The sequence below is a fragment of the Delphinus delphis genome, chromosome 14 (genome assembly GCF_949987515.2).
Source record: "Delphinus delphis chromosome 14, mDelDel1.2, whole genome shotgun sequence".
Taxonomy (NCBI): Eukaryota; Metazoa; Chordata; class Mammalia; order Artiodactyla; family Delphinidae; genus Delphinus; species Delphinus delphis.
In genome coordinates this window covers 73,949,280-74,013,138 of record NC_082696.1, presented here as the reverse complement: position 1 = coordinate 74,013,138, position 63,859 = coordinate 73,949,280, and the positions used below count along the sequence as shown (strand labels likewise).

The 63,859-nt window shown below is 37.7% G+C and overlaps 1 protein-coding gene across 1 annotated transcript; it reads left to right on the top strand.

The window, feature by feature from the left end:
• Positions 1-20,212: 20,212 nt before the first annotated feature.
• TTK (TTK protein kinase) lies at positions 20,213-61,454 on the top strand. The gene is made up of 22 exons (XM_060030631.1): positions 20,213-20,284; positions 21,412-21,552; positions 23,893-24,115; positions 24,486-24,592; positions 26,793-26,936; positions 27,609-27,720; positions 27,884-27,956; positions 28,047-28,141; positions 30,026-30,113; positions 31,187-31,307; positions 35,441-35,589; positions 42,450-42,583; positions 43,944-44,070; positions 47,536-47,628; positions 51,103-51,260; positions 51,392-51,543; positions 52,913-53,037; positions 54,608-54,688; positions 57,723-57,899; positions 58,407-58,491; positions 58,794-58,891; positions 60,593-61,454. The coding sequence occupies exons 2-22, from the start codon at positions 21,414-21,416 to the stop codon at positions 60,677-60,679; spliced, it is 2,568 nt and encodes an 855-aa protein (XP_059886614.1). The 5' UTR covers positions 20,213-20,284; positions 21,412-21,413; the 3' UTR covers positions 60,680-61,454.
• The last annotated feature ends 2,405 nt before the right edge of the window (positions 61,455-63,859 follow it).

Below are 63,859 nucleotides of genomic sequence, written 5' to 3'. Positions count from 1 at the left end.
CTGTGCTTCCTGGACTTGGGTGGGTATTTCCTTTCCCATATTAGGAAAGTTTTAGACTATTATCTCTTCAATCATTTTCTCGGGTCATTTCTCTCTCTCTTCTCTCCTTATGGGACCCTACAATGCGAATGTTTGTGCATTTAATGTTGTCCCAGAGGTCTCTTAAGCTGTCTTCATTTCTTTTCATTCTTTTTTCTTTATTCTGTCCTGCGACAGTGATTTCTACCATTCTGTCTTCCAGGTCACTTATCTGTTCTTCTGCCTCAGTTATTCTGCTATTGATTTCCTCTAGTGTATCTTTCATTTCAGTTATTGTATTGCATCTCTGTTTGTACTTTAATTCTTCTAGGTCTTTGTTGAACATTTGTTGTGTCTTCTCGATATTTGCCAACATTCTTTTTCTGAGGTCCTTTATCAACTTTACTATCATTAGTCTGAATGCTTTATCTGGAAGGTTCCTATCTCCACTTCATTTCATTGTTTTTCTGGGGTTTTATCTTGTTCCTTCATCTGGTACATAGACCTCTGCCTTTTCATCTTGTCTTTCTGTGAATGTGGTTTTTGTTCCACAGGCTGCAGGATTGTAGGTCTTGCTTCTGCCGTCTGCCCTCTGGTGGATGAGGCTAAGAGGCTTGTGCAAGTTTCCTGATGGGAGGGACTGGTGGTGGGTAGAGCTGGGTGTTGCTCTGGTGGGCAGAGCTCAGTAAAACTTTAATCTGCTTGTCTGATGCTGTGTGGGGCTGAGTTCCCTCCCTGTTGGTTGTTTGGCCTGAGATGACCCAACACTGGAGCCTACCCAGGCTCTTTGATGGGGCTAATGGTGGAATCTGGGAGGGCTCACGCCAAGGAGTACATCCCAGTACTTCTGCTGCCAGTGTCCTTGTCCCTGTGGTGAGCCACAGCCACCCCCCGCCTCTGCAGGAGACCCTCCAACACTAGCAGTAGGTCTGGTTCAGTCTCCTATGGGGTCACTGCTCCTTCCCCTGGGTCCTGATGCACACACTACTTTGTGTGTGCCCTCCAAGAGTAGAGCCTCTGTTTCCCCCAGTCCTGTCGAAGTCCTGCAATCAAATCCTACTAGCCTTCAAAGTCTGATTCTCTGGGAATTCCTCCTCCCTTTGCTGGACCCCCAGGTTGGGAAGCCTGACGTGGGGCTCAGAACCTTCATGCCCGTGGGTGGTCTTTTGTGGTATAATTGTTCTCCAGTTTGTGAGTCACCCACCCAGCAGTTACGGGATTTGATTTTATTGTGATTGTGCCCCTCCTACCATCTCACTATGGCTTCCCCTTTATCTTTGGATGTGGGGTATCCTTTTTGGTGAGTTCCAGTATCTTCCTGTTGATGATTGTTCAGCAGTTAGTTGTGATTCCTGTGCTCTCGCAAGAGGGAGTGAGCGCACATCCTTCTATTCTGCCATCTTGCAAATGTCTTACAGCCCATACAGAGTTAACAACATAAATCAAGCTATCAATTTTTTTCCTAGTGTTTCAACCTTTCCATGTTGTCAATATCATCAGCTACCTGTGCTTTCAAGGTGAACCTAGGAATCTGTTGAATCAGAAGTGAAAGGGAGGGCTTCCCTGGTGGCACAGTGATTAAGAATCTGCCTGCCAATGCAGGGGACACAGTTTCGAGACCTAGTCCAGGAAGATCCCGCATGCCGCGGAGAAGCTAAACCTGTGCGGCACAGCTACTGAGCCTGTGCCCTAGAGCCCATGAGCCACAACTACTGAGCCCGCGTGCTACAACTACTGAAGCCCACGCACCTAGAGCCTGTGCTCAGCAGCAAGAGAAGCCACCACTATGAGAAGCCTGCGCACTACAACGAAGAGTAGCCCCCATTTGCCACAAGTAGAGAAGGCTTGTGCACAGCAACGAAGACCCAATGCAGCCAAAAATAAATATTTATGTATTTATTAAAAAAAATAGGTACAAGGAAGTAGTCTGATAAAGAAGAGCTATAGAGAGACCTTAAATCTTACAGAAGTAAATTTTGCCAAGTGGATAATACTTACAGAAAATGCAGAAAATCAATGGTAATAGTAATTGCTGTCTATTAGTTCCAGTCTTCTGTTTAATTCCACTCACCATTTTGCCCTTACTCCAAAAAGGTTATAAAATATGTAGTACCCATGACATAATACAGGTTCTTAACTAGTTTGGAAGTACAATCTTTGCCTTAATGCATATTTCATTTAAAAATTTTAAGATATTTACTTTTTTGTTATCTCATATACAATTATTTTTATTATATTAAGTGGATATAGATTCTCCTGATAATTCATGAGTATTGAAAAAGTAACAAATAATACAGTGAAGTGAAAATCCCCCATAACCTCATCTCACTTAATTTTTCCAGATTTTTATATGCCAATATAAGCTCTCTTTGCTTTACACAAATGTTTATTTATTTTAATGTTATTCTATAATCTCCTTTCTAAAAACTTAACAATACATCAGGAGCACTTTTCTATGTAAAAATACTGATTACTTAATATTCCATTATATGGATATTCCATAATTTATTTAGCCACTACAATTTAGCTTGTTTCCAATTTAAGCTATTATATCAATTTAACTATTAGTGCCCCGGTATACACAATTTTGTGAATTTGTCTAATTAAATTCTTAGCATAAATTTCTACAAGGGAAATTTCTGGGTCAGGAAGCTTTAACTTAAAATTTTTGGTACATGATTGGTTACATCATCCAGAAATACATCAATTCACAATTCCAACAAAATCTATGAAAGTGTGCTCATTTCTTTACACCCCATTCTTCTTATTGAATTTAATTATGCTTTATAATCATTACGGATCAGATAGGCAGATAACGATATTTATTTTTGCTTAACAGTTTATCATGTTTTTTGGCATTTTAGCTTCTTTCTTTTGAGAATTGCCTGCCTGTATTCGTTGCACACATTCTATTAGTTGTATCTATTTTTCTTACAGATTCATAAGGGATTTTACATAATAAAGTTATTAACAGTTTGCTATATATGTTATAAATGTATTTTTCCAGTTTATTTGTGTTTTACTGGATTTATGATAATAATTTTTAACTGGGCATATTGGAGGCTGGGGTTAGGTTAGCCTCACTCATCACCATCTCTGCCAGAATTATGTGTCAGAATGGTCTTTTTCAAACTCTGTAACCTCTGGCAGTTCTGATCTACACTTCTAGGAGCATATGCTATCCATTCCCAAGAATCTCAACTACAAATATCTTGCACTGGGTATTCATTATTTTGAGGTCCCCAGTATGTACACCCAGTCTAGACTCTTTCTGTTTTATAGATCCATGCCATTGGTCCAACCTCTCTTCACATAGCCATACTTCAAGGCCAAGTTGTGCATTCAATGGCGTAGCGATGAGTGCCAAACCATGGTATCACTCCCAGTTCTTCCTGGCTTGGTTACACGCAAAAAAGTTCTATCACGCTCAGTTGAGTATTTCTGGGTTTCCAGTTCCTTCATGTACTACATCCTATAATATCTCCATCTTCACCAGTGATATCAACCTTGACCAAGAAATCTGATAATAAATGGAAAGTGTTAAGGAGAACAACTCTTCACCCTGCTCTTATCCTCCCGTTACTGAAGGTCACTCTAATTTCATGTCATTGTCATCATAGAAGACAAAAGGGACCCCTGAGAGAAAACTAATTCACGTGACAAAGAAAGAAACTGGCTGTATTTCAAGGACTTAGTAAAAAGCCTGACTCTTGGTTCCAGGCCAGCATTTAGCTGACTCCAAGAGCCGTCTTTCACCAGCCATCCTGATATTCTGGGGATGCCTTCAGGGAAATGGCCATTTGTAATTAAATTTAAAGAAAGTTGCTAGTAATGAACTGCAGTGTTTGGGGCCCAGCAGCTGTGAGTGGGACACTCACGTGAGATGAACAACTACACAAAAATGAATGACCTCCCTCAGATCTTGGAGAAACAGCCTTGACCCTGAAGAATCCATGGATGAAACTAAAAGGAAATAACTTAAGCGAAGTCTTGGCTTCTATACCATCATTTATATCTGGTCCCCTTTCTCATTCTTCTTCGCCAGCTCCTCTTATTTCTGACCCTTGAATGTCAGAATTCTTTCTGGTTGCTTTCTAGTCTTTTTCTTATATTATACGTCTTGCTTGAATTATGTGATCCATCCTCATGCCATTGGTTGCCATCTATTTGTAACTCCCAAGTGTGTATCTCCAGCTTACATCCTTCTTTCAAGCTCGTATATCTCACAGCTTGTGTGGTATTTTGTCTTTGATGGGCCTCAGGCATCTGAATCTGAGATCTTAGAACATATTCTCCCCACAATTGTTCTTCCTTCATATTCTTCCATTACTACATGTGCCCCAAGCCATCACTGACACTTTATCCTCCCTTACCACCCACATCCAATCCATGACCAACTCCTATCAATTCTCCTGCAAAACATATCTTGGGGGTTTCCCTGGTAGCACAGTGGTTAAGAATCTGCCTACCAATGCAGGAGACATGGGTTCAAGCCCTGGTCCAGGAAGATCCCACGTGCTGGGGAGGAAGTAAGCCCGTGTGCCACAACTACTGAGCCTGCGCTCTAGAGCCTGTGAACCACAACTACTGAGCCCACGAGCCACAACTACTGAAGTCCACATGCCTAGAGGTCGAAACAAGAGAAGCGACCGTAGTGAGAGGCCCGTGCACCGCAACGAAGAGTAGCCCCCGCTCGCCGCAACTAGAGAAAGCCCGCAGGCAGCAATGAAGACCCAACGCAGCCAAAAATAAATAAATAAATACATAAATAAATTTATTTTAAAAAATATATCTTGACGCCTTCCACTTCTCTCAGCTCCACTGCATACACTTTAACTTAAGCCTGCATCACCTTCTCACCGTAATCACCTCAACCACCCCTTAACTGGTCTCTCTGCACCCATTTCTTTCCTCCACACACAGCTTAAGTACTCTTTTAAAATTGCCCATCAGGTCATGGCAAATGATATATCTGATAAGGAGTTGGTAACCAAAATATACAAAGAACTCAGTATCAAAAAAAAAAACAAACACCAACCTGACTAAGAAATGAGCAGAGGACCTGAATAGACATTTTTTCCAAAGAAGACATACCAATGGCTAACAAACACATGAAAAGATGCTCAACATACTATCATCAGGGAAATGCAAATGAAAACCACAATGAGATATCACCTTACACCTGTGAGAATGGCTATTATAAAAAAGACAAGAAATAACAAGTGTTGGTGAGGATGTGAAGAAAAGGGAACATTTGTGCACTGTTGATGGGAATGTAAATTGGTGCGACCACTGTGGAAAACAGAATGGAGGTTCTTCAAAAAATTCAAAATAGAACTGCCATGTGACCCAGCAGTCCCACTTCTGGGTATTTTTCTGAAGAAAATAAAACACTAGTTTTATTGCAGCATTATTTACAATAGCCAAGATATTGAAGCAACCTAAATACCATCAATAGATGAATGGATAAAGAAGATGTGGTGTATATATATGTGTGTATATATATATATATACATATATATATGGATTTATTACTCAGCCATAAAAAAGAATGAAATCTTGATATTTGTGACAACATGGATGGACCTAGAGTGTATTATGCTAAGTGAAATAAGTCAGATGGAGAAAGACAAATTCCATATGATTTCACTTATATGTGGAATATAAAAAACAAAACAAATGAACAAACATAATAAAACAGAAACAAAGTCATACATACAGAGAACAAACAGGTGGTTGCCAGAAGGGAGAGGCATGGGGGGATGAGTGAAACAGGTGAGGGAGATAAATTTCTGGTTACAAAAAAAATGAGTCACAGGATGAAATATACAGCATAGGGAATACAGTCATTAATATTGTAACAGCTTCGTATGGTGACAGATGGTAACTAGACATCCTGGTGATCATTTTGTAATGTATAGATGTATTGAATCACTATGTTGTGCAGCATAATTGTAGGTCAATTATACTTCAATTTTTTAAAAAGACCTAGAATAGTTAACACAATACTGAAAAAGAACTAAATTGGGGAACTTACACTGCTTGATTTCAGGACTTGCTGTAAAGCTACAGTAATCACGACAGTGTGATGTTGCGGAAAGGATGAACACACAGCAAAATAGAAAAATTATAGAGCCCAGAAATAGACCCACACATATATAGTCAACTGATCTTTGACAAAGGTACACAGGCAATTCAATGGAAAAGGGGTAGTCTTTTCAACAAATTGTTCTGGAAAAAATTGTATGTCCATATACAAAACAAAACAAAAACCTAGACAGAGACCATGTATCTTTCACCATGATTAACTCAAATTGGATCACAGGCCTAAATGTAAAATGCAAAATAATAGAACTTCTAGATGAAAACATAGGATAAAATCTAGGTGATCTTGGTTTTGGTGATGAGTTCTTAGATACAACACCAAAGTCACGATTCATGAAAAAAGAATTGGTAAGTCATTAAAATTAAAAACTTCTGCTCTGTTAAAGACTGTTTAGAAAATAAAAAAACAAGCCACAGACTTAGAGAAAATATTTGCAAAACATTTTTCTGATAAAGACTTGTATCTAAAATATACAAAGAAGTCTTAGGATTCAACAATGATAAAAAAAAAAACTCAGTTTAAAAATAAACAAGAGATCTGGACACCTCACCAAAGAAAATATACAGATGGCAAATAAACAGAAACAGACTCACAGACTTAAAGAATGAACTTATGGTTACACAGGGGTGGGGGAAAGGTGAGGGAAAGGGGTAGTTAGGGAGTTTGGGATTGATATCTACACATTGCTATATGTAAAACGGATAACCAACAAGGACCTACTGTATAGCACAGGAAACTCTGATCAATATTATGTACCAACCTAAATGGGAAAATAATATGAAAAAGAATAGATACATGTATATGTATAAATGAATCACTTTGCTGTACACCTGAAGCTATCACAACACTGTTGATCAACTATACTCCAATATAAAATAAAAAGTTAAAAAAAATAAAAAATAAACATGCAAGAGGTTCAATGTCATGTATCATTAGAGAACAACAAATTAAAACAACAAGATACCACTACATGCCTATTAGAATGGCTAAATTAAAAATAAAAACAAATTTTAAAAACCTTGACAATACCAGTTGCTGGTGAAGTTACAGGTCAGCAGGAACTCTCATTTACTGATAGCAGAAATGCAAAATGGTACAGCCACTTTGGAAAGCAGTTCAGCAGTTTCTTACAATGCTAAACATAGCCTTACCATACAACCCAGAAATTGTACTCATGGATATTTGCTCAACAAATCTGAAAACTTATGTCTACACAAAAAGCTGCACATGGATATGTATAGCAGCTTTTTCATAATCACCAAACATTGAAAGCAACCAATCTGCTCTTCAATAGATGAATGGATACAGAAATTGTGGTGATCCATACAATGGAATATTATTCAGCAATACAAAGAAATAAGCTAGCAAGCCATGAAAGACATGAATGAAACTGAAATGTATATTGCTAAGTGAAAGAAACTAGTGTGAAAGGCTACATACTATATGATTCCAATTATTTGATATTTCTGAAAAGGTAAAGCTATAGAGATAGTAAAAAGATCTGTGGTTTCCAGGGGCTTAGGGAGATGGGAAGAGGTTGCATATGTCTAGTACGGGAAATTTTGCAGGGTGATGTAACTATTCTGTATGACAGTTGTAATAGTAGATAAACAGCACTAAGCATTTTTCACAATCCATAGACCTTTTCTGCAGAGTGAGCCTTAACATATGAAATTTTTTTATCCATTTAGGAGGTTGGGGAATACCAGGATGGAATACACACTGTGACAAAAGAATCCAATTGTATTATAAAATGTATTTAAGAAGGTCAGGGTGAAATTTGCTGACCTAGTAGATTTGGAAATGAGTAGAGTCTGTAAGACTAAAGGCAAAAGGGACCGCACATGGGCAATGTACTCTAGTTTATAAGGTTGTTTCCCACAGGTGTACAAGTCAACAATTCTGATATTGTTCTATGAATCTGCTGGAACTGAACAATTAAGTAACTGGATGGTTGGCAAATGGTATGAGCCAGGTTTCTCACTGTTGAAGTGAAAGTTTATAGGTAAGCAACAAAAGGAGGCTAGAGTAATCCATGTGGCAATAGATCAGAGTTGGAGACACAAGTATAATGTCATGTTTAGGTTAATTTAGATACAGATGGTTCCGTATAGATATGTGTATATACACAGGTTAGTATATGCACACATATGTCTTCGATCTGTCAGCTGAGAGGGTTTAGAAGCATAGACACCCTACTGGCAACAAGCACACTTAGTACCCAGATTTTGGTTTCTAACACTATTCTCCAACCAAAGTAAACAAGGGATCCTTGGAAAAATGACTGATTCTAGGACTGGGGCAGGAAAGTATAAGAGGATCCCAGAACATCTTTTAGTACCAAGAAGTAAAAAAGTGCTCAAAGAAAAAACCTGCAAATTGGTGTAGGTTATGGAGAAGGGACACAGGAAACAACTGGAAAAGCTCCAGTGCCCAGAGCTGGAACACTTTGAGCAAAAAAATAAAGTGGTATCGAACTGTAACCCGAAGTGTAAAATAATACCCATGAGTCCATATGGATAGAAATAAGTGATTGAATGAATGAATACATGGGGAAGAAGAGATAAGTATCTCTTGCAGAAGAATTCTAAATAATTAGGTAGCTACTCCATGCTCAAGGGGGTGGGGCATAACAGCCTGCTCCCTAAGTAAGGGCTGCATGTAGTGACTTCTTTCCAAAGAGTACAATGTGGAATGGGAAGGAAAACAGTAACTTTAGGGTGGATAAATCTGACAAACACTACCTCAGCCAGGTGATCAAGGTCAACAGCAATGGTGATAAGAAATATTGATAATATGTACCCTTGCTCTGATGTGATAAAGGTGGCATTTTACCTCCGTGGTCTTTCTCCCCCAAACCCATAACCCCAGCCTAATCATGTGAAAAACATTAGATGGTTTCCAATTGAGGAATATTCTACAAAATATCTAAGTAGTTCTCCGCAAAACTAAGTTCATCAAAAGCAAGGAAAGTCTGATAAACTGTCATAACCAAGAGGAGCCTGAAGACACATGAAAACTGAAAGTAATGTAGTATCCTGGATGGGGTCCTGGAATGGAAAAAAACACTAGGTAAAAACTAAGGAAGTCTGAATAAACTGCTGACTCAATATTGGTTTAATAATTATGACAAATGTGCCATATGAATGTAAGATATTCATAATAAGGGAAAATGTGTGGAATACATGGGAACCCTGTATTTTGCAATTTTCATTTAAATTCAAACTGTTCTAAAGAATAAAGATTATTTTTAAAATCATAAATAAATAAAATGTGAAAAATAATTATAGACTTTTGCAATAATTTCAATCATATGGTATATCTTTTTTTTTTTTTTTTTTTCAGTATGCGGACCTCTCACTGTTGTGGCGTCTCCCGTTGCGGAGCACAGGCTCCGGACATGCACGCTCAGCGACCATGGCTCACGGGCCCAGCCGCTCCATGGCATGTGGGATCTTTCCAGACCGGGGCACGAACCCGTGTCCCCTGCATCGGCAGGTGGACTCTCAACCACTGCGCCACCCAGGGAAGCCCCATATGGTATATCTTAAAGAAATAACTACCAAATGTATCTTATGGTAAAATAGGTTGAATAGTACCTAAGCATAAGCATGTTGTGAAATTTAAATGAGGTCAACCATGTAAAGTAGTATGACTACTCAGTGAATGTTGTTTGCTACTGTTCTTGTTATTACGGAAGCTGACTCTGACTCAGGTTCAATCCTCAAAGAATCAGCAGTGCAGTAGAGAGACAAGTAAGAAGATGAGTGTAATAAAGGGTAATAAGTGATGACAAATGAGTCTTCCTTTACTAACTATGTGACCTTGTAATCTGAGTTAATCTCCCTTACTAACTATGTGACCTTGTAATCTGAGTTAATCTCCCTTACTAACTATGTGACCTTGTAATCTGAGTTAATCTCAGTGCCTCAGCCTCTGGCACCCAATAAATATAGCAATAATAATGATACTAATCTCAACAATACCATTGATGACAAATTACAACAGAAGTATGATGGGGTGCCATGGAAACAGTAGTATCTCCTAACCTAGACTGGGGATGTCAGTGGCTTACTAGAAAAGGTAATAGCTAAGATATATGTCATGAATACATGTTAACTAATTCATGTATTCATTCAACAAACATTCAATGAGTTTCTACTTTGTTTATCAGGCACTCCCCCATCATTTTTTGAGAAACACATCAAGAGTGATTTCCCCATCACATTTCAGCCTTCTAATAATTTTTATTTTTCTTTTAAATAATTGACATTAGTCAATTTCATATCTGGAGCTAACAGGCATTCTTTAAAGAAAAATGTCTTTGTAAATTGGACACTGTTGTCCAGAACATATATAGAATTAAATTGCAGGGGGTTGGCAGTAAATAGGGCCTAAACGGTCATAAAAGTAACCCAAGTTTTAAAGTCAAGCTAGAAAGTGAAAGGAATATTATGCTCTCATGCCCTACTGAGAAGATCATTTTACCAAGAAACTAAATCAAGTCTGTAAGTAATAAGGTCTATCTGGTAGAGCTGGTCTACAAACTCACAAATTTTAATTGTCAAAGATGAATTAGATTCAGCAACATTTTTTAAAAATAGATTCAGCAACATTTTTTAAAAATTTTATTTATTTATTTTTGTCTGCACTGGGTCTTTGTTGCTGCTCACAGGCTTTCTCTAATTGTGGCAAGTGGGAGCTACTCTTCGTTGTGGTGCAGGGTCTTCTCATTGCGGTGGCTTCTCTTGTTGTGGAGCTTGGGCTCTAGGTGCACAGGCTTAGTAGTTGTGGCGCACGGACTTAGTTGTTCCGCAGCACATGGGATCTTCCTGGACCAGGATCGAACCCGTGTTCCCTGCATTGCCAGGCAGATTCCTAACCATTGTGCCAGCAGGGAAGCCCTCGGCAACGTTTCTTATATCACTAGTAAGATTTTGGTCCAGAATCATACAAAAGATGTCCAAACAAAGGATGATATATGAATTAGTGCTGGCACAAAATCCTCAAGACTGTGAAATAACTGGTTTCTTGGTAAATCTGTGGTGGTATGCATTCATTTGTTCTTTTTTGATCTAGAATAAGTAAGAATAAGACCAAAGGAAAACAACATAGTTTGAGCACATTTTATTAGATCCTAACTAGTAGGTTGCTTATTTTACTGATAGAATTTTCCTTTGGCACTTTGTCTGCAACAGATCATAGATTTTTTTTAAAATTTAATTTAATTTAATTTTATTTATTTATTTATTTTTTTGCGGTACGCGGGCTTCTCACTGTTGAGGCCTCTCCCGTTGCGGAGCACAGGCTCCGGACGTGCAGGCTCAGCGGCCATGGCTCACGGGCCCAGCCGCTCCGCGGCATGTGGCATCTTCCTGGACTGGGGCATGAACCCGTGTCCCCTACATCAGCAGGCGGACTCTCAACCACTGTGCCACCAGGCAAGCCCCAGATCATAGATTTTAAGAGCAACTAAGGAGATAAATACTATGTTATAATGGAAAACATCCTGGTCCAGGAATCAGGAGACCTCAGTTCTATTTTTATTTCTGGCCCTCACATGTGTGGGCATGGGCAAATCACTGGTCTCTTTAAGGTTCTCCTTACCTGATAAATGAAGATAATGCATTCCCTATCTTCTTCATATAATTGTCGTGTGGGTCAAATGAGATAATGACTATTAAAGTATAGTTAAAGCATGGCATTTTTATTTTTTGGCCAGTGAAAATAGTATAACACCATAATGATGGATATATGCCATTATGCATGTCTAAACCCATAGAATGTATAATACCAAGAATGAACCCTAAGGTGTCTATGGACTTTGGGTGATTATGATGTGTTAACATGGGTTCATCAGTTGTAACAAGCATACCACTCTAGTGGGAGAAGTTGATAATAGAGAAATCTATACATATGTGGGCCCAGGGGGTATATGGGAAATCTCTTTAACCCAAAACTGTTCTAAAACAAAATGAAGTCTTAAAAAAGGGAAAAAAAAAAAAAAAAAAAGGAAGGAGGGAGGGAGGGAAGGAAGGAAGAGAAGGAGGGAGGAAAATTTGTACTTAATTCCAAAGTCCAGGAGGATGGAGTCAGTATTAGATTTAACTTTATTTAGAAAAATATTTTTACATGCCCAAATGTTATGTAATAATTCATGTTGATTATATGTTTTTGCCACTGAAAGAAGAGTAAAACTGAGTGTCTTGTCTTGGCCAAAAAACAAAAAGCATGGCATTTTAACCACTGAGGTTGTTACCCATAATTTTACTGTAAAGAGAGTAAGTTCTTTAGTGGATATTGAAAAGATTTTTTAAAAACTTTGTGGGGCTTTCCTGGTGACGCAGTGGTTAAGAATCCTCCTGCCAATGCAGGGGACATGGGTTCGAGCCCTGGTCTGGGAAGATCCCACATGCCGCAGACCAACTAAGGCCGTGAGCCACAGCTACTGAGCCTGCGCTCTAGAGCCCGCGTGCCACAACTACTGAAGCCCGCACGCCTAGAGCCCATGCTCTGCAACAAGAGAAGCCACCTCAACGAGAAGCCCGTGCACCACAATGAAGAGTAGCCCCTGCTCGCCGCAACTAGAGAAAGCCCACATGCAGCAACGAAGACCCAACACTGCCAAAAATAAATAAGTACATAAAATTTATTTTAAAAAAAGCTATTGTGATATATCTTTTCATTAATAATTGAATTAAGTAACCATATATAATGTTCTGAATTTTACTTTGTAAGTACAAAAAGGAAATAACCATCGCTATTTCTTCCCATGGGGAAAAATATGGATATTCTATAGTGTATTCTCATGTTGAAAAAACCACCCCCAATACCAAGGTAATTTAAAAGAATTATATAGATTTGGCCACCACAAGTGTAATTTAGATAACTTAGCATTGTTAATTGTTTTTATTGTTCTTAAAAAGAATAACATGAACTATATTCTCTAATCTTTGATTAGATATTTGTTAACATTTTCTCTCTCACAGAGGGCTATACTGGGAAAAGACAATATAAGTTTTCTTTAGAATTTTTATCTGTCCCCCCACAACAAATCCTTTTCTCCCGAACCTCTATGAGAAAAGGAAGTTTTACAGTGGAAAACTGACAGATAGCACCTTAACAAAATGATCATGTTACTATGACCAGTAATGGGACAGACTGATGCCATATGCCTTCTGAAGTGAGGCACTGAAAAGGCCACTGCATATGTAATACTACATGGCAATGTGTCTCTAGAAGGGCAAGTGGTTCCATGGCTCCTTTTCACTAGGCTCTCAGGGGAACTATTAGGTTGAGTCATAAAATGAAGTGTGGGTGAAAGTTTTAGGAGTGGGTATGAGCAAAATGTACTGACAGCAAGTATTTCTGGGAGACTGTGTGTCCCCTCAGAAAACCAGCATTCATATAGAAACAGTTCTCAGCTGCTGGAGAAGCGGTAGTATGCTACACCGACATTTTTGCACAGGGCGCATAGCAAAATGTCCATGGGGCTCTGGAGCCAATTCAAATATTTCTGTCTCAGGATGGCCCAGAGCCAGGGCCCTGCCCCAAGTGATCATGCTTCTCATCTCCCAACAAAAGCTCACTGATGAGGTCCGTCCTGGTGGTTTTGAACAAGACACCACTTAATCAAGAAATGTATCCCAGGCCAGTGCCTCTCAAACTTTAAGGCATACATAGGCCCCTGGGGATCTTGTTAAATTGCAGATTCCAATTCAGTATGTTGGGCGTCGCACCCAAGATTTTGCATTTCTAAGGAGTTCCTAGGTAATGCTGATGTTGGTCTGCAGACCACACTTTTGAGGGTCCTACACATCCCATTTCTGTCCCCACAAACGAAGTGATGACCAGTGATTACTGGTAAAACAGGCCTAATTTAGCCAACTTTTATCAATTGGCATGAAATTAAAATTGTTGTGGCTGAAAAACTTGCATTCAAGTTTTCTTGAATAACATTTTAACTATAAATTAAACTGATTTTATGCTTATCACTAATGAATATATATAAAACTCTGTAACAGTCTGCTGTATGGCAGATCTTTTCTCCAAATTAGATTGAGGATTTCATTCTGAAAATGGCAGATGGTGGAAAACATTAACATTCTAAATTCTCTTAAGACCTATCTGGACCACATAGCATGGAGCAAAAATTGGGCTTGTTGGGGCTTCCCTGGTGGCGCAGTGGTTGAGAGTCCGCCTGCCGATGCAGGGGACACGGGTTCGTGCCCCGGTCCGGGGAAATACCACATGCCGCGGAGCGGCTGGGCCCGTGAGCCATGGCCACTGAGCCTGCGCGTTGCTCCGCAACGGGAGAGGCCACAACAGTGAGAGGCCCGCGTACCGCAAAAAAAAAAAAAAAAAAAAAAAGGGCTTGTTATGCTAAAATATTAATTTTATCATTTACTTTTAGTTTGAGCAGGGTTTGCAAACTGATAACTCTTGGGCCCAAGTCGATCTATAGATGTGTTTTTTGTGGCATATGTAGTTCTTGTTTGTTGTTGTTGTTTATTTGTCATAGTATTTTACAGTTGGAACCTCATCCATAAAAATACTTTAGAAATATTAACCTTCTTTTGATCTGTTGACATGCTAAACTTTCTTTACTAAAGAAAAAATTTAAAAACACGAAAACATTTGACTCTCCATATAATTGTTATGACTATATTGTTAATTGATTACATTCAATGAAATCCAGAGCAGAATAATGTGAGAAAAGAAATAGCAATGCTGTTTAAAAAAAAAAATCTATGAATTCAATGAAACACAAAATGATATTGATAATAAAACGAAATAGTTAAAGGAGATAATTAAATTCAAATACTAAATATGGAAAATGAAATCCATGCACTGAGGTTGATATCTTTAATTGACAAAATATGCTCCCACTTTAATAATTAAGAAAATTATACATTACAATTTTCAATGATCTTGTGGTGATTGCCACATTAATGCCCCATGAATCATTCTTCCCAGTACCTGTGCCCTTGTGGATCCCCTTCCGAATCGACTCTGGATTTGGCCATGTGTCCGCATTGGCCCATGGGGACATCAGCAGACATGATACAAACAGATGCTTGGTAAGTGTTTGTATGTTGAGGCTTTAGATCACCAAATAGTACAATTTACTTGAAATGTCACAGATATCTCTAACTGCCAAGTCAGAATCATAATAATAATCACTAAGAGACTCTGCATCTAGATATTTGGCTACTTAAGGAAAATTAGAAGGTTAGCAAAACCTAATGGATTATGTTCATTCCTAGTCACCGTGGTAGGCCAACCATACCCAGGCATTCATGCTCTTAGACCTGGGCTTGCCACTCAGCATTCTTAGAATGATACTATGGTCACATGAAAGGGCCCATTTAGCTTCTTTTAAGATGAAAGACTGCATGTAAAGAGAAGCTAGTCATCTCGGCCTCCAAGTGAGCCCTGCCACAAGCCTGTGGACTTGCAGACTATAGCTGCATGTATAAATGCAGAGACCAAAAGATTTCTTCTGCCTCCTTCTCTCTCACTTGTAGGTTAATTAAGTTACTTACGTGGAACAAACCTGTAAATTAAAATATTCTTAATAAACTTATACAAACCTGTAAATTAAAATATTTGTAATAAACAAAACGTTGCTGTATTCTGTATTCTAAAATATGAACATAATTATATGTATTAAAATTGTTTGAATGCCCAGGGAGTGTGGAGAGTGAGGATAAATAAATGAGTAAAGTTAAAGCCAAAGTGTAGTCTATCACATCCAAGATTTTTTTTAAAAGGGGCTAAAAAATGATGACTCATGATAAAAGCAATTTTTATTTTTTGTTATTTTTTGAGTTATTTATTTATTTATTTATTGTATCTTTATTGGAGTATAATTGCCTTACAATGTTGTGTTAGTTTCTGTTGTACAACAAAGTGAATCAGCCATAAGTATACATATATCCCCATATCCCCTCCCTCTTCAGCCTCCCTCCCACCCTCCCTATCCCACCCGTCTAGGTCATCACAAAGCACTGAGCTGGTCTCCCTGTGCTATGCAGCAGCTTCCCACTAGCCATCCATTTTACATTTGGTAGTGTATATATGTCAATGCTACTCTCTCACTTCGTCCCAGCTTCTCTTTCCCCTCCTGTGTCCTCAAGTCCATTTTCTACATCTGCGTCTTTATTCCTGCCATGCCACTAGGTTCATCAGTACCGTTTTTTTAGATTCCGTATATATGTGTTAGCATACGGTATTTGTTCTTCTCTTTCTGACTTACTTCACTCTGTATGACAGACTCTAGGTCCATCCACTTCACTACAAATAACTCAATTTCGTTCCTTTTTATGGCTGAGTAATATTCTGTTGTATATATGTGCCACATCTTCTTTATCCATTCATCTGTCGATGGACACTTAGGTTGCTTCCACGTCCTGGCAATTGTAAATAGTGCTGCAACGAACATTGTGGTACACATATCCTTTTTTTTTTTTTTAACATCTTTATTGGAGTATATTTGCTTTACAATGGTGTGTTAGTTTCTGCTTTATAACAAAGTGAATCAGTTATACATATACATATGTTCCCATATCTCTTCCCTCTTGCGTTTCCCTCCCTCCCACCCTCCCTATCCCACCCCTCTAGGTGGTCACAAAGCACCGAGCTGATCTCCCTGTGCTATGTGGCTGCTTCCCACTAGCTATCTATTTTACGTTTGGTAGTGTATATATGTCCATGCCATTCTCTTACTTTGTCCCAGCTTACCCTTCCCCCTCCCCATATCCTCAAGTCCATTCTCTAGTAGGTCTGTGTCTTTATTCCCGTCTTACCCCTAGGTTCTTCATGACCTTTTTTTTTCTTCTTAGATTCCATATATATGTGTTAGCATACGGTATTTGTTTTTCTCTTTCTGACTTACTTCACTGTGTATGACAGTCTCTAGGTCCATCCACCTCACTACAAATAACTCAATTTCGTTTCTTTTTATAGCTGAGTAATATTCCATTGTATATATGTATCACCAGTTTTGAGCAATTTAATTATGTGCCTACATGTAATTTTTGTAAAGTTTCTTGTGCTTGGGGTTCATTAAGATTCTTCAATCTGTTGGCTTATAGCTTTTACCATATTTGGACAATTTTTGGCCATATTTCCTTCAAATACATTCTTTAGTTCTCCTACCTTTCCTTTGAAAATTCCAAATTTTAAGAAATTTTTTATTTTGGAGTAATTTTTAATTACACAAGTGCTGCAAAAGTGCAGGGAGTTGATGTGCACTCTTCTCTCAACTTCCCTATTATTAAGATCATATGTACTGTGGTACCTTTGTCAAAATTGAGAAACTAACGCTGGTACATCACTATTAACTAAACCTCTATTACTTGGATTTCATCAGTTTTTCCATTAACGTTCACTTTTTGTTCCAGGATCCAATCCATGATACTACCTTGCTTTTATTTGTCAAGTCGTAGTCTCTTCTGGTCTGTGACTGGGGATATTAATTTTAATAATATATTTTAACACAATATATTATATGATAATAATATATCAAAACATCATTTAAAACTGATCAATATTTTAAAAATTATCAATAATGTATTTTACATTATTTTTCATACTAAATCTTCAAAATCTAGTGTGTATACTTACAACACAAATTAAACTCAAACACTTTCATTGGAAGTACTTCATCTGCATTTAGAGCTCACAAAATTTACAGTTGAAAAAGTAGATTCACATTCTCCAGTTGTTCCAATATACTTAAAATTCTTCCAATAATTGCACTATCAGTTTTTAAATTTAAATTAACTAATTAAGAAATTCAGTTCTTCAGTTGCAGTAGCCACAGTTCAAGTGCACGATTGCCCTATGTGGCTAACAGCTACCATATTAAACAGTGCAGTTCTAGACCACTGTAAGGACTTTTGCTTTTATTCTGAGCTCTGAAGGGTTTTGAGCAAAGGAATGACATGATCTCATTGAAGATTACTCAGCTGTGCTGGAGAACAAATTGAGGTGAGGGCAGAAGCAAAGAGACCAGCCAGGAGGCTACTGCAATAACCCAGGTGAGTGAGGCAGGTGCTCGGTACTAGGGCAGTAGCAGTAGAGGTGGAGAAAGGTGGTAGGATTCCAGGACTACCTTGTTGGACCTGACACAATCTGCTTACAGATTAGATGTGGGGTCAGGAATGACACCAAGATTTGGGGCTTAAAAATGGAACAAGGAATGTCTTTTACAGAGAAGACTTTGTAGGAAGTATGTTGGGAGTGGGGAGATCAGGGGCTGTTTTGAACATTTTGAGCTTAAAATACCTATGAGACAGTTAAGTGGAGACGTTAAGTAGACAGTGGATATTTGAGTCTGGGGTTCAGGAGAGAGAGTTCTGCTGGGGTTATACATTTGGGAATCATTAACACATAGATAGTATTTTATTTTATAAAATATTTATTTATTTTTGGCTGCGTCAGGTGTTGGTCTTGGTTGCGGCACGTGGGACCTTTCGTTGGGGTCCCCCAGCTCTCCAGCTGTAGCGCACTTGTGGCACACAGGCTTAGTTGCCCCGCAGCCTGTGGGATCTTAGTTCTTGACCAGGGATTGAACCCACATCCCCTGCATTGGAAGGCAGATTCTTAACCTCTGGACCACCAGGGAAGTCTCCAACGGTGGTATTTTAAAAGGTAAGATTTGAGGACTTCCCTGGTGGTCTAGTGGTTAAGACTCCCCTGCTTCCAATGCAGGGGGCACAGGTTCGATCTCTGGTGAGGGAAGTTCCGCATGCCACAGAGTGCGGCCCCCCCAAAAAAAAGAATAAAGTAAGATTGGAGGAGCTTACCAAAGGAGTGAGGGTACAGAAAGAAGAGTTAGTAGCAGAATTTTCAGGAAAATGCAATTTTCAAAATGCATTTCAAAATGCAAGTTTTGAGATCAGGCCCCAAAGAGATCAACAAGAATTGGTGGAATAGTATATTCCTCCAATTAAAAGCAGTGTTAGGCTCAATGATGCAAAGGTAGTGATTAGCCAACCAGGTATAGCAAATCATTTTGCTGTGCTGAAGCAAAAATACAGAGCCAGAAGATATGGAAAGATGTATTCGGTGAGGAAGGGCTTTCAGGCTGGCTGGGTGGCTAGTCAGAGCTGGGAATGCGAGGGTTCTAAGGACAGCTTTGGAGTTAACAAGTGACAGCTGCAGTTAGTTTCCTACACGTACACAAAACTAACCAACCTGTCCTGCCACAGAGCATATGTCATAATGCCGGTACAACAGGCATCTCGTTTCGCAAATGAAGAGAAGCACTGCCTTGGACCACAAAGCCACTTAGCCGCAGAGCCTCGCCCTCGCGTAATTACCAGGGAGGTGCCCTTCCCCCGAGGGCACTTGACCTCTAAAGTGGGACAGGCCCGGAGGGAGGGGGGCTAACAAGGCGAGTTCAGAAATAGCAACAGTGATGGGCATGTGAGTTTTGCGCAGAATTCTGACAAACGGGAGGGCCTTGGCTTAAAGACGAGGCATACAGTCATTTAAGTATAGTGGAAGAACTAAGGCTAGTGGAAGCTCAAGGACAAAAAGCACTGAGATTCTTGAGTTGGCGCTGTGAACGATCCTTCCTGGCCGCATCCTCCCTAAGTCGGGCAGTGAGGAGCCTGAAGAACCGAGGAGTGAGGGGGCGGTGGCGGGCAAGGGCCGACTGACACGGCCCCTTTTAGGTCCTGATGCTGGGAGCAGCGTCCGCACTCCTATTTTCCTTTCACCGGGTCACTCTGCCCGGGAGTGGCTACCTCTCGGGCAAAACTATGGCCTGGTTAAACGGGAAGGTGCAGGAAAGCCAGTCTACCGGCGCCCCGGGGACACCCCCCGACGGCCAGCATCCCTTTGACTCCCGGCGCCGAGGGGTCAGAGTCAGACCGGAAGACCCCGCGGGGCTGGGCTCCTGGGCCGCAGTAGAAGGGGCGGTGCCAGGGCACACGAACCAATCACGGCAGACGTGTTTACGTAGCTAGCACTGACCAATAGGCGGCCGCGGCGGCCGCGGCGGGGAAATTCAAACGTGTTTGCGGAGCGGGGCTGGGATTCCATCTTTTGTTCTCAACTCAGCTTTCCGGCGGAGAGTCCGACCTTGCCGGCGCACGGAGGGACGGCGGCGGCCGGTGTGTGGGCTCTTTAGCCGCGCCGCGCGGGCCGGTGAGCGGTGGGGGCGAGGCGGGGAGGGCTCACAGCCTGGCAGAAGACGTAGGGTGCGGCTCAACGGGCTGGAGGGGGAGGGGCGGGCTCTCTGCCCCTCCAATCCTCCCGGTAGTGCCGGAGATTTTTTTTTGTTGAGAACCCGGGAAACGAGAGGTAGATGTGGACTTGGCTGGAGAGAGGGCCTGGCAGGGCATCTGGGGAGACTCCCTCTCTTGTCTGGTGTTTTAGAACAGGGAGAGGAGATGGTGGCCGTGATTCTGACAGTTACCTTTGGAACCTGGCTTCAAGGGGTGATACCTAGCTGCCCGCTTTATCCCCCTTTTTCATTGTTACGCTCGAGGTCTGGGGCGCCATTGATATCAGTGGCCCTGGGTTACTGGATTGATGGATTTGAGAATCACAAAGATGAGATTGACAGGAAGAAAGACTGCGGACGCTTTGCGGACTAAACATCAACACCATGCAGATGAGCAAGTGCTCAGTACTGTACTAATACAGTAGATTCTTGGTATTAGAATGATTAAGATAGCACATCATGTTTCTGCCAGATATGCACAAGAACAAGCTGCTGATACCCCATTTATCAGTAAAGGACAGTGATGTTGTATGTATCATGCTTTGAAAGCACTTGCAATGTGCAGGTTTACTGACATAAAGCAGATAAATAAATGAATGGTTATTCTCACTACCAAAAGGGTTTTTTTATGCCTATATGTCACTACCAGAATCCAAGCAAACATACCATCACATTTTTTTAAACGACTGAATTTGCAGATGGCCCAGAGAAAATAATTCTGGAAAAAGAGTGAAAGGAAGGCAGAGAAGAAAAATGGAAAGTTTGAAAGGGGGCAGCAACTTCTGTCTTGTGCAATGGCTTCATTGATGTTCTGGTGGAAAGAAGAGGTGGACTTACGTGTTGGAATCCTTGCTGGGTAGATTACAAAGACATGCTGTTGTTTTTGTGCACATAGCTTCATAAATACTACCTTGATAATATCTGTGTTGAGATATTCATATTTATAATGCTTTAGTCTCCTGGGTTCTAAACGGCTAGTTGCAACATTTTTTTCTTTAATGCTAGTAAAAATAGGAATTCTGAATAGTTCGATTTTTTTTTTCCTTAGAAATGGAGGCTGAGGATTTAAGTGGCAGAGAATTGACAATTGATTCCATAATGAACAAAGTAAGAGATATTAAAAATAAATTTAAAAACGAAGACCTTACTGATGAGCTAAGCTTGAATAAAGCCTCTGCTGATACTACAGGTGAGTTCCCTTGTTTTGAATACCTCTGCGGTAAAGGAAGGAAATGTTAACCACTGGGTGTTCACATGGTGTACTTTTCTCAGTAATTGACGCTCACCAGTTAGAGCACAAACATTTTATGTTTTAACCCTTTTGTGTGGAAATATTCCCACAATTTTCCACTTTCTTAAGAAAGGATACTTAACATCACATATTACAGTGTGCTCAGAGGTAATTTTCATAACTCTTCCATTATTGGCAGCTCTCATTTCTGCTGATATGCTTGCCATCAATAGGTATGCCATTTTTTTTCCATTCCTTTTTTTGCTGCAAACTGAGAAAACCTCACCAATCTCAATAAAAGGATGTACAGGTTTAAGGTTAAACACTCAGTATTTGATTTGAAGAATCTTCCTCTTACTTTCCTGGCTTTTCCTATTCTCCCTTGCTCACAGCAGCTTCCTTGCTATGCCTCCTGTGTGCTGGACCAGCTCCTATCCCAGTGCCTTCGTCCTTGCTCTCTGCCTGGAACACCGCTCCCCAGCTACCTGCCCACTCTTACCTCCTTCAAGTCTTTGTTCAAATGTCATCTCATCGAGGCCTCCCCTAACCCACCTATTTAAAATAGCAACCTGTGGGGTTGGGTGTGTGTCCCCTGTTTCCTTTCCCTGTATTATTTTTCTCTATAGCACTAATCACTTTATATCTCATTTACTCATGTGTTTATTGTCTCTCTCCTCCACTAGAAAGTGAGCTGTCTGAGGGTGTGGCTTTTATCTGTTGTGTTGTGTCTGCAGAACTAAGAATGGTGCCTAGCAAGTAGTAGGTACTTAAATGTTTATTGAATAATGAATGAGTGAAAGTGCCCAAAGTTTAATGCCCTAGTTTTATGAAAAGTATTAGTTCAGAAGCCGAATTTTTTACTATATTTTAGATTGTTGAGATTTTTGAAAAGTGACCTTTGGATAAGTTTGTTGTATCTGTACTAACCATTAAGTGGATGAGGGATTGAAAGCAAATGGAAGAACCTGTAACTAGTCATGATGGCAGGTCATATTCACTTGAAACCACTTAGAAACTGATCATTTTGGTGTTAAGCAAATTCTTAATATGGTGATATTCTATCACCACACTTTGTGTATTTAAACAGTGGTAACAAAGCTTGTACGCCAAGGTAGATAAGTCCTTATTTAAAATCTTTAGTTGCTCAAAACTGTGAATACTTAACATATATTGATAATTGGGATGTAAGACATGATACTGAGGAAGATTAAAACCGTGGTTTCTAGATGAGAAGAATTTAGTATCTACTATGCTGCATTGTAACATATGTTTGACATCGAATGAATACTAACACAATAAGACAGGATGCTTTAAGGTTTTAACAGAGGGAGAATGGGGTATGAGAAATACATCTTCAAAGACCTTTTTTTAGACACCTTGAAGGCTAACTTGTTAGGAAGGCGATGGGAGGTAAAACTGAAAATGAAGTTAAGATCAGACCAGATTAAATTTAAGGGTAAAAACAAAGTTATGAATCTGTTTTTTTGGTTTTTGGTTTTTTTTTTTTTAGTAAAAAGCAGAAACAGTAATTTTGTTTGTAAAAGCAAATATTTAACCCTTGTTGAAGGTAACTGAAACTAATAGAAGGAACGATAGTTTCTCTGAGAAATCTAAATTTAATAATGTTTAATAATGACTAAAATATCCTGAACAGGACAACTAGTAACACTAAAGAAGGTTAAAAATAGATTAACAACATGAAAATTTTGGAGAAATGTGGGTAAACTGGAGGGAGAGGAAAATGACCATACTAGCTGCTTATCTTTTGTAAATTGGTTTTGTTTGATCGGTTTAAAACTAAGTTTGAGGAATATGGATATAATGTTGGATCAATAAGGTTGTAAAGGTTATGTTAGGACTAGGGCAGTAAGTTTCTAAATTTTGAATGAATAAGCATGAAGAATTTTCCAAGAAAGTTGGTACTGGTGGTGGTGAGAGAGGCTCAGGTTTTCTTTGCATCGTTAGGACGCTAAGATAGAATTATGCTGCTGCAGCATACAATATTCTTAGACTGCATATGGTTTTCTAAAGCTCCTCATAAACATTTATTTCCAAGTTTTTTTTCCTTCAAAATATATAGCTTTTTGTAGTACAGTATACCATCATAAAAATATATATACAGTAAATAAGTTTGCTTATATTTACATGAGTTGTTAAAGTTTTAAAAAAGTATTTTAGGGAGTTTGTGTATGTTCATACTGAGAGTATCAGTGATTAACTGTAATTTGAAAGAAAAGTGCAATTTGGCATTTGTTTTATGTCTTTCCTCTGTTGTGGTATGTTTTGTCCCCTGTTCAGATAACTCGGGAACTGTTAACCAAATTATGATGATGGCAAACAACCCAGAGGACTGGTTGAACTTGTTGCTCAAACTAGAGAAAAACAGTGTCCCTTTAAATGACGCCCTTTTAAATAAATTGATTGGTCGTTACAATCAAGCAATTGAAGCACTTCCTCCAGATAAATACGGCCAAAATGAGAGTTTTGCTAGAATTCAAGTGAGATTTGCTGAATTAAAAGCGTAAGTATTACCATTTTAACTGCATTTAGCTAACTACATTACATAACACATAACTACATCACCAAAAGGTAAAATGAAAACATGTTGTCAGAATTACTTGTAAGAAATTTAATATTTTTTGACGAAATCCTTTTGTTTATAATTAACAAGTGAGTAATGTAAACCTTCTTTATCTTTACTATGTACATATTTCCACAAAGTTACATACTCTAGACTCTGCCGAAAAAGATTGTAAAAATTAACTTATTTAATTTTACATACAGAAAAAAGAACAATATCCTGTGTCTTCTGGAAAATAGAATGAGGCGTTATCAAACTTAGGCCAATGTGTCTTTTTTCTTAAAGCTTGACTCTGAAATCTTTATTTCAGTATTCAAGAGCCAGATGACGCACGCGACTACTTTCAGATGGCCAGAGCAAACTGCAAGAAATTTGCTTTCGTGCACATATCTTTTGCACAATTTGAACTATCACAAGGTAATCTGAAAATGTCAAGTCCGAATTTTAAGTAGAAGATAACTTCCTACTGTAACGTACATTCGAATATTAAATCATGTGTATGAAACAGAAGTATGAGGCAAAACGTCAGGTGAGAATATGGGGGAAGAATGCTACCTAAGTGTACATGTGGAGAATATTTGTCATACTGGCCCTTCCACTTGTGAGGAGTAACCCGGGAAGATAAGCATGAACATCACGTGTGTGCTATTAGATTCAGGAAACATCTAAAGGAAAGTGGCTTCTTTACTGAGTATTTCTGGGATGAGGATATAAGATATTTAAACCAGAGCTTAGATAAGTTTATCTTGTGCGATGGTGTCATAGCACCAAAATATATATCAGAATATAATTGTAGCATTAATTGGTAGTTCAATTAAAAAAAAGTAAACTGCTGTAGAAGCTTTTATTTCTTGCTCACTTGGTTCTCCCTAGTCTGGACATTTTAGATAGAACAAGGGCAGTCTCTTCCTCAGACACTTTTAGCCTGGCCATTAGCCTTTACTCCTTTCATTTTCTGGGGCCTTTGGATCTATCCTGCTGGCCCTCTGGCCATGTTTTCCTGTTTTTCCATTTGCCTTGTTGCTGCTCCAACCTTGATCCCATTTCCCACCAGTAATACACATATTATTACCATTTTTTCTTTTTGGCTCAGCCGGAATCCTTGTAGTCGTGTCCAAAGCAGGGCTAACTCCTTAGAGAGTGTTCGCCAAGACCGAGGTTGGAGAAAAGCACTGTATAAACTCAAATCCTGAACTTCTACTTATGCAGATGATTTCTGAGTCCTAGTTATCTGAATCATCTTCTCTGGTCTATCCTGTGCACTATCAGGTGACTTAAAAAAAAAAAAAAAAAATCATCCCTTTCCTGCCTAGGAGAACTGACTCACTGCTCGTTAGAGTATGGCCAGGCCTTTAAGATCATCTATCTCTCCTTCATTCTACTTTTTAAAATTTTTGAGGTGTTATGGCCTATCCACAGCAGCTATAAACTTGTATCTTTAGAATACAAATTTTGAAAATCTCAAATTATATTATCTGTAAATAAGAAATAAACCTCATTGTTACCACTGGGATGTAGTAGTAACCTCAAGGTCCAAATTGTGATTATTTTGAACAAGGTTGATGAATAGGGTTTCAGGAAAAATGCAAAATCCCCAAAGTCCTATGTGCTTTTGGTGTGTATGTGTATTTTTGTAGGAGTGGAGGACATTCCATAGTTTTTATCAGATTCTCAAAGGGGTCTATGACCTTAGTAAGCTCCCTAATTACTAGTTCCTGTCCAAGCCTTTCTTTCTTCTTTTGCTATCCTGAAATGCTCAATATATGAAATCTCAGTACTCTGAATAAATGTAGTCTTAGTCTCTATCAAATATGTTTATGTTCTTAAAATTTGTAAACTGAGAAACTAGAGGCTGACTCTTAACCATTTTTACACCCAAGTGCCAAGTGCATAGCATAGCCTAGTGGCTCCCAAAAATGCTAACACATTTCATAACATACATGAAGTATACATTTAATATTTATAAATGAAATTCTAAACTAAATGTATTGGGTAAGTTTGCAGTTGAAAGAAAATTTGTTTGGTAATTTATCTGTAGTCAAAAGGTGATTTTGGTAGTTTCTCAGTTATTTTGCATTTTGGGGGTGGTGTAGCTAAGTCTGGTTGCTGAAGATTAATCTTTATTGTTACATTTTTTCACATGAATCCTTTTGATGGGAATTCCCTTTAGCAAAAGGTGTCAACCTTAATGACTAAATGTTATTATAAATGATAATTATTATGCTGTGTTGTAACAGATTGATGCTCTTGAGACTGTTGCAACATCTAAGGCTTAGTTTTCCCTTTTACTAAATTCTCTCAAGTTTCTGTTTGAGTTGACCTTTGCTGCCCCCATTTTGTAACTGCTTTGCTAACATTTCTTTTACTTGTGAAAATGGACCGTGGCAATAAACCAATACATAATCACATCAGTTACATCTTACACAAGTAAACTGTTTGACATGACTTGTTATCAGAAGTGAGAAATTGCTTATTTTTTTTATGAATAACGTGCGTGAGCCTTGGAGTAAACATTTTTGCCTAAGACTTTTCAATTTTTTTCCTAGGTCCTGATGAATACGCCTCTGGGGAGTAAAGGTTGCTGCATTAAAATGACGATTATTTTTTACTTTGTTAGGTAATTTCAAAAAAAGTAAGCAACTTCTTCATAAAGCTGTGGAATGTGGAGCAGTACCCCTGGAAATGCTGGAAATTGCCATTCGGAATTTAAACCTTCAAAAAAAGCAGCTGCTTTCAGAGGAAGAAAAGAAGAGTTTATCAGGTAAATACGTTAGTGTGTGCTAATACTTTTCTGTGGTGTTTTGTCCTGCAAAAAAGGATTCAGGATAATATTTTATAGAAAAATATCATTTATTTAGAATGATCAAAATCTAAGATTACGTTTTAGATGTAAAGGAGGTAAGACTTTTAGAAGTAACAAAGTCATTACTTTCTTGTTGGAATTTTTTTTTCCCTAATCAAACTCTAATTGGTAACACATTAAAAACAGCTTGATCTAAAACAATAAGGTCCCACTGTATAGTACAGGGAACTGTATTCAATATCCTGTAATAAACAATAATGGAAAGGAATATGAAAAAGAATATATATATATAAATTACTTTGCTGTACACCAGAAACTATTACAGCATTGTAAATCAACTATACTTCAGTTAAAAACAAACAAACAAAAACTTGATCTAGGCGAGAGAATGACTTTTTGCTATTAGAAATAAGGAATGTGTCTACTCTTGAGAAAACAGTTATATAATTATGGAATAGTTTTGAAGTATAGGTAGAGAATTATCTTCATAACATCTTCATGTCTGCATATCTTATTTGGGGACAAATATTTACTATGAATTGACTTTTAAAACACTCTTATTTATGAGATTACTTTTTTGTGTATTTCTTATGTCCTTATAAATTTAATTACAATTTCAAATGTTTACAGCATCTACAGTATCAAATGTGCAAGAACCGTTCCCCAGTACACTTGGACATTTACCGAATAGGAACATCAGTTGTGATTCCAGAGCACAGACTAAAGCCAGGTTTTTGTATGGGTAAGGAAACTGAATCCATTTTTTAAATGCTCGTCCTACATTTATATTATTTATACATCTGCATATATATTTTCATGTTACAATAACAGTGTTTAACAGTTGATGAAAATGCATGTGTCAGTATTATTCTTTTAAAAATCAGGACTATTTTCTTTCTGTTTAGGGAGAACATACCCCCTCAAGATGCAGAGATAGGCCATCGAAATCCTTTGAAACAAACAAACAAAGCTAAACGAGTAAGTTATTTTTAACTCTGATTAAAATGGTAGTGGTGAGGTCTATACTTATTTCCTAGTTAGTTACTTAATCTTTCAAAACATTTTTAGTCATGCCCGTTCGGAAGAGTCCCAGTTAACCTTCTAAGTAGCCCGGATTACCATGAGAAGACAGATGCTTCAGTTGCACCACCTTTTACTAAAAGGTATGTTTGAGTTTTAATTTTTTAATTTGGTTTCAAAACTTGAAGATTGATGGCAGAATGATCTTAAAGTCTTTTACTATGTGAAAGTAATTATGATTACATTTTTATTTAGTATGAGTGGGAGATATGACTTTATTTTGCTTTTGCACTCATTAAAATATTCATTAAAAGAACTATTAAAGAATTAGGAAACACAGAGGAAAAAAGATTAAGTCAACACGAAGCTTAAAAAGACTATGCAAACAGCCCTGGGGTAAAAACTCCTGATGTTTGAACATTTCTCCCTTATGGTAGCCTCTCTGGTAAGACTCTTTTTAGTGGGTATGGAAGTCTCCATAGGGGTGAAGGGAGGTCTGGGAACAATTTCTTTTGCAGCTAGTTCAAGGAAAGGCGCAGCTATCAGTGGGAGAGATGATTAATTCACTCACTTGCTCCTTCTTTTTTTACATGTGCACCTCACTTTACAGTCAGCATAGCCCTTCTTCTTTTTTTTTTTTTTAATTTATTTATTTTGGCTGCGCTGGGTCTTCATTGCGGTATGCAGGCTTCCCTAGTTGGCAGTGCATGGGCTCAGTAGTTGTGGCATGCAGGCTTAGTTACAGTATGTGGGATCTTAGTTCCCTGACCAGGGATTGAACCCTTGCATTGGGAGGGAGTCTTAACCGCTGGCCCACCAGGGAAGTCCCCACTCATTTGCTTCTGAGCCTAGGGCTTCAAGAAGTGGGGCAGGGTAGGTAGAGATGAAGTATTGTTCACTACATCTAATGTGTTCTCCTTCCTTCAACTTGAAAACTGAGAATCTCGTATTCCAGCTTAGCTAGGGGACCTCATTTTTCTACTCTATTTTTAACTATAACCACTATTCATTACATTATTTCTAATAGGAAAGGCTCCTTGGATGCTAGAAAATCATTTTACAAGTAAACTTTAGAAATATAACCGTTTGTTTTTAGCTGGTGTCTTCTATACTTAAATTCTTATTATACTTAGGGCTTGACTGAACATTGATATTAAAGAGCATTTTGGATGTCAAGGTTAAGCTCCAAAATCTTATGACTATTTTCTTGTCATCTCCATTTCAAGTGCTAGCTTAGGAGATTTTCTCCCACTCAAAAAAATAAACAAGCCAGCCATTTTCTTGGTGCTTGTTTTGATAGATTGTGAGCTAGGCAGTCTCCCACAGGAGGGCCTACACCCTAGTTCTTATCCTTAAGCTATTTGCAACCTGAAGTGTAGTTTGATCTACATACTGCTTTTCCCTTGTCCTTTCCCACATTCATACCTTGACTCCAGCTGTTACTTATTACATAACAGGGTAGGCAATCACCTATTTACTACTCATCTCTCTCACTTTTATCACTGCCCAGCACTTTAGTCACGTTTATACTGGAATCTTGTTATTTTTAAAAATATCTTTCCAGGGGACTTCCCTGATGGCGCAGTGGTTAAGAATCCTCCCGCCAGTGCAGGGGACACGGGTTTGAGCCCTGGTCCGGGAAGATCCCACATGCCGCGGAGCAACTAAGCCCGTGTGCCACAGCTACTGAGCCTGTGTGCCAAAACTACTGAAGACTGCATGCCTAGAGCCCGTGCTCTGCAACAAAGAGAAGCCACCGCAATGAGAAGCCCACGCACCACAGTGAAGGGTAGCCCCCGCTCGCCGCAACTAGAGAAAGTCTGCACGCAGCAACGAAGACCCAACACGGCCCAAAATAAATACATACATACATTCATACATTTATTTAAAAAAATCTTTCCAAGTGATTTTTCCAATTAAAAGGTGTACATATTGTTAAAAAGTCAACTTTAAAATTGAAAAAATAATTCGTTGAAATGATTGGTTTCAGGTTAAACATTACGATTGTTTTGTTTCATGGGTAACAGACAGATCTCTGGATCAGAATGCCGAGATACAGTCGTTTCTGGATCTAAATCAAGTGGAAATGATTCCAGTGACTTGAGACATTTAACGGTATGTCCATTTTTAAATCTTTCCATGAAGCAAGGGTTCCTGACCCAGGGTCCATGGAGCTTTTTCCGGGAAAGGAGTCCATGATTTATGTATCTCCAGCAGTGCTCCTGAAGCCCCAAGATATGCCGGACCACTGACGGGAAGTGGCACATAAGTCCTAAACTGTTTCTCCTCAGTTGAGGTGGTAGGGCAATGATCAGCGATCTTCTGGGGTAACTCTGAATTAGCAATTATTATATAGTGTTTTAGCAGGTTAGTTGGCCTGGATTTGGGAATAGCGGGGCAAGCCATGCCCCCCAGCTTTTGTTTCTTGGTGTGTTTAATCATATGACCTGGCAGGGCATCTTAGACAAAAATGAGGGAGTGGCTTTGTGATGGGGCAGAGGTGAGGGCTTAGATAATCCTGGCGTCCTGATATGGCAGATGTGTGAACTTCAAAGACAGGAAACAGCTTTAATCCCTGGTGCACTGATTTTTAGGGGTTATACTATTGTTACTATAGTTGAGTTAAACCCCTGGCATCACAATGTAGGTCTTTTTGATTTTCGATTCCTTGTAATTTGTCTCTCTCTTTCATGGTCTTTGCTTTTAAATAATGAGTTTAACTAGTTTACAGCTATCTTAGAGAATAGTGCATAGTTGTGTCAAAAGTTTATTTTCTGGATTTAGAATAATACTGTCTTAGACTTATGCAAATCTTAATTTTGACCAGTGCTGTTATTTTTGGTGATAAAATATGATCACAGTAACAAAATAATGAAGTGTGTTTTATGTTAGATTCAAATTTTCCAACCTCTCGTTTTAAGTGACTAAATTTTACCATTTGATTAATATGTCTATTGAAAGTAAATTGGCCAGTTTTATGGTTGTGGCCATTCCCGTTGCTCTACTCAGTAATTCAAGAAGTTATCTTCCTTGCACGTGAGTCCACGTGCAAGTATAATAGATAATCTTCCTAGCAGTCTTTTCATATAGGCGAGACTTTAGTATACTGAACACTAAGACAGATTAGTACTACTTCCGTTGATGAGACTTTATATAAAATCCAATCAAATCTTATTCTTTTTATGTAGTCTGTTAAAAATATTCGTTCCAAGGAACCTCAGATGTCAGATGAGAAGAGTTCTGAACTTATTACTGATTCAGTAACCCTGAAGAATAAAAGTGAATCAAGCCTTCTAACAAAATTAGAAGGTAAGAGTGACAAAACAGACTACTTCTTTAATTAAGAGAATCACTTTGTACTTGTGAAAGTTGACCGGCCACCTAACAATTGCCATGTAAGACTATCTATGACTGTATCCCTTTATCTTGTATTTCAGTTAAATTTTATAGATTGTATGAAAAGTATTCAATTGTATAGCAAAGAAAGTTTATTTGCCTAAAAGGTGCATTAAAGGAAGGTTGGAGGGAAAATACCGTGACACGGAGTTATTGTTCTCAGTTGGCCTGATAAATACTTTCTGGAAAGGACGCAGAGGCTGTATTTCTATGATAATTCTCCCTTTCCTCTTTTGTCAAACATTTGCTTTTCCAATATATGAGTACTGTGGTGCATGTTCTAAGGATATATACATGAATGAGACAGGGTCCCAAGGAGATTGCCAAGCAGTGTGGGACATCTGCTGATAAATATAATGCTGGGTAGAATATAGAGTATTATGAGAACCACATCAATAAAATGCTATGAGGATTCAGTGCAAGGAGAAATCTGAGGAGCTAATTCGGTTTAGGGGAAATAAGGAAATAGTTTGTGGAGGAGAAGAAACGTGAAGCATTGTTAGCATTTAAATAGGAAGAAATGGCAGTGATAGAGTATTTCAGATGGAGGGAGTAACGTAAGCAAAAGAATAAAATATTCTAGGAACCAAGATGGTCAATTATGCTGAAAACTGTAACACAGGTAGTATAGAAGTGGGAGATAAGACTAGTTAGACTTAGAATGTCAGGCTTAAATTTTTTATTTGTTTAGATGTCAGAGCACCATCAGAGGTTTTTGAATGGGATCATGAATTGGATGACCATTGTCCAAACAAAGTTTGCCAGATTGGGTGTAATGTTTTCTTTTGATTGGACTGAAGAGGAACACTGGGACTTTTCTGGTTTTAGCCCGGAAAGTCCCATGTCACAGGAGAGCCCTCCATCCCTGCAAACTGGGCGGCCATTATTTTGATTGGGAACATCAGCGTCCCTTCGGATCAGCAGGGCATTGTTTCCAGGATCCCCCTCGGCTGCCCAAATCCGCAGTTGCTCAAGTCCCTTCTGTAAATTGATGTGGTATAGTCAGCCCTGTGGAAGCTGCGGGTATGGAGGGCCAACTGTAGATTCCTCTTGCTAGTAATTGGGGGAAACTCATATTCTGTATTTTCATGGCACCTATTACAAACGGATATGATTGAAAAATCATCTTTACCAAAAATTCTTGTTTATAGTACTGACCTGGCACCTAATTTAATGCTTTCATTTCTTTCACACACATTTCCGTCAAGTGTATTCCGAGTGGGGCTGTGGGGTCACAGGACGTTGTATATATTCGTCTCATCGATAGTGCTGGACGGTTTTCCAAAGTGTTGTGTTTCACCAGCACTTATGTTACTCTTGCTCCACATTCTTCCCAATAGTTTTTAGTGTTGGTTTTTAATGTTAAACATTCTGATTCTGCTAAGTGATATCTCGCTGTGGTTTTAATGCGCATTTCCCTGATGTCTAACGATGCTGAAGGCCTTTTTGTGTTCATTGGCCATATGGGTATCCTCTTGTGAAGTACTTGTTCAAGCATCCCCAGTTTTTCCATTGGGTTTCCTTTCTTTCTCGCATTGATGTTAGGAGACATTAATATGATCTAGATACAGCTCCTTTGTTGGGTATATATTTTACAAGTAACTTCTCCTATTATGTGGTGAAGACTTGATGAAATTGTTAATTATCATGCATTTTAATTTATCAGTCTTTTCCTTTGTGGTGAGTGTATTCTGTGACTTTAAACAAATCTTTTCCTCCTCCAAGATCATAAAGATATTTTCATATATTTTATTTAATTTATTTTTTTATAAATTTATTTATTTATTTTTGACTGCGTTGCGTCTTCGTTGCTGCGGGCGGGCTTTCTCTAGTTGCGGCGAGTGGGGGCTGCTCTCCGTTGCAGTGCGCGGGCTTCTCATTGCGGTGGCTTCTCTTGTTGCAGAGTTTGGGCTGTAGGCGTGCGGGCTTTAGTATTGTGGCGCACGGGCTCCATAGTTGTGGCTCGTGGGCTCTAGAGCACAGGCTCAGTAGTTGAGGCACACGGGCTTAGTTGCTCCGTGGCACGTGTGATCTTCCCGGACCAGGGCTCGAACCCATGTCCCCTGCATTCCCAATAGTTTTTATTGTTGGTTTTATTAGTTGGTTTTAGGCGGATTCCTAACCACTGAGCCACCAGGGAAGAAGCCCTTTCCATATATTGCAGAAGACATCATTTTACGTTTCACATTTAGAGTTATATTCTACTTGAATTTAATATTTGTGTGTAGCTAAGATCAAGTGTCTGGATTCATTCTTTTCTCCCCATGTGGAGATCCAGTAGATCCAGAAGCATTTATTGAAAAGACCCTTTTTCCCCTCAGTGATTTGTTATAAATTAGGTGAGTCTGTGTTTGATGTCTGGTCTTGAATTCTTCTCTGTTCCATAGTCCTTTGTGTCCTTGTGCTAACACTGACATAATTACTGCAGTTAAGGCTTCATATCTGTCAGTGTAAATTCCACCTTTGTTCTTTGTCAAAGCTATTTTAGTTATTCTAAGCCTTTTGGATTTCCATATAAATATTAGAATCTGTCAGATTTCCTTTTTTTTTTTTTTCCGGTACGCGGGCCTCTCACTGTTGTGGCCTCTCCCGTTGCGGAGCACAGGCTCCGGCCGCGCAGGCTCAGCGGCCATGGCTCACGGGCCCAGCCGCTCCGCGGCACGTGGGATCTTCCCGGACCGGGGCACGAACCCGTGTCCCCTGCATCGGCAGGCGGACTCTCAACCACTGCACCACCAGGGAAGCCCCATTTTTTTTTTTTTAAATGGGATTTTGATTGAGATCTAGTGGGACAGGTTGACATCTTAACAGATGAAATTTCTAGTCCACTAACCTGGCATATCCCTTCATTCATTTAAGTAATCTTTAAAAGATTACTGAAGAAATACTTTTCTGTGTAGAGATTTTGCTTATCTTTTGCTGGAGATGTACTTAAAGATCTGATTTTTTTTTGATATGATAATGAATGGGATCTTTTTAAAAAAAATACTTATCCTCTACTTTGTTGCTGATATGTAAAAATACAACTGATTTTTAGCTATTTATCATATTTACAGTGACATTGCTAAAGTCACTGAATAATTCTAATATTTTCCTATAAATTCTTTCATGTTGTTTGAAAATAATGTAACATTTTTTGCCTTCCAGTCCTTTAACTTTCTTTTCTTTGCTGTATTGCACTTATAACCTCTAGCATAATGGTGAATAGAAGGAATGATAGGTGGCGTTTTTGTTCACTCCTTATTTTAGAGAGCCACTTTCATTATTTTACCCTCACATGATAATTGCCTTAGAGTCTTACAGCTCTTCTTTATCAAATATCAAAACAGAGTGAGTTTTGCTTTATAGCTAGACTAAAAGTTTTTTTGTGACTGGGTATTGAATTTTATGAAATGCCTTTTCCGCATTTTTGGAGTTGACCACAGACTATTCTCCTCTATTATTATGGCAAATTGAATTAACTTTCAAGTGTTAAGCAACTTTGCATTTAGGAATAAACACAACTTGGTCATAATTTATTATATATTTTGTATATCAGTTGCAAATATTTTGTTTAGAATTTTTGCATCTGTTATGATAAGGACAGAATATTGACATTCATAAAATAGTCAATGTTATTGTTGAGGCTCTTTTGTTCAGACGCTTAAGGAAGTAAATTACAGGCTAGTTTAACGTAAAAATTTTGTTAAAAAGCTAGAGGTCTATGAAAAGTGGTGAACTAGCTTCTCTTTATTAGTAAGACATACATGTTTTTAAATTTTTACTTATTTATTTCCTTGTTTTCTGGTAAAGACCAGAAGCATTTAAATTCAGAATGGTCTTTGGTAAAGCTCTAGGTAACAACCAAGGAAGATGGCTGTTGCAGCTTTGAAAAATTAACTTGCTAAAAGCAAATTGTCAGCAGCTGGCTTAAAGTTTTTAGTTTCTCTGTTTTTTAAGAGCAAAATGCTAATACAGTTTTTTAACATGTTCTATCATTTAGGTTTATTTTGTTATTATCAAATAGTCTTGCCTTTTAATGACAATAGCAACAAATACAATTTCAGAAACTAGAGAACATCAAGAACCAAAGGTTCCAGAAAGTAACCAGAAACAATGGCCATCTAAGAGAAAGTCAGAATGTGTAAACCAGAATCCTGCTGCATCTTCAAATCAGTGGCAAATTTCAGAGGTAATCTCAAAAGTTGATACAGAGGTAACTTTCCTTTTCAAGTGTAGCATTGCTATTGTTCATAATGTGATGATCATGTTAAATGTTTTCTTCTTTTATTAAATTCTTGTGTACCATATTTAGTGGAGCAGTTTGCTCAAGTGTGTGGTGTTTTGTTTTTAATTCACAAAACAATGATCAGTAATAAAGGTTTAGTTTAGTAAGAATATATGTCAAGCTGAATTCTTTTCTGTTTTCAATAGTATTTTTGGATGCTGGTAGACTGGGGCAGGGGTCAGCAAACTACAGCCTAGGAGCCAAATCTAGTTCCCAGCCTGTCTGTAAACAACATTTTATTGAAACACAGCCATACCCGTTTATTTACTTACTGTCTGTGCTTGCTTTTGAACTGTAACAGCAGAGCTGAGTAACTGCAGCAGAGACCACCTGGCCTGCAAAGCTGAAAATGTTTACTATCTTACCTTTTACAGAAAACAGTATGCAGATGGCTGAACCAGTGCAATGCTGTACCAAGCATTTGACAATTTCCTATTGTCGTCCTCATGGATAAAATAGAAAAATATAGACTAGATAATGTGAATTCATAATAGGTTGAATGATCATTCCCACTGGCTGGGCTCCATTTCAGAAGCAAGGATCTGGTAGAGAGCCATACCTGTATGTAGTCCATGGCCATACTCTTGTCATTATTACTTTTCGGTTGTATTCTAACTCAGCAGTTCTCAAATATTTTGGTCTTGGTGCCTTGTTTTATACTCTTAATTATCGAGGTTCCTAAAGAGCTTTGGGGGAATTCCCTGGCAGTCCAGTTGTTAGGAGTCCTTACTTTCACTGCCAAGGGCCCAGGTTCAATCCCTGGTCGGGGAACTAAGATCCCACAAGCTGCATGACGTGGCCAAAAATGGGGAAAAAAAGAGCTTTGGTTTACGTAGGCTATGTTTATCTGTATTTGCTATATTAGAAAGTAAAGCCAATACATTTTTTAAATATTTACTAATTTATTAAAAATAACAAGAATAAATTTTTTACATGTGAATGTAGATACACTTAAAAATAAGTATTTTGTTTTATTGAGATATAATTGATACACAACATTATATTAGTTTTAGGTGTACAACATAATGATTCGATATTTGTATATTTGTATATACAGTTGACCCTTGTACAACATGGGTTAGAACTGTGTGGGTCCACTTATGCATGGATATTTTTCAATAAATATGTACTATAGTACTACATGATATTTGGTTGGTTGATTCCGAGAATGTGGAACTGTGGATACATAGCGCCAACTGTAAACTTATATGTGGATTTTTGACTTCATGGGAGGTTGGTGCCCCTAATCTCCCAGTTGCTCAAAGATCAACTCTATTGCAAAATGATCACCACAATAAGTCTAGTTAATATTCTTTACCATACATAGCTACAAATTTTTTTCTTGTGATGAGAGTTTTTAAGGTCTACTCACTTAGCAACTTTCAAATATGCCATTCAGTATTATAAACTATTGTCACCACGTTTTTCATTACATCCCCATGATTTATTTATCTTGTAACTAGAAGTTTGTACCTTTTGATCCTCTTCACCCAGCCCCGCTCCCACCCACCCACCCCCACCCCCAGCAAACTATCTGTGAGCTTGGTGTTTTGTTGTTGTTGGGTTTTTTTTTTCCCCATGTAAGATTTTACATGTAAGTGATACTATGCAGTATTCGTTTTTCTCTAGCTATTTCACTTAGTATAATGCCCTCAGGGTCCATTGGTGTTGTCACAAATGGCAAGATTTCATACCTTTTTATGGCTGAATAATATTCCGTTGTGTTTATGTATTGCATTTTCTTTATCCATTCGGCCATCAATGGATATTTAGGTTGTTTCCATTTCTTGGCTATTGTAAATAATGATGCTATGAACATGAGGGTACAGATATCTTTCCAAGTTAGTGTTTTCCTTTTCTTTGGATAAATACCCAGAAGTAGAATTGCTAGGTCATATGGTAGTTCTATTTACATTTTCACCAACACTGCACAAGACTTCCATTTTCTCCACATCCTTGTCAACACTTCTTATTTCTTCTCTTTTTGATAATAGGCACTCTGACAGGTGTGAGGTGATATCTCATTGTGATTTTGATTTGCATTTCCCTAATGATTAGTGATGTTGAGCATCTTTTCATATATCTGTTGGCTATTTATCTGTATGTCTTCTATGGAAAAATATCTAATCACCTCCACTGTCCATTTATAAGTTGGTTATTTGATTTTTGGTATTGAGTTGTAATGAGTTCCCTGTGGTTTTTTTTTTTTTGGCTGTGTTGGGTCTTTGTTGCTGTGCACAGGCTTTTCTCTAGTTTGCGGCGAGCAGGGGCTACTCTTTGTTGCTGTGTGTGGGCTTCTTATTGCTGTGGCTTCTCTTGTCGCGAAGCACGGGCTCTAGGCGCATGGGCCTCAGTAGTTGTAGCACACAGGCTCTAGAGTGCGGCTCAGTAGTTGTGACGCATGGGCTTAGTTGTTCCATGGCATGTGGGATCTTCCTGGGCCAGGGGTCGAACCCATGTGCCCTGCATTGGCAGGTGGATTCTTAACCACTGTGCTACCAGGGAAGCCCCTCCGTGTGTATTTTGGATATTAACCTCTTATTGGATATGTGGTTTGCAAATATTTTTTCCCGTTCCATGGATTGTCTTTTCATTCTGTTGATGGTTTCCTTTGCTGTGCAGAAGCTTTTTAGTTTGATGTAGTCCTACTTGTTTATTTTTGCTTTTGTCTTTACTTAAGGTGTCAGATCTAAAAATTCATTGCCAAGACCTGTGTTAAGGAGCTTACCACCTATGTTTTCTTCTAGAATTTTTATATTTTAAGGTCTTGTATTCAGGTCTTTAATTCATTTTGAGTTAATTTTTGTGTATGGTATGAGAAAGTAGTCCAGTTTCATTCTTTTGCATGTGGCTGTCCAGTTTTCCCAACACCATTGATCTGTGTGTCTGTTTTTATGACAGTGTCATACTGTCTTGAATACTATAGCTTTGTGATGTGGTTTGAAATCAGAGAGCATGATGCCTCCAGCTTTGTTCTTCTTTCTCAAGGCTGCTTTGTCTATTCATGATCTTTTGTGGTTCCATATGAATTTTAGGGTTGTTCTATTTCTGTGAGAAATGCTATTGGAATTTTGATAGGGATTGCATTGAATCTGTAGATTGCTTTGGGTAGTTATGGTCATTTTAACAATATTCTTCCAATCCATGAACACAGAATATCTTTCCATTTATTTGGGTCTTCAGTTTCTTTCATTGGTGTCTTACAGTTTTCAGTATACAAGTGTTTCACTTACTTGGTTAAATTTGTTCCTAGGTATTTTATTGTTTTTAATGGGATTGTTTCTAACAGGTGTTTTTAGTGGAGTCTTTAGGGCTTTCTGTATATAATATCATGTCTGCAAATAGTAACAGTTTTACCTCTTCCTTTTCAATTTGGATACCTTTTATTTCTGTTTCTTGTCTAATTCCTGTGGCTAGGACTTCCATTACCATGTTAAGTAACAGTGTGAAGAGTGGGCATCCTTGTCTTGTTCCTGATTTTAGAGGAAAGCTTTCACCGTTGAGTATGATGTCCGCTGTGGGCTTGTCATACATGGATTTATTATGTTGAGCTATGTTCCTTCTGAAAAATAAGTATTTTTCAAATCAAAATAATTACAGTGAAGAGAGTGATATTGTTTTACAATTTTTACAATTTCTATAATGGTTGGCTTAACAGAAGACTGGATTTCTTGTATCTACTTTTGCATTCAATCTATTTCACTATCACATGCCTTCTAGCCTTGGGAAAACTCTAGTTTACATTCATGAAAGAATGAAAGTGAAAAAGGCAAATAATGTCCTAGTATGATTATGAAAATAGTTTTAACCTCTCAGACTCCAGGAAAAGATCTTGGGAACCCCTCTCTTTCTGCTATTTCTAGATCACTCTTTGAGAACTGTTGATCTAAGTAATGGAGTAGGTAACAAATGTTAGATGAGAAGAATCCTGACAGGTTGAACCTTGGACAAAGAGCATTTCCTCTTTTTTTCTTTTTAAAACTTGTAAACCGGTAGAATGGTAAAGGGACTTAAAACTATTTATCTGTCATTAGGGAAATGCAAATCAAAACTGCAATGAGACACCATTTCATACACACTAAGGTGGCTATCATTAAAAAGAGACAGTAATAAGTGTTGATGAAGATGTGGATAAATGAACCCTCATACACTGCTGGTGAGAATGTAGAATGGTGCAGTCACTTGAAATGGTATGGCATAGCAGTATAACTTACCTCCACTGCTTCTTCTTGGGTCAAGGCAGAAGAGGACCATTCGGAGACCTAAATAAATGGTGATCACCTTACCAGAGTTATTATGAGGTGCTGGTTGAGAAAATTTACACTTAAGAAAAAAATCTAAATGTGCCTTCTTAAAAGAGATTTCCTACTAGTAATTTTCTGCTTTTTACTCCTGGTTGCACGTGAGGTCTAGTTTTCCTCTGCCTGCTAGTTGCCCTCCAGGTTTGCATCTATATGCTGCTTCATTAACCACCAACTTGCATTGCGCTATTCATAAAAATTGCTTTGTACGCTTAGTTATTTTATGTTTATTCATGCATTTTTTATGATCATATCAATTATAGTGCTCATTATAACATATTTAATTCCTAAGAATTTTGGGGGGAAGATATTAAAAAGTAAAGCACTTATCATAATTACTAATTGTGCTTAATTTGAAATTAGAATGTCCTGAATTTAAAAAAAAAATGGTATGGTAGTTCCTTAAAAGGTTACATACAGTTACCATATGATCCAGCAATTCTACTGCTAGGTATATACTCAAGGGAATTGAAAATATATATCCACACAAAAACTTGTACATGAATGTTCATGGCAGCATTATTCATAATTGTAAAAAAGTAGAAATAACCCAAATATCTATCACCTGGTGAGTCAATAAGCAAATGTGTTACTCTGATTTTATTATTTCATTTTTTTATTCAATAATAAAAGTAATGAAGTACTGATAAATGCTATAGCATGGATGAACCTTGAAAACATGCTAAATGATGGAAGCCTGTCACAAAAGGCCATATATTTTGTGATCCCTTTTATAAGAAATGTCTAGAATAGGCAAATCCATAGAGACAGAAAGTAAATTAGTGGTTGCCAGAGCCCAGGAGGAGTGGGGAATGAGAGTGACTGCTAATACAGAGCTGCTTCTTAGGATGATGAAAACGTTCTGTAATTAAATAGTGGTGATGATTGCCTACTCTTGTGAATATATTAAAAACCACTGAATAGTACACTTAGGTAAAGAAGAAAAGACTAGGCAGTTTCTTGAGGTTGCTACTTCTGCAGCAGCCCACTCAAGTGGAGGCTGTTTTTGTCTCCCATCTCACTTACCTACAAGCTCCCCGAAGCTATGTCCAGACCATTTCTTCTCTTGCCAAAACCCTGTCCTTTTGAGGCGCCTGCCTTCTGGATATGCTCTCCTGTCTTGCTCGTTGCCATCATCTCTGAACATCCTAGTGACTCCCCATCATTCTTTGAAAACATTAGGCTCTGGATCACTTCTTTCAGCTTCAACCCAACATCTATCATCACGTTTTGTTAGCTTCTCACCCCTATGTATCGCTAGTCCTACACCTGGCCTCCAGATTCATAACTTCTTCCTCCCTCATGCCCATTTCTTAATGTCACCTTAGCTACCCATTCCTATATTCTCAATTCTGATCTCCAAAATCTCAAATGCAAACATCCCGGTCTATGAGTACAACCATTCCACTTACCTTGCTTAATAATCTTACTATCACAGATTCTTAATACCATCCTGACCACTAATCCAGATATATATATGAGGAAGTCTTAAAGAAAGGGGAAAATTTACCCAGGAAAAGAGATACAGTGGCCATGCTAGCTATCTTCAAAAACTCAAAGGATTGAAATGCAGAAAATAGTATAGATTTATCCACTGTGGATCTCCAGAGCATAATGTGGACCCAGTGGGTTGAAATTATAATATAGAAGCTGATCTAACCTAAATATCTGTGAATACTTGCTAACAGCTAAAAGTGTCCCCAAATTGAAGTAGAGGTAGTGAGCGCTCACTAATAGCGTTCAAGCAAAATGTGGTTTGCAGGAGTTGGCAAGCTTTTTCTGCAAAAGCCTAGTAAGCTTTGCAGGCCAGATGGTCACTGCTGCAACTCTTGAACTCTGTCATTATCTCATGAAAACAGCCACAGACAAGATGTAGGCAAATAGACATTGCTGTGTTCCAATAAAAGTTTATTTACAAAAACAAGCAGCAGGCCAGATTCAGCCAATCTCTACTGTAGAGGATGTTCATTATTGCTTTGGGATTTGTATGAGATAAATTCTACAAGCTCTATGTCTTTTACAAGGAAGAAAGAAGAACACTAGATAGGTATTTGCCATTTCAAATTTTGCTAAATAATTAGTATTTGGTCATTTTCCCTCCAAACATAAAAGTAGGAAATGATTTTACTGATTAAAGAAAGACTAGTTTTCTGAAGCACAGAGTACTTACTTAGATTATAAAAGTTCAATGCTAGTCATAGTAGCCCTAATGAGAGAGGATATTAGATCCTGTTTTGTTAAACAATGCTGTGTACCTTCCCTCTACTTGTAGTCCCTTTGAGGAAAATATAACAGGCTTCAAAATTTAGAGTAAAAGAGCTGTACTAAAAAGTTATTGAAAGTCTGGAACACATACGTCTACCTATTTTAGCATGCTTTTGTATTTCATATGTTAATTTTCTTTTAGAAGTTATGTTTGTGAAACTGTTGAACAGGTGACTAATTTAAAAACCCGAAATCGTGATGTTTTTTATTTTGGTCTAGCAGAAACAAACCAGTTTTGAGCAACCTGCCCTTTCGGTTTCAAAGCAGTCGCCACCGATATCAACACCTAAATGGATTGACCCAAAATCTATTTGCAAGACACCCAGCAACAGTGTCTTGGATGATTACATGAGCTGGTAATTACTTTTCTTTGCTTGGTACAGTAGAAATAATATGGGCTTCGGGGCCAAACAGATCTGGAGGTGGATCCCGCTCTTTTACTTTAAACACTTTCCAAATTCATATTATTTTTCTCAGCATCAGTTTTTTTATCTGTAAAAGGGGAGGGGAAGGTGGCTACGATATATTTTTAAGGATTGTAATGAAAGTCTCTGTCATATTGTAATCTGTACCTACTATATATACTCTATACTTTTTATACTTACCTATAGGCAGTACCTTTAAATACTCTAAGTATGCAAAACTTCTTGATAATCATGCATTGCCACACGGATAACTCTCTGTAATTGAGAGAGAGATTTTAAAGGTTAGCATTCTTAGAGCGGGTAAAGTGTGGATACATTACACGGCAAAGGAGCTGTTAACTGGAGCGTGCTGGTCTCTGCTGGTGGTGCAGCTCATATAGTTCTGGTGGTGTTCAAGACCGGAGCGGCGGGCAGTGAGGGATGAGTGAAGAAGTTGGTCGGTGTTGATTGACAGGAAACACAAGGGATATTGAAAAGCAAATCAATGGCATTTCTAAGAAAAGGAAGAAAGGGATGTGGCATATCCTATAACTAGGGGCTATATTTTTAATGTCTTAGAGGATAACGGAAATCCATGATGCCTTTTGCTTTTCATTTTCATAATGTAATCTTTGATCTTAATTAGAACTGGCCTTGGGGTTTTATAACCTAGTCTCTTTCCTACTTAATACAATTTTGCTATATATTACCTAATTTTATTATACTTAGAATATTTTAAAGAATGACAGCTAACTAAACAAGGTATATAGTTATTTCTTGCGAAACTATTTACTGTCAACAAATACTTGTAGAATTCCTTTGTGCCAAGCACCATTCTTGGTGTTGAGAATACAACAGTGGACAAGACAAGCAAAGCACGAACGGGAGCTGAGCTGCTTTATGCTCAAAGGCCAAACTCCTCTGATGTAATTGGCTTTCACATACTTCCAGGAGGCTGTGTAGAACGTTATCGTTAAGAAGCACTCATAAAATCTGTGATCAGCCATAGGCTGAGATTTGCCTTGGCTAAATTTTATAAAATAACCCCAACTCTATATTTTAAATGACATCTTATTTATTTTAATAAGGATTTCTTGTCTGGGGACAAAAAATTACTTTCAGAAAGAACTCCCCCAAAATGAAATTTCTGGTGATGGTGTCTCAAGGATAAATAATTCAGATGTACTAGGAAAACTCATTTGGATTCTGTTTGATGTAACACATGTAAATGTATATCCACCATACAAAGTCTGAGTCAGAATCTTGTTTTCAAAGCTTTAATGTTTTAAATTTTGAAAAATACCTTTCCCAGTTTCAGGACTCCAGTTGTAAAGAACGACTTTCTACCTGCTTGTCAGTTGTCAACACCATATAGCCACCTTCCCTATTTCCAGCAGCAACAGCAGCAAGTACCCGTTACTCCACTTCAAAATTTGCAGGTTTGATAAGCTTTATTTATAATGGTACATGTTAAGGTATGATCAGTTTCAAAGGTTTTATTTTTGCAGGATCTAGTTTTTAAGAATGGTGTTAAAGACTTGTCCATTCTTAGTCCCATTAGGCAAAACTCTTTTCTGCTATTCTCATAAAGGTGCCTTATGACTTTGAGAGGTTAGTTATTGAAGAAGCTAATGAAGCTTTTTTCACTAACTAGCCCGAAGTATCTAGTTTGAGTAGCTAGATAAAATTTCTTCTGTAATCTAGGCTATTTTTTTATTCTGTTTAACAATGTAAACCAGCTGTTAGTGAGCAGCTTCATTTCACTGGCTGTTTAATATACAAGTAAATTTTTAAGAATATCAGAATAGCAATATGAGATACTACTAGAATATATTATAAAGTAGTTATTATAAAGTATTGATAAGGTAAAAAATTTTTTGCTGGTAAGGTATTGCCATCTGGGAAAAAAATTATTTAGAGACTCTCTCTACATCAATACTAAAATTTGTTTCTAATAACTATCTGAAAAGCAGCTTACTATTGATAGAAAGAATAGGCTTTGAAGGGAGACTGCCTGTCCTTGACTCTCGGCCTCACTACTTACCAGCTATGTGACCTTTTACAAGTTAAATAAACTCTTGTGCTCATTTCATCATCTTTAAAATGGGGGTGATGAACCTATCTACCCCATAGGATGATTGTGAAGATTGAATTAGTTAATATATACGTAGTTCTTACAACAGAGCCTGGTGCTTAGTAAATAATAAAATTTAGCAGCAATTGTTTAAATAAAACAGCAAAAAAAACCCCAAATAAACTACAAGTGATTAACTAAACAAATCAAGAGATTAAAAAACTAGACGACAGAAAGTAGAACAATGGGTACCAGGGGCTAGAGGGAGAGAGGAATGGGGAGTTACTGTTTGAGGGGTGCAGGGTTTTTTCAGTATGAGATGATGAGAAGTCCTGGAGGTAGATGGTGGTAATGGTTGCACAACAGTGTGAATGTACTCAACCCCACTGAAGAGTACACTTAAAAATGGTTAAGATGTTACATTTTGTGTTATGTAAATTTTACCATAATTTTAAAAATAATGGCATAAAAAATTTAGCCAACAGTAGAGTACACTAACTGTGGAAAGAGGTAATAGTGCTTTGAGGATTGACTCAGCAGTATAATAACTATAAAGGAGACAGAGCAGGTTGACCAGGTTTGCCCACACGTTCATTCAAAAAGCATTCATTGAGCTACTAGTCATGTAGTAGTAACTCAGCCTGTTTGAGCTGAACTCTGATTGACTCAGCAGTATAATAACTATAAAGGAGACAGAGCAGGATGACCAGGTTTGCCCACACGTTCGTTCAAAAAGCATTCATTGAGCTACTAGTTATGTAGTAGTAGTTCAGCCTGTTTGAGCTGAACTCTGAAAGCCAAGCAGACATGACCGAGTGAAGGGTCGAGGAGCCTTCTAGAAGAGGCCAGTGTCGGGAGGAAACTAAAGGAGGCCAGAGTGTGGCTAGAGCTCCCCAAGGGGCAGGGGTGACCCTGAGGGTTCTGCTGGGCCCTTTAAGTTTTGCCCCAAGAGGGATAGATAGGAAGCTGTGGCACAGGTTGGAGAAGGGAAGTGAAGTGACCTTAGACTAAGCGCCTTGCGGGATGTCCGGTGTAGGAGACTGAATGTCACATCGGCATTGAATCCGAAATAGGTCAGAATTACTTTATCTAATAACTTTCAGCAGCTAGGGGCAAAGATTATTGAAGCGCTTCCTTTCCTCTCAGAAATTTTCAGTTTAAGTAGGAGAGGAAGCTCCAAAAGCAAGAGAGGGGAGGGAGCAGTGAAGACTTGTGATGAAGTTACAACTCAATGACAAATAATGGGTACATGTTTCAAAGCCTAACACTTTCTTACAGAAAACATACTTCATGACTCAACAGTGTTGTTCAGCCCTAGATTAAAGAAATTAGAAACCGTATCTTTTATTTTTTTAACACCTTTATTGGAATATAATTGCTTTACAATGTTGTATTAGTTTCTGCTGTATAACACAGTGAATCAGCTATATGTATACATACATCCCCATATCCCCTCCCTATTGTGTCTCCCTCCCACCCTCCCTATCCCACCCCTCTAGGTGGTCACAAAGCACCAAGCTGATCTCCCTGTGCTCTGCGGCTGCTTCCCACTAGCTATCTATTTTACGTTCGGTAGTGTATATATGTCCATGCCACTCTCTCACTTCGTCCCAGCTTACCCTTCCCCCTCCCCGTGTCCTCAGGTCCATTCTCTATGTCTGCGTCTTTATTCCTGTCCTAAAATCGTTCATCAGAACCTTTTTTTTTTTTTTTTTAGATTCCATATATATCTGTTAGCATACGGTATTTGCTTTTCTCTTTCTGACTTTCTTCACTCTGTATGACAGACTCTAGGACCATCCACCTCACTACAAATAACTCAATTTCATTTCTTTTTATGGCTGAGTAATATTCCATTGTATATATGTGCCACATTTTCTTTATCCATTCATCTGCTGATGGGCACTTAGGTTGCTTCCATGTCCTGGCTATTGTGAATAGTGCTGCAGTGAACATTGGGGTACATACATTACTGTTTTTGAATTATGAGAAGGCTTATCTTTTATGTTATGTAGAAGGAGAGCACGTGAGAAAGATTCTACCATTTGGGCTGTAAAGCAGGACTTAGTTGAATTGAGGTTTATTCAGACCTTGTTTCAACTTGGTTAATCAGCTAATCAGGCACTCTCTGTGTCTCCAGCTTCCTTGTCAGCTCAGAGTAAGTCCTCACACACTCCATCTGTTCAGAGCGTTTATAGGTCCACAGATGGTCTAGCATCAGGGAAGAGAGGGGAGGCGTGTTGTATATAGTACATCGGTTGAGAGTTTGCTGAGGAAGATGCTCAAGTTCAAAATAAGCAGCTTGTTGAATATCACCCAGCATAAAGGGGGCATCACTAAAATCTGCATCTGTCTGATTGACTCTGGAACTCTTAGCACCTTAGCATGCTGCTTCCTTTATAATGTAATGCTCCAGGAGAAAAAAATATATAGTTAAAGTTGTGTGTTTATATATGTACGTATGTAAGTAAAAAGGTTTGTGTAAGAAAAAAGAACAGGTAAGAAAGATGAAAAGCGATAGCTTGTGAGTTTGTGTGTTGGACATTAAGAGGGTTTTTTCCCCCTTAAATTTTCTATTTATGTATTATGTTAAGAAGTAAAGGCAAGTTGGAAGCGGAGACTTTGGAACTTTGCCTATATATTAATTTAATAAGTTTATTTTTTTGACTAAAGTATGTAAATTGCTTCTTTAAAATATTGAAATATTGTGACATCTAATTAAGAGTTCAGATAATTTCAGAATTGGAAGCATTTCACTGTACTAAATGCAAGCTAGTTTCTCAGGCATGTTCTCTGAACATTTGAATCCTTATCTATTTTAATGATTTAGATTTCAGCATCCTCTTCAGCAAATGAATGCATTTCAGTTAACAGAAAAATGTATTCCATACTGAAGCAGCTAGGAAGTGGAGGTTCAAGTAAGGTAGGTATCCTGAATATTTAAGGAATGGATAAAAATATTTTAAACTTTCCTCTCTTTGTCTTTTTACCTTTTGAGGCCTTTTTTCTTAACTTCTAGGGGCCTGTATTTCCCTTCTCATCCCCTTCTCCCATCCCTTCCCCCCATCCCCTCCCCTCAACAAATGGCATAAACTCCTTCTCATCCCCTTCTCCCATCCCTTCCCCCCATCCCCTCCCCTCAACAAATGGCATATTTCTTTAGACCCACCTCTTAATTTCAGTTCCCTGTTCTTCCCTCCAATGTCCTATGATTCCATATTTCTTCTCTAAATAACATTAACATTGACTTGGGGGTGGCAAATGACAGCTTCGTATTATCACCAGAGTCTTTCTAAAAGTGAGTCAGACTGTGATGTGAATAACTGCTATGCCTAGGATGATTCAGCAAGGTATTTGATTAATGGGTTTTGTTTTGTTCTGAGTTTTTCTTTTCAGAAACAGAATTTAGCAACACATGAATTTCTAGATTTGGAATAGATCATTTCCTAAATTTATCTGGGTTCTAAATGTGTATGGTTCTAATTCTCTGGCTGGAAGGGATCTCAAAAGAGTTGTCTAAACCTCCCATCTTCAATTCTTCTCATTTTGTTCACTTAAATCCACTTAAATCAGATTTTTACTTTTACCTTCATTATTCACCAAACAATTGTTATCAAAATCACTAATGACCTCCATGTTTTTGCCAAAACTAATTGTTAGCCTTGATTGTGGGTTACCTAGCAATTGGCACAGTTGATTTTTCTTTCCTCACTGAAGCTTTTTTTCCCACTCCGCCTCTTTCAGTGTTCCTCCTGGCCAGCGACCGTTCCTTCTCTGTCCTCCTCATATCCCTGATCTGAATGGTGCAGAGCCCCCGAGCTCAGTTCTTGGCTTTTCTTCTCTTTTCTTCTCTCTCTAAACTCGCTCACTCCCTTGGTGTTCTCATCCAGTCTCGTGGTTTCATGTACCATGTACATGCTGACAATTCCCAAATCTGTATTTCCAGCTTAGACTTCTTCTTTGAATTCCGGGCTTACGTATCCAATTTGACTGCTCAGCGTCTCTTCTTGGGTGTCTATAGATACTTAAAACTTAATATGTCCCAAGCCTAACTGCTGCTTCATAGTCTTTCCCATTTCAGTAAATGGCAGCTTCATTCTTCCAGTTGCTGGGCCAAGCAGCCTGGGGTCGTCACTGACTGCACTTTCTCTCGACATTCACCCAGCCAATCATCAGTCTTACTGGTTCTATCTCAAAGTCTGTCCACAATCTGACTGTTCCTCACCACCTCCACTATTATCCCTTCGGCCAAAGTAGCTTCATCTTTTCACCTGAACTGTTACAGTCGCCCTCTAACTAGTCTCGCTGACTCAGTCCTTGCTCTCCTGGCCTATTTTAGCATAAGAGTCGATTTTCCTCGATACCCTCACATCTTTGCTCTAGTGTCTTCTCAATCAGTGCTTCCTTGACCATGCTCTACAACCCCAACTCCTACCTTCCAGTTGCCAGCAAGCTCCGTTCCCCTCTCCTGCTTTATTTTTCTCTGTAGCTCATCTGCTAATATGCTCTGTAATTGACTTATTTCGTTTTGTTGTTTGTGTCCCCTTGCACTTGAATGTGAGTTCCATCAGCGTAGGGGTGTTTGTCTGATTTGCTCACCAATGTTTGCTCCGTTATCTAGAACAGTGGCTGGAAAAATAGCAAACACTGAAGTGTTTGTTGAATGAAAAGCCCTCCTCAGCTCTTTTGCTACTCTTAAGTTGTTAAGGATGATACATGAAACACAGCCTGTTTGGTTCATTTTAAGTTTTATTATAATTTTTTAAGCCAGCTGACAATAACTAGACTTGCTTAAGATGTCTTGTTAACTTACTATAAATAAGGTGTATACATTACCATGTTTAGCAGTTGTTCAATAATATTAATTTCTGTGTACATTTCCTTTGTTCTCTTCCTTGCCTTACATTTTAGGCATGGGAATAAAAGGATGATGGAATTGATTTTTACCAACATATTTATTTATTTAGTAGCATGCTTTCAGAAGATGTACAATAATCTTAACAGTGTTTTAAACATTTTTTCCTTGGAGGATAATGAAAATGTAAGCTTACTTAAGTCAAGGTCCAAGTGATAAAGCTATGACTGACCCATATTTTCTTAGTGCGATTGAATTATTATTTAATTATTATGACGGCGTTGACAAAATCATCATGCCTCAGGGAAAAGAGGGTAACATGCTTGATGAAACTAACATTGTTTATGCTGTCTATGCTAGAGTATAGACAGTGACCAACTTACACCCTATTAAGAGAATTTAGAAAATTCATAGGGCTAGTGGGAATGTTCAAAACACTAACCTTTCTAGTTCTTTCATTAACTTTCCATGAAACTGACAGATTCTAACTCTGACACTATAAGGCTGTTTACCTCACACAAAATGGCTTTCTGCTGTTTTAAAATTTTCTTCCTTGCTACTTTCTGCCGCTTCTTGCCCTATCACTGTTTTATGCCCCTCCTCCTCTAATTTGCTTTCTGTGCAAGTAAAACTAGTAATACTTTGTTAGAGTTTTGTATTTAAAATGCAGGTAACTCAGCTGTACCTGACAGACTCTGCTTAACAGTGCACTTGAAATGCATGAACCGCATCTACACTTTGGCTCTTTTCTCACTTCTTGCCAGCATCTGCTGGATAGTCATGGTTAATGGCTTTTAAATAAATGATGTTTTACTTCAGTGGGTGCAAGGAGATAAATGAATGTAACTTTTCTTGCTTACACTAGCATTTTGTATCTGAATTCTTGCATTTTAGAAGCCCCATCCCTGTTGCACGTTTGCTGAAAGTTAGACACATTAGCAGTGTTTTCGAAATGTACTATCTGCCTTATCAATATTGCTTAGAAGTTGACTGTCATTATAGCCAGAGCAATTTGACCTGGACCTCAATATGCTGACAGGAACATCTTGTTCCTGTCAACTTGATTTTGAAAATTGGACCTGATCTACTTTTTACAGCCGAGTATACTGATAGCTTACAATTAGTACCTATTTTAAAATATTCTCGACCACATGAATGAAATTGTCAACTCCAGGCACAGTGGAATAAACACCATCTGTGCCATGAATTATCTTTATTACAGCCCTTAGTCTTCCTTAGCATTTTTTAATGTCTTTTTCTGGTTGCAACATCTAACAGAGTGTTATGAATGTATATGAAATTTAAATTACCTTTCTTATACGTAGATAGGGCAACTACCTATGCCCATTGTCATAGGTAGTTGAGAATGTACTGTTACTCTCCTAACATGCTTTTTTTCCTTCTATACTCAAAATAAACCCAGACATTTTAAATTATTCACATCAATAATCCTTTATCTAAGATTTTATCTATTAATGTAGAAATATTGTGGCAGTATGTAAATAGTGTATTCTAACCTTTTTCATTTGTTCTACTCTATAGGTATTTCAGGTGTTGAATGGAAAGAAACAGATACATGCTATAAAGTATGTGAACTTAGAAGAAGCAGATAGCCAAACAATTGATAGTTACCGGAATGAAATTGCTTATCTGAATAAACTACAACAACACAGTGATAAAATCATCCGACTTTATGATTAGTAAGAATTTTTTTTTTAACTTAAAAAGGAGACTTTTTTTTCTCTAATTCTTAAGATAAATACTTTGTAAATCTTAGTAGTATAACCTAACCATTTATTGTTTTGTTGTTTTTGTTTGTTTTTAATGGCAGTGAAATCACAGATCAGTACATCTACATGGTAATGGAATGTGGAAATATTGATCTTAATACTTGGCTTAAAAAGAAAAAATCCATCAATCCATGGGAACGCAAGAGTTACTGGAAAAATATGTTGGAGGCAGTTCACACGATTCATCAACATGGTATTTTAAAATCTCTTCGTATGTAAAATTAAAATATTCATTAGTAGTGCTATCTTAGAGAAATACACCAATAATTTTAAGGTATTGGTTATTGGCACCTTTAGGCTAGATAAACTAAATATTTGGAAGTTTAATAAAGATGAAGGGACAAAACCATTTCTTTAAAATGCTCTTAACAGGGACTTCCCTTGGGGCGCAGTGGTTGAGAATCGCCTGCCAATGCAGGGGACATGGGTTCCATCCCTGGTCCGGGAAGATCCCACATGCTACGGAACAACTGAGCCCGTGTGCCACAACTACTGAGTCCACACGCCGCAACTACTAAAACCCGTGCGCTCTAGGGCCCGTGCTCCGCAACAAGAGAAGCCACCGCAATGAGAAGCCCGCGCACCTCAACAAAGAGTAGCCCCCTCTCGTGGCAACTAGAGAAAGCCCGCGCGTAGCAACGAAGACCCAACACAGCCAAAAATAAATAAATTAATTAAAAAAAAATGCTGTTAACAAGAGGATATAGTGCATGAACTCAAATCCCCACATCCATAGAGCATGCATAATACGAAATGTATCTTTGTCAGTATTAACATAGTCCATAATCCTGGGTCTCCAAATACTTGGATTATAGCAGATATGAGACTGGGGTTCAGGTATCCTAAAAATCTGAGATTTTTTTTCACTTATTCTCCTAGTTGTTTTGTATTGTGTACCTTGTATGGGAGTTGGTTTTACTTTTTTTTTTTTTTAACTGTTAGCCCTACATTCTGGGTTGGCTTTCACCTTACTTGGCCTTGGTTCTTTTTATGGCTTCTTTGCCTTTACCTTTTCCTTATTTTAAATAACTGATAATGTAGGTAATTGTAAATCGTCTCCTTGTGTCTCCCGTCCCATAAGTTAAAAGATAATTCACCAGTGATGAAGATCAGGCTGTAGGGAAGGATATGTCAGGAGCATTAGGCTCCTACCACCTGGCAGTGTAATTTACAGTGCTCTCTCGTGGGCAGTGAATCACAGTGGTTGTTAAGAGCATAAACTCTGAAGCCAGACTGCCTGGGTTCAACTCATGACACTGTTACTTAGGCTGTGTGACCTTGAACAGATTGCTTAAACTCTGCCTTAGTTTCCTCAGCTAAAAGTGGGGATAATAATAGTACTTAACCTCAGCATTGGTATGAGGGTTCAATGATTCAATACAAGCGACAAACTTCAAATAGTGCCTGGCACGTAGCAAGTGCTGTATGTTTGTAGTGTACATTAAAAGTGAATATTTAATTTGATTGACTAATTAAAGGAATCAACTCAGCAGATTGTGAAATTTTTTTGTACTTAGGATGTTTATCATGGTCTAATATTATAATGGATTTTTATTTTGAAGGTATTGTTCACAGTGATCTGAAACCTGCTAACTTTCTGATAGTTGATGGAATGCTAAAGCTAATTGATTTTGGAATTGCAAACCAAATGCAACCAGATACAACAAGTATTGTTAAAGACTCTCAGGTAATGAATGGCTGGTTACCACACAGTAGAGGTCAATTCCTTTTCACCTTTGAAGTATTATTTTGCTAATGAGGATTTTATTTTTCCCTACTTCATTTTTCAAAGGATTTGAAGCCTTTTTACAAGAACAGATATTATAACTATAAAAAACAAATTAATCACATGATTAAGACAATTTTAGTATAGAAAGTCAAGATCCGGTAGAAATATATCCAGCAATTTTGAATGATTTTCCTATAGCTGAGGTAGAGAAGCAGTAATATCTGCCTTGGAAATCATCTTGGTCATTATCTAAAATTCACCTGAAACTTTGTCTCAGTTTCCTGGTAGCAACCAAAGAGAGAATTGCAGTTTCATGTTTTTCATTGTCCATAAGGTAAAATTATTTCATTCTTCCAGAGAAGTAAAGCTTTCCCTATCACTTACATTTGAAAAAAAATTCTTAATTGGGCCTTCCTATTGGAAACACCATAATAAATATACTCAGCTGCATTTTTATAATAGGATATGCAATAGCAATCTTAATAAATGTGTCCCCCTAAAAACTGAGGTGATGACAACCAAAGAATGACTAAAAATAATCCTGCTTGGAGCCAAGACAGTGTGTTTCATGTATACAGATTGCTGACGTGGATCTTCCTTAATCCTAGCAGTAAAACTGGATTCTTTCAGGAGTAGATGGGCAGCATGCCCTTCAAACAATTCTATTTGACAATCACTTCTTTCTAGATCAAAAATATGGCTGAACATTTAGTTGTAAATCAGCTTGACGATATCGTCTATGGTAAGGCTCTAAAGTATAGGTATTCTGTGTTTGAAAGCAGAATCATTTTAGAATAAAATGAATGCAGTGTAAGGTTGGCATACTCCTGCTGTGGAAAATCTTGCATAATGCAGACACCCATCTCATCTCTATTTGGACGTGGGCCCAGGGAGACAAAGCTAGATTTTTGGTTGTTGTTTGGTTTATTTAAAAATGTGTTCTGGGGCTTCCCTGGTGGCGCAGTGGTTGAGAGTCCGGCTGCCGATGCAGGGGACGCGGGTTCGTGCCCCGGTCCGGGAAGATCCCACATGCCGCGGAGCGGCTGGGCCCGTGAGCCATGGCCGCCGAGCCTGCGCGTCCGGAGCCTGTGCTCCGCAACGGGAGAGGCCACAACAGTGAGAGGCCCGCTTACGGCAAAAAAAAATAAATAAATAAAAATAAAAAAAATAAAAAAGTGTTCTGGGTCTATTCCAGCACAGAAATGAGCGATTGATCAATTCCTTCAAAGTTTATGGCCATTAATATAATTTTATCCTGGAAAGATTTATGGTTGCTGCCCACCATAAGAAATAGCTCAGCATTCTGTAAGGAGTCAATTATTTTTATTATGAATCTAATTTATTTTGCTGGAATTGTGAAGAAATTTATGTCTTAATATTTTTCTCAGTTATTAGAGTTTCTCAAATATATTAACTGAAACCTGTAACTCTCCAAGTTGCCAAAAATCTGGCATTCGTGTTTTAAAAAATCTAAAGCAGAATGAAGTATTTTCATTGATCTCTGTGTTTTCTGTGATTTGGCAAGTAGGTTGGTACAGTTAATTATATGCCACCAGAAGCAATCAAAGATATGTCTTCCTCAAGAGAAAATGGGAAATCCAAATCGAAGGTACCGTAAGGTTATTTACATACCATTTCTCTGGCACAAATAGGGAATGGGCTAGTCTCTGAATGAACTTAACAGATAACTGAAAATTTATTTCTTTAAGTTCTAAAACTTTTTAGGCCATTACAGAGACCTTGCTTTATTAAGCAAACTGTCATGGGATTCAGTTTCACTTTTCTTTATTGATTTGAGATTGTTCTTTTAATATTGCGCTTTTAATATGGTGATGCCTCACAATGTGCTCCTGTAAGAAATGCACACAGGATGTGTTTTGAGTTTTAAAAATAAAGAAAAAAAATAAGACTAAATTAGCTCTGATACGGGCACCTTAAATTAAATAACAGTGAACTGATAACCTTTGTTTCCTTTCTGATTCTTAAATTTTATTTACCGTTTCTTCATTTGTTAATTTTCTGTTTCCAAGAACAACTCTAGTAGGTAATATTCCCAGGTGCCTTCCCACTTTTCTTATTTCACCACCTCTGTGAGCTTTTGTGTTAGCCTCGTTGGTGCCCCTTGCTGGGTCCATTCCGCCTGCCATGGTGCCTCTGGCTCCCAGGCTAATCCTTCTTTCTCTATACCAGTGTCCTCAAATGGACGCAAGCACACACCACTGTGCAGTACCTGCGTTCAAGTCATAGATCTGCCTCTTTATCAACTGTCTTTGCGACTGAACTTGCCTAGTTTCTTCATCTGCAAGTTAGGCTTGCACACAGTACCTATTTTAAAAGTAATTGAGGATTAAATGAGAAAGAATACAGAGCACTTAGTACATTGTCCAGCTTGAAACAATTGCTTAATAAATGTGCTTTCATTTACTAAATTATATTTTCCTTCCTAGGAAATTGTGGCTTCTAAATATCTTTTCAAATAGCTGGCATAAAATTATGCCAAATAGTCTCTCTTATAAAAATTCTTTTTATACCTCTTTAGCTTCTCCTTTTCTTTTAATACTTAGATTTGTCTTTCTCTTTTTCTTGATTAGACTTGCCAGGGTTTTGTTAATTTTAAAGATCCAGGTCTTCATTTCATTTATTAATTCTATTTTCATTTGTCTTCTAATTAGTTTCTGCTTTTATCTTTGTTATTTATATTCCCTTTAGGTTTCTCCCCCCAGCTTCTGCATTTAAATAATTGCTAATTTAATTTTAGTATTCTTCCTTATAATTAAAACATTAAAACTGAATTTTACTTTGAGTTTTACTTTAGCTGCTACTTCTAGGTTTTATGGTAGTGTTTCTTATTTTCATTAATTTCCAAAATTTCTAATTTCAGTTTTAAAATTGTTTCATTCTTTGTTACTTTAAAATAAAATTTACTTTGAACTGCATGTAGTGTTCAGATTCTTTTCAGTTATCAACTCAGTACTTAAATAGGTCGTATTGGTCAATCTCAACTAGTGATTCTGAATAGAAGATAAATTTTTATCCCAACATGGGAGGTAATCCTTGTTATGGAAGAGCTCAAAGCCCCTCCCAGTCTCCCTCTGTTCTTGAATTGCTTTCCGGTGAATAGGCTTGGCCATCTGGGGCTCCTGTTCTGAGGTCTGTTGGGCCCATTCATTACTCCTCTCTCCTCTCTGCTTCAAATGCCTCTACCACGCACGACCTGTGGCTGTGGGTAGTTTGTCTCCATTCACGTTCCGCTTTTATTGTAAATATTTTCCATATGTTTATGGTTTTGCTACCAGGCTGCTCTGTCTGTCTTATCTGGGGCTTTGGAGAGTTTGAAAACCACACGGCCACAGCCATTTTTCCAGTTTTAATTCATGATTTAGTATTTAGAAATGGACTTATATTTCCAAGTGGTTAAATTGGAGGAAGAGCAGGTTATTTTTTTATTAATTTTCAGTTTTCTTTGTGTTCAGATAATGGGATCTATTCTATCATGTTCTGAAAGGCATGTTTAAATCTGCCCTCCTTCAAAGAATTTAATACAATTTTTGCTTTATATAGTTCTATTAAATGTGGTTTCAGTGCATAGAAGTTCATAACTGTCTTCTCTTCTTGGTTGATTGTACCTTTTATCACTGTAAAATGGCTTTCTCTCTTCTGTTAGAAGCATTTTGCCATGTTCTCTTTTTCTAATATTAATATTGCTGTCTCTGCTTTCATTTCCTTTTTTTTTTTCTTTCTTGCATTTGGTTATAGATGTCCATTTCTTTTTTCCTTGTACCTTTCTGTGTCATTTGGTTTAGATTAATCCTTTGTGTAGAGCATGTGGTTACATTTTGTTTTAATGCATATTGAGTATCTTTTAAAAGAGGAATTTAGCCATTCTCATTTATTATGCTCACTTCTGTGTTTGGTCTTAATCATGTTCTTTTAAAAGTCAAAAGCATAATTATGTTATAATATCACATTATTTCTAATGAGATTATTTAATACAAAGAACATTTAATAATAAGTAATATTTATTGAGTACTTACTATACCAGAAACTATTCTCTATGCTTACCCATATCTCATGGTTACATCATTTAAGGCCCATGACAACGTACTTTTGTTATTTCTGTTTTAGAGATGAGGAAACAGAGACATGTAGAATTACTAGCTAGTGATAAGACCAGGATTCAAGCCCAGCCCAGCCCAGTCTGGCTCTATAGTTTGTGTTCTTAAGTTTAGGATAGCTCAACTTAAATAACCTTTTTAAAATCCATACATACTTATGAATTTATATAAAAACTTATTTTAATTCAGTAATTTTGGGGAAAACATGTAAATTTAAAATGTGCACTTAGGGTTTTTAGTTTTGTGTTTTCACAGGCTGACAAGAATGTCATATTTTGTTTCAGTTGAAATATTTTGATTATGAGTTTGTTGAAAGATTTAAACTGAAGTTCATTTCTTTTGATAAAATAACCAAGTGTAATCAAAACGAGATGAGGATGTTTTGTCATGAACATAGTCTAATAGTTGGACATTTATTGAGATTTAGTTATGATTTTAAATATTAGGGTGTGTGTGTGTGTGTATAATATTTTAATTTTATGTTAAAATAACAGTAACTTCTTTTTTTTTTTTTTTTTTTTAACTTAGATAAGCCCCAAAAGTGATGTTTGGTCCTTAGGTTGCATTTTGTACTATATGACTTACGGGAAAACACCGTTTCAGCATATCATTAATCAGATTTCTAAATTACATGCCATAATTGACCCTAATCATGAAATTGAATTTCCTGATATTCCAGAGAAAGATCTTCAAGATGTGTTAAAGGTAACATTAATAGTATATACATATAGAAGAGCTATATTTCATGTAGTACTTAATTGTTTACTTAAAGAAATAGCTGAGGGAGTTCTCTGGCTGTCCAGTGGTTAGGACTCAGCACTTTCACTGCCATGGCCCGGATTCAATCCCTGGTCAGGGAACTAAGATCCCACAAGCCGCATGGTACACCCAGAAAAGAAAAAAGAAAGAAAAAGAAATAGTTGAAATGATTGGAATTATGTAACTGGCTTAGATATAACTGAGAGGTCTATTGAGAGGAATTGCTTACTGAGTTAGTTTTTAAAGATGTGTTAAGTTCACTTTGAAGGTTTTTAAAACTTATGAATACTTGGAGATTTTGCAAAAATGACGTGTAAAATAATTTTGTCATTTCTAAGTAGGTTCTCTAGAAAGCAACTTCTGTAATATGATGCAGTCTGGGAAAATACTGTGTCAACATTGCATAAGAAAACTTGCTTCGTTTTTTTTAAAAATTTATCTTTATTTTTATAGTGTTGCTTAATAAGGGACCCTAAACAGAGGATCTCCATTCCTGAGCTCCTGGCACATCCATATGTTCAGATTCAAACTCATCCAGGTACTTCTTTAAAAATAAGTTTACTACCAGATTGCTAATATAAACAGCCTTCTGGCTGCTCTCCTCCTGCCTGCCTCCTTCCTTAAGGATATTCCTTAATGCTAAATACTAAAATAAATGAGATCACCTTTCTCTACCTGCTGTCATTCATTTTTACCTATCCTAGGTAAGGGGCTATGATCAGTGATAAGTTACAAGAATGCCAGTTATTGTGCTTTTAAACAGAATACATATTTATATATGAACTTATATTTTTCTTATTTGATACCAGTGTGCTATTGATTATATATATTATTTTACAGGGAACCAGATGGCTAAGGGAACCACTGAAGAAATGAAATATGTTCTGGGCCAACTTGTTGGCCTGAATTCTCCTAACTCCATTTTGAAAACTGCTAAAGTATGTCTATTCTTTGTCTACACTAATGTTAATCGTTTTGTGTAATTTAGTGAGTTAGACACTTAAACAGGTAATGCAAAGGAAAGTTGGCCCAATCATCAGATCAGCTATGAAGTGTGTTTCTGTATTTAGATACTTAACATGTACTTTTTGACAAATATAGATTTATTTGATTTATATTCTTACTGTGCAGACAGCACAATTGAAAATGGATTGTCATACAGGGTGCATTGAAAAGACTGCTGTTGGGTCTCAACTGGAATAAATTCAATAAGGAATCTTAAATCAACACCATTTTTAACACAGCTTTTGAATTCATTTTTTTCTAGCCAACTTTATTTTTAAACCATCGTAGAGAAATCACAGTACTTGTCACATGTAATGACTTCTGTGAGGCTGTATATAGCAGTCAGTACATTTCTCAAAGCAAATGTCTCAAATCTTTTAGTCTCCCAATGGCTCTTTATATCTATACCATAATTTTTTGGATCTCACTGACATCAAACACCTAGTCATTTCCAGAACACTAGGTATGCTTCTTGACTTTAGTTACTAGTTATATATATCAGTTATAACATTATTGTAAAATTATGGGAGCTTAAACTAAAATCACTGTTAGCTCTATGGATAGGGATAACACCAATCTAAGACGTTAAGAACTTGGATACAGTTTTGGAGGAATTTACTATATATTCACCATTATATTTGTATCCATATGATATAAGATAAATTTTTTCTTAAATTTTCTCAAGTTCTGATAGCTAAATCAATGGCTTTAGGAATTGAAATTGGACAAAATTTGTTTTGTAATTTTTCTCTATGTTTCATATCTCTATGTTTTAAATTTCTACCAGTGTATTGTTTAAAGTCTTTTATAAATAAAATTGAGGTGGGTTACCTTTATCACTAAGGTTATGTGTTCCTTGATGGCAAAGATACCTTTCATCTTCATAAATTAGATGTTGGCTTAGCCTTAAGTCCTTTACTAAATATGTAGATTTTAATATAGCTAATTATACTTATTTGTATAGCAGTTGTATTTTTTTTAAATGTCTTCCATTCTTTAGTTTAAATATCAGCTGAAAGTATATTTCCTGATGAGCGTATTTTACAGTATAGGAATTTATCTAAGACTGGCTTTATTTAAGAAAAAGTAAGGTATCTTGTAATAACCTATAATGAAAAAGCATATGAAAAACAATATATAGAGAGAGGGATAGATAGATACAGATATAGATATAATCTGAATCACTTAGCTGTACACCAGACACTAACACAATATTATAAATCAGCTGTACTTCAATTTTTAAAAAAAGTTTTGCTATGCAATATTGTACATCAACTATACTTCAATAAAAATAAACAATTTAAAAAGAGGTTTGTTGAAACAGAAAAGAAAAAGAAAAAGTAAAGGAGATTAAGAAGGCCTTGAGGATGCATATATATGCTTATAAATAGCTATGTTACATTTTTCTTACAGAAAGATTGATCTGCATTGCATGATCGCTGATTCTTAGGCCAAGCTAGCTGTTTAAAAATTTTTCATTATCTCCAATAGTGTATAAAATAATTTCCTAATTATAAGAACAAGGGAGAAATTTGTTACATATTAGAAGGTGTGGAGTTAAACCATTGTTAATCTGATATGGTAATACATTGAATTTTAAAAGTTATAAATCAGATGTGTGTTTTTAATTTCAGACTTTATATGAGCACTATAGTGGTGGTGAGAGCCATGATTCCTGTTCATCATCCAAGACTTTGGAAAAAAAATGGGGAAAAAAATGATTTGCACCTACTCATAAACTGTCAGGTATCACCTGTAAAATATATTGGACTGTTATACTCTTGATTCTGTGTGGAAATCTACTCCTGAAGACAACTTCACTCTGAAATGTCATTGGCAGAAAAATTCAGTGGATTATCCTCAAAAGAAAACTGTAAAAAACCACTAATGACACTGTATGTACTAAATTGTAGAATTGTTTTCTCTTTTGTGCTTCCCTGTAAATCTAATCTATTTGATATCATTTTCACACTTGGAATAGTGGGTGAAAAGTGGAAATATTTTCTGAAGAACTATGTAAATAGGCTTTGTATAGTATAAAATGACACTAAAATGTCAAAGTTGTAGAACTGTTTTCTTCAAGCAAATATATTGTTGGTGAGGCAACAGAATTCTTAATAAAAATGGATTAAGGGGAAACATGAGAGTAGACCTTAGTAAATTAACTTTGGGGGAAAAAAAATTCCAGCGTGTTCAAATTCTAAAATAGATTTCCAGTTGTTTTATGGCACTGATAATACTCCAGCATTTTAGGGCTTCACTTGGCTTTCTTAATTCTCCGTTTCATTCTTCATAGTATCTATTGTTTTGGGTGTTCAGAGTATCATGCTGGATTCTAAGATGTAGTCTGTATAGGGCATGACCTCAATTGTACGACTTGCTTGGTAATGAGTAATTACAAATGTGGTCCCAGAATTTCTGAGTCTGAATCGAACAGATTACTTAAGGATATTACCATGTAGTATTCTTTTCCCCAAATTTTTCTTTAGCTTTTAAAACAGTTTTAGATTCTCAGCAAAATTGAGGGGAATGTGCAGAGATTTCCCATTTAACCCCTGCCCCACACATGCACAGCCTCCCCCATTACCAACATCCCCACCAGAGTGGTACTTTTGTTACATTGAAGGAACCTACGTTGACGCCCTGTAATAATCACCCGAAGTCTATAGTATACATATACCTAGTTCACTCTTGGTGGTGCATGTTCTAGGGATTCGGACAAATGTATAATAGCATGCATCTATCATTATAGTATTGTAAAAATATTTTCAGTGCCTGAAAAATTCACTGTGCTCCACCTATTCATCCCTCCCCTACCCCTAACCCTTGGGAACCACTGATCTTTTTACTGTTTCCATAGTTTTGCCCTTTCTAGAATGTCATATAGCTGGAATTATACAGTACATAGCCCTTCAGATTAGCTTCTTTCACTTAGCAATGTGCACTTAGTAACATGCACCTCCATGTCTTTTCATGGCTTGAGAGCTCATTTCTTTTTAGTGCCTAGTAGTATTCCATTGTCTGGATGGACCACAGTTTATCCATTCACCTCCTGAAGGACGTCTTGGTTGCTTCCAGTTTTTGGCAATTATGAATAAAGCTGCTGTAAACATCTGTGTGCAGGGCTTTGTGTGGTGTTCAGCTTCAGAGGAGTTGACTACCAAGGAGCATGACTGATGGATTATATGGTAAGAGTATGTCTAGTTCTGTAACAAAGTGCCAAACGGTCTTGCACAGTGGCTGTGCCGTTGTGCATTGTCTCCCGCAGTGAGTGAGCGTTCCTGTTGCTCCACATCCTTGCCAGCATTTGGTGTTGTCAGTGTTCCAGATCTGGGTCACTCTAGTAGATGTGTTGTGGTATCTCATTGTTTTTTTTTTTTGTTTTTTTTTTGCAGTACATGGGCCTCTCACTGTTGTGGCCTCCTCCGTTGCGGAGCACAGGCTCCAGAGGTGCAGGCTCAGCGGCCATGGCTCACGGGCCCAGCCGCTCCGCGGCATGTGGGATCTTCCCGGACCAGGGCACGAACCCATGTCCCCTGCATCGGCAGGCGGACTCTCAACCACTGCGCCACCAGGGAAGCCCCCTCATTGTTGTTTTAATTTGCATTTCCCTGATGACAGCTGATGTGTGGAGCATTGTTTCATATACTTACGTGCCATCCACCTGATACCTTCTTTAGTGAGATCTTTGCTTCTTTGTCAAAGATCTATTAACTATATTTATGGGGTTCTATTTCTGGGCCGTCCATTCTGTTCCATTGATCAATTTAGCTTTTCCTTCACCAATACCACGCTGTCTTGATTACTGTCACTTTACAGTAAGTCTTGAAGTCAGGTGGTGTCAATCCTCCAACTTTGTTCTTCTCCTTCAGTAGTGTGTTGGCTGTTCTGGGGGGTTTTGCCATTTCACAAAGAGTTAAAATCTGTTTGTCAGTATCCCCAAGTAACTTGCTGGAATTTTGATTGGGATTATATTGAATCCCAATTGTAGATCAAATTGGGAAGAACTGACATCTTGACAGTATTGAGTCTTCCTGTCCAAGAACATGGACTATTTCTCCATTTATTTAGTTCTTCCTTGATTTCATTCTTCAGAGTTTTGTAGTTTTCCTCATATAGACCTTGTACATACATTGTTAGATTTGTACATGAATATTTCATTTTGGGGCCTGCTAATGTAAATGGCATTGTGTTTTTCATTTCAAATTCCACTTCTTCTTTGCTGTTATATAGGAAAATGATTGACATTTATATATTAACCTTGTATCCTGCAGTGTTGCTATAGTTGCTTATTTGTTCCAGGAGTGGTTTTATGGATTCTTTTGGATTTTCTACGTACATGATAACGTCATCTGCAAACAGGACAGTTTTATTTCTTCCTTCCCAATCTGTATACCTTTTATTTCTTCTTATTGCAGTAGGTAATACTTCCAGTATGATGTTGGAAGGAGTGACGCCAAGTCTTTGCCTTGTTTTTGGTCTTAGTGGGAAAACCTCAAGTTTTTATTAAGTATGATGTTTGCTGTATGTTTTTTATAGATATTCTTTATCAAATTAAGAAAGTTCTCTGTTTCTAGCTTGCTGAAAGTTTTTATCGTGAATGGGTGTTGGATTTTGTCAAATGCTTTTTCCGCATCGATCAATAATGGTCATGTGATTTATCTTTTCTTAGCCTGTTGATGTGATGTGTTATTGTGTGTTATTATAACTGACACCATCTTGGGCCCTTCTAGTTTCTCCTGTCCTGCTGCTGACCCTGCGCAGGATTGCACTTTGTCTTGTTTCCAAGCACCTACCCCCCATACCCTAAGTTAACTATAAAATTGTCCCAGTGGCCCCTCGGCGTGCCGAGTGCAGCTGTGAATGCTTCCGGGTCATTATCTGTCCAATCCCAATCCCAC

Excerpts from the sequence above, each read along its gene's own strand:
- TTK (XM_060030631.1), top strand. The coding sequence starts at position 21,414 with ATGGAGGCTGAGGATTTAAGTGGCAGAGAATTGACAATTGATTCCATA. Across the intron at positions 21,553-23,892 it reads AGCCTCTGCTGATACTACAG|ATAACTCGGGAACTGTTAAC; the intron begins GTGAGTTCCCTT and ends TCCCCTGTTCAG. Across the intron at positions 53,038-54,607 it reads GTATTGTTAAAGACTCTCAG|GTTGGTACAGTTAATTATAT; the intron begins GTAATGAATGGC and ends TTTGGCAAGTAG.